The 72,089-nt window shown below is 37.5% G+C and overlaps 3 protein-coding genes and 1 long non-coding RNA gene across 6 annotated transcripts in view; all 4 read right to left on the minus strand.

Moving 5' to 3' along the window:
- Window positions 1-25,947: 25,947 nt before the first annotated feature.
- LOC117329036 lies at window positions 25,948-28,101 on the minus strand. Its single transcript, XR_004533093.1, has 3 exons — window positions 27,547-28,101; window positions 27,363-27,433; window positions 25,948-26,791 (listed from the first exon to the last, which is right to left on the minus strand). It is a non-coding gene; the product is annotated as an uncharacterized LOC117329036 (long non-coding RNA).
- Window positions 28,102-34,804: 6,703 nt separating this feature from the next.
- On the minus strand, window positions 34,805-50,680 carry LOC117329037. Of its 2 annotated transcripts, none has more exons than XM_033886723.1 (4): window positions 50,546-50,680; window positions 44,332-44,972; window positions 39,151-39,260; window positions 34,805-36,913 (listed from the first exon to the last, which is right to left on the minus strand). In XM_033886723.1, the coding sequence occupies exons 1-4, from the start codon at window positions 50,548-50,550 to the stop codon at window positions 36,788-36,790; spliced, it is 882 nt and encodes a 293-aa protein (XP_033742614.1). In that variant the 5' UTR covers window positions 50,551-50,680; the 3' UTR covers window positions 34,805-36,787. The 2 variants fall into 2 exon arrangements, with proteins under 2 accessions (XP_033742614.1, XP_033742615.1); XM_033886724.1 differs by lacking the exon at window positions 50,546-50,680 and adding an exon at window positions 50,266-50,471.
- A 3,292-nt stretch (window positions 50,681-53,972) lies between these two features.
- Window positions 53,973-70,707, minus strand: LOC117330051. The gene is made up of 9 exons (XM_033888271.1): window positions 70,564-70,707; window positions 68,240-68,375; window positions 67,775-67,936; window positions 66,872-66,985; window positions 65,326-65,528; window positions 64,810-64,972; window positions 62,508-62,621; window positions 57,402-57,523; window positions 53,973-57,027 (listed from the first exon to the last, which is right to left on the minus strand). The coding sequence occupies exons 1-9, from the start codon at window positions 70,705-70,707 to the stop codon at window positions 56,890-56,892; spliced, it is 1,296 nt and encodes a 431-aa protein (XP_033744162.1). The 3' UTR covers window positions 53,973-56,889.
- The window catches only part of LOC117329038 (glutenin, high molecular weight subunit DX5-like), a 5,573-nt gene continuing 4,181 nt past the window's right edge, over window positions 70,698-72,089 (minus strand). Inside the window, exons 2-3 of one of the 2 annotated variants that reach the window (XM_033886726.1) lie at window positions 71,093-72,089; window positions 70,698-70,743 (exon numbers count right to left, since the gene is read on the minus strand). The exon at window positions 71,093-72,089 is cut by the window's right edge and continues 816 nt beyond it. In XM_033886726.1, the coding sequence (XP_033742617.1) occupies window positions 71,281-71,841 (561 nt within the window). In that variant the 5' untranslated portion in view covers window positions 71,842-72,089 and the 3' untranslated portion in view covers window positions 70,698-70,743; window positions 71,093-71,280. Of the gene's footprint in view, window positions 70,744-70,983 lie in introns of those variants that run through there. The other variant, XM_033886725.1, reaches the window with a different exon arrangement.

The following is a 72,089-nucleotide window of genomic DNA, read 5'->3' on the forward strand; positions in this document are numbered from 1 at the left end:
TGTGTATGTGTTTATGATTTAATTTGCCAAATCACATTTTCTCATGAGAAATTGAGGATTTAATTCCTCCGAGACATTTGTGACTCCTAGTAACTGGGTCCAAAAATAGTTCTGCTCATATTAAAAAAAAACCTGCTCTACCAGTTCTCAAGAAAACATCATTACAGTGATATTTATGACATCAACACCCTTAGGTTTATCTTCCGAGGGAGCTCCGATTTTTGACCTGTTGCTCATGTTTGGAGAAAAGGCTACCAGTATGTTCCAATGGTATACCTTGGCCTGTTTTCAAGGTCACAGCTAGGGGCCAAATGTGCTAAATTATTGAACAACTTATGAAAAATTGAGGCAGGTTCAAATGAATGACCTTGACATACTTTTAAGGACAAAATGGTCCATTATACTAAAATATTTCAAAATGATTTAACCATGCAGGATTAAAATACCTGATATTGGGCCTGTAGCATACTGGGATGAATGATGGTGATTTACTTTCAAGGTCATTGGAGTGAACATATAAACAATTTCTTCTCTGAAACAAAGAGGCCTATACCTGATAGTTTTAATAGTATGCAATGATGAAGGGCTGCCTATATGTGCACTTTCAAAGTCACAGGGGTGAAAAGTGTTAAAATCTTTTAATCAACCTTTTCCTCAACAACCAAATTGTCTTGTGTCATGATAAGTAGCATCCTGGGATGAAAGGGTACCATGTTTGTTCAAATTAATGACCTTGACTTACATTCAAGGCCATGAGTCAAACATTTTAAAATCTTTAAATTACTTATTCTGATTAACAAAGAGGTCCAGAGACCTGACACAGGGCCTGTAGCATATGCTGGGATGTAGATCGAACTACCAAGTTTGTCAAATGAATGACCTTGACCTACATTCATGGCTACAGGGGTCAAACATGATATTTTAGATGACTTCCTCTTAATGAGCATGAGTCCCCACAACCTTAACTTTAGCTTCAAGTTCATAGGTGTCTATTGTTTTTTTTTTTCTGAATAATTAAGAGAGCTGGATTCACAGTATATGGGCAAACAGCATACGAGGATGAGCAGCAATAAACTTGTTGAAATAAATAAACTTGAAATAGACTTTTCTCATATTGAATGAAGAATTTATTCTGCTTAGCATCCATATGATGACATGAGTGATACAGGCCCATTGAGCCTCAGAATTCAATGAAACAACCTTAAGTAATTAAGTTGGCATGGCCTTTCTCAACAATCGGTGAACACTGCCCAGTAATGCAGGTGCAGCAGCATGATCTAACTGCAGGCTTGTACATACTTGGAATGACTCAGATAATCAGATCTGAACTGCATCCATTGGAACAGGCTGATCGATAACAGACGTGCAATTTTCAGTTTCTGTGTGCAAAGATCATTATCATACAATATCTGAAGACTTCATGCTTCCAGAAAGAGTTGGGTTAAGACTTTAACCGTGATTGGAATTGAATTCACTTCTGCGTCATTCATTACCGAGACGAGACTCGGTATTTATGACGGATTCTTTCGTGAATACTACTCATAGTTGAATAGCTGAGCAGAATTTGAGGTAAGTAATTTGTATGACGCTTTCTATCGTAGTCGTTCAGAGGGTAGGGGCAGTATAAACCTAAGGAAGCGAAACCTATCTGGGCCTGCTATTCTTCAAGGGGGGACACCAAAGAAGAAAAAATATGACTGTGCTTTTAGGAAAGAATGGAAATCAGAATTTTCATCAATTACCCCCAGCGATCACTGTAAAAGTGATGCATATTGCAAGCTCTGCAAATCTCATTTTGGGGTCAATTTTGGAAGGAGAAACGATGTCACAAAACATGCAAAATCTACGTTACATGTCAAGTTGTGTCGTGAAAAGTCTGAATCGTTGTGATTAGTGTCGTTTTTTCCAGGTCAGAAAACTCACTTGGAAATGAAACTTGCCAATGCAGAAGCCATGTTCTGCAATTTTCTGACTGAACATTATCATCATCATCATCATCAATAGTCGTCATCATCATCCTCCTCCTCATCATCATCATCACAATCATCATCATCATCATCATCATCATCATCATCATCATCACAATCAACATCATCAACATCATCATCATCATCATCATCATTAACATAGTCACAATCATCATCATCATCATCATCATCATCATCAACATCATCATCATCATCATCATCAACATCATCATTTATGTATCTACACAGGAGGGTATAAATGTTTATGTAGATGACAGCGTCACACAAACACACCCACACTCACACGCACTAACACACACAAAACACACACACAAAGGGGAGAGAGTTGTGCCATTTTAACTTTTTTATACAATAATAAAAACACAGGAAAATATATGGAGTTATTCAGTGTCATAAAGATTAATTGACTTAAGAAGGAGAATAATATTGGAATTAGCAAATAAATATGATAACATAAATGTTTCTATAACATTGTCAAGGATTGGGTGTAATATCTAATAGTTTATTCCATTTTTAGCTCACCTGGCCCGAAGGGCCGTTGAGCTTATGCCATGGTGCAGCGTCAGTCGTCCGGCGTCCGTCGTCCGTCAACTTTTTCTTTAAATTGCTACTAGTCCTAAAGTATTGAATGGATTTTCACAAAATTTGGTCAGGAACATCCTTGGGGGAAGGGGAACAGAGTTTGTATACATTTTTACTCTAAACCCCCAGGGGCCTGAGGGGCGGGGCCAAATAGGGGAAATAGGGTTACTCCTTTAAATCGCTACTAGTCATGAAGTTATGAATGAATTTGAACCAAATTTGGTCAGGAACATCCTTGGCAGAAGGGGAACAGAGTTTGTATAAATTTTTACTCTGAACCCCCAGGGACCTGAGGGGCGGGGCCAAATAGGGGAAATAGGGTTACTCTTTTAAATCGCTACTAGTCATACAGTTATGAATGAATTTGAACCAAATTTGGTCAGGAACATCCTTGGCAGAAGGGGAACAGAGTTTGTATAAATTTTTACTCTGAACCCCCAGGGACCTGAGGGGCGGGGCCAAATAGGGGAAATAGGGTTACTCCTTTAAATCGCTACTAGTCATAAAGTTATGAATGAATTTGAACCAAATTTGGTCAGTAACAACCTTGGCAGAAAGGGAACAGAGTTTGTATAAATTTTTACTCTGAACCCCCAGGGGCCTGAGGGGCGGGGCCAAATAGGGGAAATAGAGTTACTCTTTTAAATCGCTACTAGTCATGAAGTTATGAATGAATTTGAACCAAATTTGGTCAGGAACATCCTTGGCAGAAGGGGAACAGAGTTTGTATAAATTTTTACTCTGAACCCCCAGGGCCTGAGGGGCGGGGCCAAATAGGGGAAATAGGGTTACTCCTTTAAATCGCTACTTGTCATAAAGTTATGAATGAATTTGAACCAAATTTGGTCAGTAACATCCTTGGCAGAAGGGGAACAGAGTTTGTATAAATTTTTACTCTGAACCCCCAGGGGCCTGAGGGGTGGGGCCAAATAGGGGAAATAGAGTTACTCCTTTAAATCGCTACTAGTCATGAAGTTATGAATGAATTTGAACCAAATTTGGTCAGGAACATCCTTGGCAGAAGGGGAACAGAGTTTGTATAAATTTTTACTCTGAACCCCCAGGGGCCTGAGGGGCGGGGCCAAATAGGGGAAATAGAGTTACTCTTTTAAATCGCTACTAGTCATGAAGTTATGAATGAATTTGAACCAAATTTGGTCAGGAACATTCTTGGCAGAAGGTGAACAGAGTTTGTATAAATTTTTACTCTGAACCCCCAGGGGCCTGAGGGGCGGGAACCCCCAGGGGCGTGAGGGGCGGGGCCAAATAGGGGAAATAGGGTTACTCCTTTAAATCGCTACTAGTCATAAAGTTATGAATGAATTTGAACCAAATTTGGTCAGGAACATCCTTGGCAGAAGGGGAACAGAGTTTGCATAAATTTTTACTCTGAACCCCTAGGGACCTGAGGGGCGGGGCCAAATAGGGGAAATAGGGTTACTCCTTTAAATCGCTACTAGTCATAAAGTTATGAATGAATTTGAACCAAATTTGGTCAGGAACATCCTTGGTAGAAGGGGAACAGAGTTTGTATAAATTTTTACTCTTAACCCCTAGGGACCTGAGGGGCGGGGCCAAATAGGGAAATAGGGGTTTTTCCTTTAAATCGCTATTATTCATAAAGTTATTAATGGATTTGAACCAAATTTGGTCTGGAATATTCTTAGGGGAAGGGGGAAAGAGAGTTTATATAAATATTGACTCTGACCACCAAGGGGCCTGAAGGGAGGGGCCAAATAGGGGAAATAGAGATTTGAGTTTTAAATGGATTTGAACCCAATTTGGTCAGAAACATCCGTGGTGATGGGGGAACAGATTTTGCATAAATGGTTACTTTGACCCTCAATCCCATAACTATGTATAGTAACGCTGGGCATTAAGGGATAAACACAATTCTTATGTAAACATAGGCCAAAGGGTTTTCCCCACCCTAAGGGACTTAGTTTCTTTAAACACCATTATGTTGTAAAAAATAATCCATATGGTCTTTCAGAGAGTACATTTTTGTATAATGTATTAACAAATTGAACATGAACATTATTTTGACATTTGGTCAAATCCAACCAGGTGAGCGATACAGGCCCCATGGGCCTCTTGTTGTATATGTATTGACAAATTGAACGATACAGGCCCCATGGGCCTCTTGTTTCCAGTTGTCATTAAATTGTACTAGGTTTTCATTTCCTTTACTTGTGCATGCATATTTCTGAATTCTGTAGTTGTCTTTGATTATAGATTTTAGAACAGGTACTGATAGTGCTTGTTGTAAACATCTTGCTGAGTAAATATACTGTTTCATCAGAAGTAAAATAAAATTATCAGTTTTATAATATACATTTTTGTTGTTTCTCATACCAAAAATGAAAGTTTCTTTATTGAAAGTAAATGGTATAAATAAAGAATCTAACAAAAAATCAAACTCCTCAAAAAAAGTCTGTACTTCCTTACACTCCCATAATAAATGTACTATTGTTTCTGGTTCTGTTTTGCAAAAGAAACATTGTGGATGTTCAGATAATCCAATTTTGAATAAATATGAATTAGTAGTTAATATATGCTGGTTTATTCTATATTGAAGCCAGTGTAATTTTGAACTTTTAGTGACAATAAAAGGAGTCAGATAAATAATTTTCCAAGTTTGTTCATCAAATTGAAATATGTCATTCCACTTTCTTTTCCCAGTCGGAACACAGTTATTTAAAGAAAGTATATTATAGAAATCTTTTGAGCCTTTAGTATTTTTATAGAAAATTTCAAGGTTAGTGGGTATTATCCAGGGTGTTCAGTAGATTTTAGAGTAGCTGGCACAATAGAAATACAAGGTGGCACCATGTGTGCCAAAGGTATGAGAGGGGGCCATGGGGGGTCTCCCCCAGGAAAATTTTAAATCAAAGAGGCCAGATATGGGTTTTCCCACTATATAACAGTAGTTTTTGGAAATAATTTAGCAATAAAAAATGCACTTTTTACCTTTTTGCATGTACATTTTTTTATATATATATGTATTGTAAAACTTCTGAGTGTACCAACTGGTGTTTTTGTTTTATTTAGAAGTTTTTGTGAAGAATTAATGATATCTGTACAGTCATGTCATTTTTAATAGAAAGGTCACAGTTCCAAAACACGTAACTGAAACTGAACAACTTAAAAAACGCAAAATAAAGAAAAATGATATATAAAACACGAAATACATTATTAAAGGCTGTGATTTTACTTCTTTATTGTGTGCCTAATAATTTTAATTCATTACGCCGATTCTGTGTCAGTAAGTTACGTAGTGTCACCCAACTACATGTCAATCACGTCAGACGTTGGTAGGCCTAATCATCTCTCTTCAGAGGATCGCACTCCATATATATAGTTAATCATACGGTTATATTGTACCGTTGTGCGACGATGAACAGTTCAAATGCATCTAAATAACATACCCTTTTGTTTTTTCCTTGAAGAGACTTCAAAAAAGTCGTTTATTCGTTTCATGATGAACCGGAAGCATGTGCTTGTAACTCATGGTCAGTCAGACGTTTTTATCGCAGCGCGAAAAAAGCATCACACACAATACCTAGATTAACATTGATCGGTGTCGTGAAGAAGCATGTTGTTTTCTTCCGACGGTGTTTTGACAGCATGGACAAGTAAATGATGAGTAATCATTGAATATTATATAAATAAGGTTGTGTTTTATTTGTTTCCCGAACTCCCCAAAGTCAGAATACGTTTCACAACATTTTAATATGTAAGTAGACATCTGAAAGTAGCCGGCGCCGGGAGCAAAGTAGCCGGTGAAATGCGCCGGTCGCCGGCTTATTTTGAACACCGTGATTATCGGATAAGATAGGAGTTTGTTATCTGATTCCTTATTTGCAATGTAATTTTTCACAGAATTTATTATACCATGGAATATAAGAAAGTTGGTATTGATGTCATATTTTTCTTTAAATTCTTGAAATGTATAAAAAGTAAGGGGAACTGGAAATTTAATCAGGTCGTTAATTAAAATTGCGCCTTTACTGTACCAGTTCCTGTAAAATACCTTTTGTCTATTTACTTTTATATTATCATTAAACCAAATAGGAGTTTTCAGTATGGAAGTATTCTTACTAGTTAAAAGGTTTTCTTGATCTTTGAGATACCCCCAAGCTTTGAATACATCTTTCCAAAAACTATTTTTACATTTCCTTTCACATTCTTTTATGTATTCTGGACCACAGTTAGCCAAAAGTCCTGTATCAATGGTATTTCTTAGTAAACAGTGCCACTTGCTTGTTTTAGAGTACAACCTCCTGATCCAAGTTAATTTTAATCCCATAATAAAAGACTGTATATCTACCATTTTTAACCCGCCTTCGGCGTAGTTTTTTATAACCACCCCCCTTTTCACCTTGCATTGTCTACTTTGCTACTCCACAAAAAATTATAGAGTTCAGTATTTAATCTTCGGATAAATGATATGTCGGGATTGGGTAAAGCTATAAAAAGATATTAAAAGTGACTTAATTATATGTAATTTACCAAAAGGTGTAAGTTTTCTTCTGTTCCAGATGTTCAATAAAGCTTTCAGTTTCACTAACTTTTTGTCAAAATTCATTTTAACAACTCTGTGTAAATCTATACATGAAAATCAATACCTAATATTGTAAACTGTCTGCTTCCCCAATGTAAATTCCATTCAGGACAAAATTCCTCATCACTATATTTCTTATTACCGATCCAAATTACGTCAGTCTTACTTTTATTTATTTTCAATCCTGAAATATTTGCATATTTTTTTAACTCATAAAGTGTCTCTCTCAAAGAGTCTCTAGATCCATCAAGTATTACTGAAGTGTCGTCTGCGTATTGGGACAATAATATTGGAGTGTCATCTATATTAATTCCTTTTATATTTTCATTATTCCTGATTCTAATGGCAAGTATTTCGGCACACAAGATAAACAGGTATGCAGTGTTCATTTAAGGCCGCGCCATCACGCCATTGGCGCTATTTTTTATCACTAGGCCCATAAAATTATGTTTCACCGGGTCCTAGGGCGCAACAAAAAAAATGAACCATTCCTTAGCAATAGTAAAAAAATATCTGCCGTATAACGGATCTCCACCGTTGTTTTCTTGGTTTTCATGCCGAACGCGCCTCGAGTGATACAACGATGTATTTGATTGGTCGATAGAGACATGTAACCTAACGATGATTTTGATTGGTTCGGATCGTTTCAGAAGTAAACATAATAAAAATGACTTCGGAGAAAAAGAAAAACTCCGTTTGAGGGGTCCGCGAAAAGTAAAAAACGAACTGTATTACACTAGGCTCCTATTTTTTGGTGAGTCAATGGTCAATGGTCATATCTGCCCTGCAGGTAGGGCGTAAGAATTGTACCTGCTGCCCCCATTGCATGATCATAAGAGGCGACTAAACTTGGGATCTTATCTTTTCTCTTCTTTCTTAACAACTTTCTTTTTCGTAATGTCTCGCTTGACAATGCCTCATTTTTGGCCTTTAGTTGAGCGTTCGCCCCTGTGAGGTAGGCTTTGGGTTCTGTCCCCTGGCCGAGACATACCAGAGTCTTTAAAAATGGTAGTTGCTGCTCCTGCTTAGCGCTCAGCAAATTAGGAGTGGGACAACTGGTTCGCCCGTTGTCAGTATAATGTGACCGGGTGGGGTGTGCTGCTGGGTGTCTTCGGCAGTATGCTTCAGTGAGGTAGCACTCTAAATCGGCAAATGATCCGGCCTATCACAAGGAGACTTAACACAAACATACCGCAGCCTCCCAAAACACACATACGCACTCATCACACGCATACATTTCGCTCGCACGGGAGGCCGTCCTTAAATGACGGCTTAGATGTTAATAGGACGTTAAACAAAATAAACCAAACCAATGGTCATATAGTAACAATGACGGAACGATCAATGATTCCACAAAGCAATCGGGCGGTGCTTTAGCGAAAAATATGGATCAATCCGACATTGAAGTTACTGAACCTAAGCTGGTGGACTAAACGGAATTATCGACATCGGCCCGAATGTTTCAGACCAAATGGCTTTATCTTTTTGATAAGTTAATTGTTCCTGGATGATAAATTGACTGACATTGTGTGAATTTTGATGTGAATGTGAAGATTAAGAAAATATAAATTATACTAGTAATGCTAAATTACTTTTGCCTGACATTTGAATTTTTGAAGTGCATGTGAAGATTTAGAAGAAGAAAAACAAAACAATTTATAACAGTGGTCAGGATAATTATTTTCATGTTATTTTTACCTTGGCCCTACTTTTTTGGCCAATGACCCCAGTTTTTCAACCCAAGGGGGTCCAATGGCCCCCCTTTTCACAAATCTAAAATGAACACTGGGTATGGGGATATTGGGTCCCCTTGTCGACATCCACGCTTAATATTAAAAAATGGTGACAAATTCCCCCTCCTGATTAACTGACGAGTTTGAACCTTTTTGAAAAATATGTATCCATTTCCTGATGTCATTTCCAAAATTGAAAAATTTAAGAACTCTCTCAATAAAATTCCAACTAACAGTATCAAAAGCTTTTTCAAAATCAACAGTGAGTAGCATACCCGGAATATCATTTTCTTCTGCGTATTGCATAATGTCGTATATAATCCTAGTATTTTCCCCTATGTACCTCCCCGAGATAAAACCAGTCTGGTCAGAACTAATAAGTTTATTTAAAACAGCTTTTATTCTATTAGCAATAGCGCCTGAAGCAATTTTATAGATTGTATTCAGAAGTGAGATTGGTCTCCAATTTCTCAAATACTGTCTTGGCTTATCTCCCTTTGGTAAACATGTTATAATTCCCTGCTTTTGTGTTACTGATAAATTTTGATGAATAAATCCATACTGAATTGATCTTATAACAAAATGACCTAATTGTTTCCAAAAACATTTTAAAAATCCCACTGTAAACCCATCTGATCCTGGACTTTTATCATTTTTCATATTCTTTAGAGTGACAGAAGCTTCATTATAGGTAATATTGCCTTCCAAAAAGTTGGGATTCCCTAGCATTCAATTTTGGTATACTTTCATCATCAAGATACTCATTTAAATTAATAGTTTGTATATTATCATCTTCTGTATACAAGTTCTCATAAAATTGCTTTACTTCCTTTAAAATATCCCCCTGATTCCTAATTATTTCCCCATCTTCTCTTTCTATATGACTGGTATGATTTTTGAGATAAAATTCCTATTTTCAAGATTAAAAAAAATATTTTGATGCTTTCTCCCCTTCTTCAATCCATTTAACTTTAGATCTCAAAATACACCCTTTCAGCTTCTGTTTTCTCAGTGTTTCTAAATCTTTATGCAATGGTTCTAATTCTTCTAAATTAATGTCTTCATTCTCCTCTAATTTCTTAATCTTTCCCTGTAATTCCTTTTCTTGACTATTTTTTTGTTTCTTATATGAAGCATATGAAATGGTCTTCCCCCTAATTTCAAATAAAAGAGTTTCTAAAAAAAGTTGGTGGTTAATTGTAAATTGAACTTCTTCATTGGGGATATTATCTAAACTGTTCAGGTTATACACAGGTATAGCATACTGGATTTTGACATCTTTTATATAATTATTTATCGACTCAAGATAATCTAGGTCATGGAGTAAAGAGTTATTAAACTTCCATAGTCCTTTTCCTTTTTTGAATTCACAAAATTTAATAAAAATATTTGGAATGGAGTGGTCAGATCGATAGCCAGGATCAATGTTGGAATTATGTATACAAGATAAAAGATTCTCAGAAACTAAAATATAATCTATCCTAGCCTGTTTTAAAGGATTTGTTCTCCTCCATGTATATCTTCTACTGATTGGGTGCTGTTCCCTAAAGACTTCAATAAGGCCAAATTCTTCTATTATTTCAATAACTCTTTGTCTTGCCTTGGGATTATTGACTTGTTTATAGTTTTTGCAATCTAAATCAGGGTTCAAAACTAAATTAAAATCACCACATATAATAAAAGATTCATTATTCAAATCAGAGATAGTATCAATAACTCTATCATAAAAACTGGGTGTGTCAGAATTAGGTCCATATATATAGTAACCAGAGTGAGTTTCTTTTCGCCTAAAACAATATCTAATGCCAGCAAATTCCCATCTACACTTTTCTTCTCTTTTAAAACTTTCACTTCAAAATTATTATTTAATAAAATAGCTACTCCTCTTGAGTTAGAGTTAAATGAGCTAAAATAACAGCTGTACCGGGCCCATTCTGATCTAATGTTGTTTTCGATATCAGCAGTAAAGTGTGTATCCTGTATACAATAAATGTTATAATTCATGGATCTAAAATAAGCGAATACGTCCTTACGTTTATTCTTATCACCCAATCCTTGACAATAAGCAGTTAAAATCTTGACTCCTTCCATGTATATACATGGTTAATTATAATAAAACCTTCATATTTTTTTTCATGACACCGTTCACATGATGTAGTTGAAGTTTCTCGGCACAAAAAGAAAAAAACCGGGAACATTACGAACAAAAAGGAGAACAAAGTATTTAAAAATAAACCTTGTGTGGCCATTTAGTATTAAAGACCATTGTTCACCTACATACATACCACTAAAAGATCAAAGATTTTGTCTAAAAGTACGAACATGCCCTTCACAGGAAACTGGAAACCGGAAGTAGTATTCTAATTATACCGAAAGAACTATATACGGATAGATAATTCCGGAAAAACATCAGTACATTGCAAAGATATTATTACAATACAAACATTGCAATACTAAGAAAATTAAACAAAGTACATGCATACCTGGGTATGTTTTTATTTATTTATTTTTTCAAAATGAGAGAGAGGGTAAAGAAAAACCTAACCGAAATAATCAAATAAAAGCTTTGACTGACATAAAGTACTCGTACACCTGTATATATATACAATTTATATGCATACACATTATACATGCATATGTGGATTTATATATGCATTAAGTAAAGTAAGTAAGCATGTAGCAGTCAAGCGAAGGATTCAAGAAAATAATAAACTAAATCCAAATAATGTATTAAATTTGGATTAACAGGTGGTAAATATATCAGTCAGTTTTTTTAGGTCGCCTGAGACGAAGTCTCAAGTGACCTATTCTAATCGCCTTTTGTCCGTCTCCGTCGTCGTGCGTCGTGCGTCCGTAACTTTTTACATTTTCGACTTCTTCTCCAAAACCACTTAACAAAATTCAATGAAATTTGGCAGAAAGTTTCTATGGCTGAAGGTCAACCAAAATTGTGAATTATATGGTCCCCAACCCCCAGGGGCCTGAGGGGTGGGGCCAAAAAGGGTCAAATTGACTAAAATTTCAAAAATCTACTCTCAGATATGGTAGAATCAAATACTCTTCATAGATGGAAGGGTCTTAAGGTGCTTTACCAAAATTGTGAATTTCATGACCCTGGGGTCTCACGTTTGCCCCTGGGGAGGTGGTAAACTTTACTATAGTTTATATAGGGAAATCACATTTTTGACTATTATTTGTTGGATTTCTATTGGAATTCATTCTAACTTGGTTCAAATTATCAGCATGGGATGACAGTTTGATGGTATGTACATGTTGGCCCTAACTGACCCCCAGGGGCTGGTGGGCGGGGCCAAAAAGGGTCAAATTAACTTAAATTTCAAAAATCTTCTCTATATATATACTCTCAGATATGTTAGAATCAAATACTCTTCATAGATGGAAGGCTCTTCAGGTGCTTTACCAAAATTGTGAATTTCATGACCCTGGGGTCTCACGTTTGCCCCTGGGTAGGGGGTAAACTTTACTATAGTTTATATAGGGAAATCACATTTTTGCCAATTATTTGTTGGAATTGTATTGGAATTCATTCTAACTTGGTTCAAATTATCAGCATGGGATTACAGTTTGATGTTATGTACATATTGGCCCTGGTTGACCCCCAGGGGCTGGTGGGTGGGGCCAAAAAGGGTCAAATTGACTGAAATTTCAAAAATCTTCTTCTCTACTCTCAGATATGTTAGAATCAAATACTCTTCATAGATGGAAGGCTCTTTAGGTGCTTTACCAAAATTGTGAATTTCATGACCCTGGGGTCTCACGTTTGCCCCTGGGGAGGGGGTAAACTTTACTATAGTTTATATAGGGAAATCACATTTTTGACTATTATTTGTTGGATTTGTATTGGAATTCATTCTAACTTGGTTCAAATTATCAGCATGGGATTACAGTTTGATGTTATGTACATGTTGGCCCTGGTTGACCCCCAGGGGCTGGTGGGCGGGGTCAAAAAGGGTCAAATTGACTGAAATTTCAAAAATCTTCTTATCTACTATATGTTAGAATCAAATACTCTTCATAGACTGACCCCATTAGGACTGATGGGTGGGGCCAAAAAGGGTCAATTTAGTTGGCCGAAATATTTCGAATCTCAGGTGACCGTTAAGGCCCTTTCGGCCTCTTGTTTACTTAATTAATTGATTGATTCAATAATTGTTGAATTCAACAGAAAGAAATTAATTGATTGATTCAATAATTGTTGAATTCAACAGAAAGAAAATACTAAATTCTTACCTTTTCAACAGAATAATAAACATTCCAAAATCACACACAAAATCGACACACAACAAAAAATTACACAATTCTGTAACGCGAGTAAATATAAGTTCAACCGGATTTAACGGCAGACGGAACTGCCTAAATGTCCACTACCGGTTTGTATCTGTTCATTCACTCTTGGGACCAAAGTTCGCGTCATTCTGTAGGAAACTGACTGTAAGGGGTGTGTCCAGCGTTATTCTGCGTCTCTTGTCGTTCTGTAGGACAGCAAATAATTTCCCATCAATACTATAAGTACTTCTAACACAGTCTAAAGCGTACGCATCCTTCAGCTTCTTCTGGTTAATTCTTGTCAAATCCTCGAATATGGTATACTTAGTGTTCTTCAGCGTCCTTCTTTCCTTGATAACTTCATGTTTCTTTTGCCGACGAACAAACTTCACAATGGTGTTCCTAACTTTTCCCCGACTAAATCTGCCAAGTCTATGTGCGATGTCTATATCGTCCAACGACAAAGGAACTCTCAATTTATCGTTGACAAATTTCACCACTTTCCCACTCTCGAGATGACTCTTCCTCTGATGAATCCTCAAGACCAACAATTCTAACAGAGTTCTTTCTGCCGTGTTGTTCAAGGTCGTTGAATTTGGTCTGTGTTTCTCTCTGGATTTCATTTTGGTCGTCTACCTGCTGTTCCAGATTATGTACAGTTTGGCGTAATCTGTCGTTTTCGGATTCCAGATCGAATATCCTTCCTTCAAGTCTATCCACCAGGTCTTGATTCTCATGTCTGATGGTTTCTTTCAGACTTGCCATCTTCCTATCCATGTATCTCTCCATGTTTTCCATGGTAACAATAGACGAAAGTAGAGAGGATATTTCGTCTAGTCTCACTTCCATAGTCTTACTATCTGTCTTAGTACCAATGTCACTAATTTTGCCTTTCTTTCCCTTCTGAGCTGACCCAGACGTAGATACAGAAGATCTGGTTGACCGTTCACGTTCACGATCCATAGCACACGGGTACGGTATTCACACTATATATGTCTATATATATCCAAGTATTGTCCAGGTACACTGTATAAGGTATGTGTGAGGTGAACAATGGTCACTACGTATACGTGGTTAGTCCATTCTGTTGTGAAGTTTACATATCCAAAATCTCACAAAGTAGATAATTTTATGAAATATCACTTTCACAATCGGAAGATGGTTACTATGTGTCTACATCCTGCGAAAACTGGAGATGTATAAAGTTATATAAGGCATTAATTACAGCAAATTGTCGGAGCAGAAAAAAAACACACCTGGACAGATCCACGTGACCACGTGACCGACTGAACATAACTTACCGTTTGCTGTATCAGACCATTTTACTAAACTTTGTAAAAAAATGCTCCCAGATAGTGAAATTCTGAAAGAGCATTTAGCATGGTTAGAAAGATTCAGACAGACCAGCGGGGATCCCTTGATAACAATACTGTCTGTAACATCTTATCTTGCAAGATCAACCAGGACTCTGAATGCTGGGATTACAAGCCATCCGAGTTTGTCTTAAAAACTTCAAGGAAAGTAACTTGGGAGTATAACAAGAAACACCTGAGGACCATGCAGTAATTTCATTTACTATTCAGTAGATATTCACTAATCATTATAATTACTCAGCTCTGTTACATTTGCCCCCATGTAGGGACTCTGGAGTGAAACTCATCGCTGCTTGTGAAAACATCGCTGTTACCCCTGGAAAACTTGAAGACAAGTTCTTTCCTGGAGGAGGAGTATGCAACCATGGTAAATACTAGCTGCAATATACCGCTTGGCTAGAGAGATCTTCTCTTAAGCTCGAACAGTTTAGCATAAGACTAGTAATTTAAGCCAGAAGTCACCGGATTCGATCCCTGGCGGAGACAGTGATTTAAATTTAGTTAATCATGCCATCTGTTACATGTAAAACAATATTGAAAATATCAAAATATCCAAAGCTTATATATGTACAAGCTAAAACATGTAGAACAATAGATTAACTGTAAACCTGGTAATTTTCCCCCCAAGGTTACATTTAGCCCTTGAGCAACAAAAAACATAATCGCCCCGTTTTAAATTTGCCCCTAAAATAGTTTTCAAGAAATATCCTTTCTTGATTTTCAATTTTCAATACAGTGGCACTCTGAACACTCTAGAATTATCGAGTTCCCCATTTGACTTACCAGCGTGTGATGTGAAATGTAATCAGATGTGAAATAAAGATTGTTTACCTGTGCTCAGATTTCTTTTTAGTCCCTACTTATTCAAGTAGTATCAGGTATGCATGGGTGATTTTAAGCAAATACATGTACATTCAATTGTAGGTTCACCGCGCTGTGATTATAATGACTGACCTGAGTGTTGTACATGAATGGAAGCCACAATTAAGCGTACTCATAAAATTATGTAGTCTTTTCCATGGCAGGAATTTGATGCCACTCTGAATTTCATTTTTATCATGACCGACTACATAATTTTAAAAAAATGACTGAATATGTATCGGTTTTTCATTGAAAATGTTAAGCCTAGTACGTGATTTTTTAGTTGAAAAGTAAGAGGGTACATATGATAATAATGCCTGTGCTCCGACTGTACAATTGGCCCATGTACTATGGTTTATAAATCCTTCATTTCAGCTTGAAATTTTCGCCTTCATCTTAAAATCGCCCTATCTTCAAAGGGCAAAAATTAAACTGGGGCGAAAATTACCAGGTATACAGTAGTTCATCTCATGTGATAATTATGAACTTTAAATGAGGTAGAATAGGTACTATGTGAGCTCCATGGTTTAATTGATACAGCTGTTCATTAAAATGTATCAGGACATCAGAAATGTGTTCTTCAAAGTTTGAGCCGGAAAATTTGATTGAAATTTGGTTGCACTCTTGAGATACTCAAGAACAATATGTATTTATAGTGAAAAAAAAATTAAAAATAAATGTTCAATTGTAAACAAATTTTGGATAGATGTAGAAGTGTGATCACATTTTGTTCTTGTACAGCTGTATCGTTTACTGTATAGTGTAACCTATATATTTAGATAGATATATATGTTGTATTCTGTTGTTTCATCGAAGGAATTTTAAATGCATTGTACTTCAATAAAATATTTGTATTCACGTGATATCTAAGATAATAACATCAAGATCTTCTCAAGATTTAGATTTTGGTAGTCATTGGTCTAAATTAAAGAATCAGAGGTCAAAATTATTGCTTTGGAACATGAGTTATAACAATTTACCCCTTACCCATGTCAAAGTATTATCCGGATACTTTTATCAGGATGTGTCAAATATAGAAATGTACGACTACAAGAACAATAATTATTTAGATATTATATGCTATGAAACCATATTTTGAGTTAATATCAATCCTGTCAAGTTGATTTTGAGTTTGGTTTAAACGAGAGTTTTCAGAAAATCAAAACACCGAAATAAACAAAGAACTATTACTTTATAAAAGATGTAGGATATATTAGAAATACTACTCTGGAAAACACAAATACATGTACCATAATATTATATCAGAAATATGAAACATTGAGTCATTCATAGTTGGGAGAGAGTATAGACTTTTGAAAAGATTAAGATAGTCTTTTTAACAAAGGGTAAAAGACTCTTTAAAAAACTTGTCAATCAAAATAATCATACTTCATGTATTACTAAGGAAGGAGAGCTTTTATTGATAACAACTAATCCACTACATGACAGTGTAATTAGTTTTGAAGAGGATTGTCAAAATGTTTGTACAGATTATAGACAGACAATTCTTATAAAATAGTACAGGTATACACAGTCATATACACCATTTACAGGTGGGGACCATTGACAGCAGTCTAATAGGTAGTCGGGTCGGGTTGCTCATTTCCCCGGTAAGCTTGTCGTAAGCTTGTCGGAGTCACACACAACCCCAGATGTATTGGTCTGTTATTAGACTGTAATAAAAGCCAGTGCTATAATGTGTTTGTTTTGTACCATTGATCGTCTTCATTGAAAAAAAGACATTGGGAAAAAAAAACTTCTCTTTCATTTCTAAGATGTATATCTGAACTATAGTTTTTGAGGAAAATTATAACTGAAACATTTGCTCTTATTTATATCTTTGGCATTTTTCCACCCACTGGAATTATTATGATAATTGAAGTATTTAAATACAGTATATGCTGTATTATCATCAGACAGTGACAAATTGCTAGCGTTAATATCATCAACAATAAGTGGGGTACGTGTAAATTTACCTGTGTATACACATATAGCAGACACCTATTTGACCTAGTTAACAGATTAGTTCCTTTCTGAGAACTCCAGCTTAAGTCCCGCCCATTTTAACTGCTATTATGGTCTATTATTGCATGTCTTCTCCTGTTTTGCCTACAGATATATGGCTGGTAAAATGCAGGTAATAGATTTATATAGAATTGTAAGAAATGTATTGCTAAACTTCATAATATTGATTAAGAAATGGCTCATGTATGTGTTTATATTGAATGCATCCTCTTAGAGAAATATAAAGTTTGTTGCAAATTTGCTGCAAAGAATCAAAGTTTGTTTGTCAGAACTTGAATTGTCGTTAGATTGTTCACAGATAGTTGTAGCCATAGCTGCAAACAATTTAAGCCCACCATCACCAGATGATGGGCTACAGTTCAAATTGCCTGCATCTGTGGTCTCAGGGTTCATTGTTGGTCCGTCCGTCCTTCCTTCTGTCCTTCGATCTGCACATTATTTTGTTAGGGCTCGATCTAGGCCTATCTCCTTCACTTTTCAACACTGGCACTTAATTCATACTTTGGGCACGGGTTCACCTAAATGAGGCTGTGCGTCACATACCCAAAGTAAGTCACACTGACCTCCTTTATGACCTTTGATCTACATCAAAGAATAATAGAATCTTTCACCCCTTTTGGGATGAGATGAGGGGATCTCAACCCGATGGGGAAGGTTGTTAAATTCCCAACATGAGGCTTGTCGAGGGTTGAGATCCCCCTTTATCTCATCCCAAAAAGGGGTGAATGATTATTTTTTTCTTACCTAGTTTTCCGATCAAGTGTGAACCAAATACAAATGTATGTAAACAATAATACGTGGACGACGGATGACTGTTGTGATAAGGCGGCACAGATATCGATGCTTTACACCTTACGATGTTGATTTCATACAAAATATACATGCAGTTCTGATTAGCTTGTCAAAGAGAACACTCAACATTCAGTTAACTCTGATAATTAATACTTATTTTAATTTCTTTTGTAAATAATATTGATATTTAGCATTCAAACGTTCTGGTTCAGGTCATAGTGACGTCACCCTATCGAGAACAAGAGCACGCTCAAAGAGCATGTGTAGCTTGTTTTTATCCTAGAGTGAGATAAGAAAATCTCACCCTGGTAAAACTGTGGATATCCCTGTCAAAGGTGAGAGAACAATGTTGTCTTTGTTCTGATCTCCTACACTTCTTGACACTGGCTTACATACTTGGGACATGGGTTCACTTACATGAGGAATTAAGTGTATGGTGTACCAAAATTCGATCACTCTAATCCACATTATGACTTTTGATCTACATCAAAGACAGATTTAATTCAGAACTACTGCACACAAAAAAACAACCCTCTTTCCTCCATATATGTTTATAAGCTCGGACCAACTTGTGAGCCTAATATGCCATTACGTGGCCATCCATCAACAATTGACTTCTTCTTTCTAGCCACTGATCTGATTTGAACAAAATTTGACTGGTAGCATCATTATGGGGAGGGGGTAAAAATTGTACAAATGGTGGGACTGACCCCCCTGGGGGCTGAAGGCGGGCCCAAAAGGGGTTAATTTGGCTTAATTGATATAAACAACTTCTTCTGTGGAACTTAGCAATGGATATTGCTCATATTTGATTGGTAGCATTGTTTGGGGTATGGATTAAAAATTGTACAAATGATGGGGCTCCCCCTCGGGGATCAGAGGGTGACGCCAAAAGGGGTCAATTTGGCTAAGTTGATATTAACACCTTCTTCTCTGAGACTAAGAAATAGATATCGCTCATATTTGACTGGTAGCATCTTTATAGGGTAGGGATACAAAATTGTACAAATAGTGGGGCTGACCCCCTAGGGACTATTGAGCAATGTTTGACATTGATATTTCAGTGGTACCCCTGCGAGATGATATTCATGAGTTCATGAATGTTCATGAATCATTCATGAACTTTCAAGAATACTGTAAGTTTTTGATTCATGAAAAAATGTTCATGAATATTCATCAAATACCTCTCATGAACTCTTCATGAACTTTTATGAATAATTTTACAAATTCATTAAGATTCATGATAGTTCATCATATGTGATTATGAACTATTCATGAACTTTCATGCATAGATGATATTCATTAAAATTCATCAAAATGAATGAAATAGTAAGAACAGTTGATAATGAATTTTGAAGAACTTTAATGAATGAGAATATTATGTGATTATGAACTATTCATGAATTTTCATGCATTGATGATATTCATTAAAATTCATCAAAATGAATAAAATAGTAATGAATTTTGAAGAACTTTAATGAATGAGAATTTGACCTTAAAATTGAACATTTTCTTGAATAAAAAAATACCTTACATTTTAAAAATTCAACTCTGGAAATATGTCCACCTGTTTATAGGTAAGAATTAACTTAAAATCAATCACCATCCATGTGACCTAAATTTACATAGTGCACATAATATTCAAATAGCTTTGGCATTTCTTAAATTGCATTGCCCATTTAACTAAATTGTTCAAACACACATCATATGTGCAATGAGAATTAATGCAATAATGAAAATAAATCCCTCTTATCTGAAGAATATTAAAAGGATTTTCCATCCAAATGATTGTGTAAATATACTCATTTCAAGCAGTTATGAATTTTGAAACAAGTGATGGATCCATTTGAATGCAATTTTTAATGGAAGGACTACAAGGATATTGAACTAAGTTCATGAATAATTCATGAACTATTCATGAATGTTCATGAATTATTCATAATCGTTTTGCAGGGGTAACATCCCTAGGAGGCTGGGATTCAAATTTATACAAATATTGAGGCTGACCCCCTAGGGACTAAGCAATGTTTGACATTGATATTTCAGTGGTAACATCCCTAGGAGGCTGGGATTCAAATTTATACAATTAGTGGGGCAGACCCAATAGGCCCAGGGGTCTTTCCCCACCCCAAGGGACTGACAGTTTCTTTAAACACAATCAGGTTGAACTTTAATTGACTTCGTTTCTGGATTATATCTCCGCGGTAGATTTTTAGCTCACCTGGCCCTCGTCCGTCAACTTTTTCTTTAAATCGCTACTAGTCATAAAGTATTTAAATGTCTTCAAAAATTAAAAATAAAAAAAAAAAAAAAAAAAAAACAATTATATTCGTAAACCGTGCGATGTTTTAGTTAGATGAGGACGAATGTGTATATTTAATGCGTTATTAAAATGGCCTATTGTACATTAAAAAAAATAAAGTATTTAATGGATTTTCACCAAATTTGGTCAGGAACATCCTTGGGGGAAGGGGAACAGAGTTTGTATACAGTTTTACTCTGAACCCCCAGGGGCCTGAGGGGCGGGGCCAAATAGGGGAAATAGGGTTAATCCTTTAAATCGCTACTTGTCATAAAGTTATGAATGAATTTGAACCAAATTTGGTCAGGAACATCCTTGGCAGAAGGTGAACAGAGTTTGTATAAATTTTTACTCTGAACCCCCAGGGACCTGAGGGGCGGGGCCAAATAGGGGAAATAGGGTTACTCCTTTAAATCGCTACTAGTCATAAAGTTATGAATGAATTTGAACCAAATTTGGTCAGTAACATCCTTGGCAGAAAGGGAACAGAGTTTGTATAAATTTTTACTCTGAACCCCCAGGGGCCTGAGGGGCGGGGCCAAATAGGGGAAATAGGGTTACTCCTTTAAATCGCTACTAGTCATAAAGTTATGAATGAATTTGAACCAAATTTGGCCAGGAACATCCTTGGCAGAAGGGGAACAGAGTTTGTATAAATTTTTACTCTGAACCCCTAGGGACCTGAGGGGCGGGGCCAAATAGGGGAAATAGGGTTACTCCTTTAAATCGCTACTAGTCATGAAGTTATGAATGAATTTGAACCAAATTTGGTCAGTGACATCCTTGGCAGAAAGGGAACAGAGTTTGTATAAATTTTTACTCTGAACCCCCAGGGGCCTGAGGGGTGGGGCCAAATAGGGGAAATAGGGTTACTCCTTTAAATCGCTACTAGTCATAAAGTTATGAATGAATTTGAACCAAATTTGGTCAGTGACATCCTTGGCAGAAAGGGAACAGAGTTTGTATAAATTTTTACTCTGAACCCCTAGGGACCTGAGAGGCGGGGCCAAATAGGGGAAATAGGGTTACTCTTTAAATCGCTACTAGTCATAAAGTTATTAATGAATTTGAACCAAATTTGGTCAGGAACATTCTTGGCAGAAGGTGAACAGAGTTTGTATAAATTTTTACTCTGAACCCCAAGGGGCCTGAGGGGCGGGGCCAAATAGGGGAAATAGGGCTACTCCTTTAAATCGCTACTAGTCATAAAGTTATTAATGAATTTGAACCAAATTCGGTCAGTAACATCCTTGGCAGAAGGGGAACAGAGTTTGTATAAATTTTTACACTGAACCCCCAGGGGCCTGAGGGGCGGGGCCAAATAGGGGAAATAGGGTTACTCCTTTAAATCGCTACTAGTCATACAGTTATGAATGAATTTGAACCAAATTTGGTCAGGAACATCCTTGGCAGAAGGGGAACAGAGTTTGCATAAATTTTTCCTCTGAACCCCTAGGGACCTGAGGGGCGGGGCCAAATAGGGGAAATAGGGTTACTCCTTTAAATCGCTACTAGTCATAAAGTTATGAATGAATTTGAACCAAATTTGGTCAGGAACATCCTTGGTAGAAGGGGAACATAGTTTGTATAAATTTTTACTCTTAACCCCTAGGGACCTGAGGGGCGGGGCCAAATAGGGAAATAGGGGTTTATCCTTTAAATCGCTATTATTCATAAAGTTATTAATGGATTTGAACCAAATTTGGTCTGGAATATTCTTAGGGGAAGGGGGAAAGAGAGTTTATATAAATATTGACTCTGACCACCAAGGGGCCTGAAGGGAGGGGCCAAATAGGGGAAATAGAGATTTGAGTTTTAAATGGATTTGAACCCAATTTGGTCAGAAAAATCCGTGGTGATGGGGGAACAGATTTTGCATAAATGGTTACTGTGACCCTCAATCCCATAACTATGTATAGTAACGCTGGGCATTAAGGGATAAACACAATTCTTATGTAAACATAGGCCAAAGGGTTTTCCCCACCCTAAGGGACTTAGTTTCTTTAAACACCATTATGTTGTAAAAAATAATCCATATGGTCTTTCAGAGAGTACATTTTTGTATAATGTATTAACAAATTGAACATGAACATTATTTTGACATTTGGTCAAATCCAACCAGGTGAGCGATACAGGCCCCATGGGCCTCTTGTTTAGTTAAGAACAGTTCAAAAACAGTTCTTGATGTTCTTGAACTGTTCAAGAACTGTTCTTAAAATCAAGAACTTGGTTTCGCAGGGGTTGAGATCCCCACCCCATAATATATATAGCATTTCTAGACTTTAACAAATAAAGCTATTAACAAACGAAACATAATTATTTTGATGTTTGCAAGAGAGATAGGGTGGATACAGGGAGTGGTAGAATGGATACAAGAAATGGTATAATAAATACAGGCAGTGTTAGAGAAGATACATAAAGGGATAAATTAATTTAGTGGATGTAAGGAGAAATAGAGTTGATACAGGAAGTGATGGAGTGAGTAAAGCAGGGAGTGATAGAATAGGAAGTGATGTTATGGATACAGGATCAGGGAGGAATAGAGTTGATACATGAAATGATGTAGTGATACAGGAAGTGGTGAAGTGGATTTAGAGAGAGATAGAATGGTTATAGTGGATACAGGAAGTTATGGGAGAGAAAACAGGGAGTGATGGAACAGTAGTAATGAAATGGATACATGATGGAGAGATAGAGTGGATCCGCGATCGATACAGGAAGTGATGTGACAGAGATATGAAGAAATAGTGGATACATGAAGAGTCAGAGTGGATACAGGGCATGATATAGAGAGGATACAGTTAGTGATAGATTGGATCCCAAGAGAGACAGAACAGGACGTGATTGTAGTGGATACAGGGAGAGAAAAGGTGGATTACAGGCAGTATGTGATGTAGACAGGTACAGGGACGATACATGGAGTGATCAGAGCGGATATAAAGGCAGTGTTAGGGATGGATACAGACAGTGATTTAATATGGATACAAGCAATGTTAGAGTTGATACAGGAGTGGATTAATAGAATCTAACAATGGTCTGTTTCATGGACAGGGATATCTCAACTCGAGTGTAAGAGTTTGGCCAGGCAGCACAAGGCTTTCTGAGTGCTGGCCAGCCAAACTCTTACATGAGGGTCAGCCCAGAAAAAAATCACATACTTGCAAGCAATTGTAGGCTTTTATGAAAGTGTTTCATTGTGCCATCTGCAATGCTCCTTGGAATGTGCATCAAAATTCATTACATCATCATTTACGACTTGGTTACGTAAAATGATGACGTTACGTTAATGTGAACAGCGTCGATCATTTTGCGCGTGTCAGCTGTCTTTACCCCCCTGTGTAATATCGATTTATCTTTTACCTGGCAACTGTGAGATAACCCTGCGAAGTATGTAAGAAACAGGGATGTAGTGGATACATGGAGAGATAGAGTTGATACAGGGTGTGAAAGAGTAAATCAGGACTCTCTACTTTTAACAATATCCTAATTCATGTCATTTTTTTCCAGGTTTTCTGTATTCTTTGGGAATTAAATTGCAATGTGCAATTAGTGATTTGTTTTGGATTTTATATCATAACTTCAGGTATGTACAGTTTTAATCCTTGCATAATATCAGATGTTTTCATAAATTTATGCTTCAATATTTATATATTTTTATGTAATGTATACACACAAAAAAAAAGATATTTTCATATACATTGTACTCAAGGTATCCGATACAGAAAGGTCTTCCTCTAGGGCAGCTCATTATTGTATTTCTCTTCCCTTTTTTTAAGTACATTAATTTAATTGTACAGCATTTTTCTTTCACCTTCTTACATATATGATATACCCTAATTAAATATATGTTCAACATTTCAACCCCTTACAAATGCAAGATGTGTGAACCATAATGACAGGCACTGCATGGATACAGTTTTCACAGGTCTGTAATCAGTATTTGTACAGGCTATACCCATGAATATTAACTGACGTGGCATGTCGCAAGTAACGCTTTCATGAACTGAACCTTAATTTAATGCCAGTATGGACCTTGAGTATGCCATACCAACAGACATTATGTAAGTCTAACGCAGGTGAACAAGTCAATCAAACGAGTGGCTAACTAAACTGCAAGAGGAATAGAATGTGATACTGTATAATCTCAATATTTAGAACACTTTAAATCAGATTGCATGAATTTGGCACGGCATCTGTCACTACTACAAGAGGGACTTCAACATAAAAAACCTTACCTGGGGATATACTTTCCGCAGTGGCTAATCTTCCACAGGATGTAGACACCAGGGCTGATAACTCTAATAGCAATATATACAGCAAGCGTACATTCTGTATCACCTGGACGCTTTACTTGTACAAAGTGCCCCATATGTGATTCAAGCTTCTTTAGTTACTTAGACTGAGTAAAACAATCATGGGGGAAGTGGTCTAGATATAGAAATAAAATGTGACATATTTTTTATGCATATATAACATCATATTCCAGTGTATATAGTTGATCAAATTTAAGATACTTGTATTAGTACAAGTATTTCCAACCTACCTACCTACCCTATCATTTTTTGGCATGTTAGTGGAAGCACACCTATTTTTATTGGCCTTAGTAAAAAGTGAGACAAAAAAGAGGGGCAATTATATGGACACAAAAAATTGATGTACCTGATACTGTATATTAGGTGTGATAATGATATCGTAACTCCAGATAACAGATTGGAAGAATAGAAATGTGTGTGAAAGTAGGATATGAATATTTATTCTAATACTGCATGTCATCTTCAATCCCTTATGAATTTGCAGCATGATCACAGCATAGATGCAGTATGAATGCAGCATGGAATTGCAGCATGAATGAAGCATGGCTGCAGCATGGTGCCTAATTTATCTCACTATATATTCTTACTAGTTAAAGCATGATTGCAGCATGTTTCAATTATGCAAATTATGCTGGGATCATGCTGCATTTATGCTTTAAGGAAGCATGGACGCAGCATGATCCCAGCATGGTCTGTGAAGCATGATCCCAGCATGGTCTGCAGCATGATCCCAGCATGGCCTGCAGCATGATCCCAGCATGGTCTGCAGCATGATGCCAGCATGGTCTGCAGCATGATCCCAGCATGGTCTGCAGCATGATCCCAGCATGTTTCAATTATGCAAATTATGCTGGGATCATGCTTCAATCATGCTTCATGGCAGCATGGTTTACAAAATCAATGAAAATCATGCAATAAAAACTTGAAAAATACTTCTGTATTATAATTACATTTTATTTGGTAATTAACATGGTATAAAACTTTTCATACAGGCTGTTTTTTCTAGTTCAAACATTTAAAACTTATCAATGAAATGAGAATGTGACAAAACAAATTTTAATTCTAATTTACCCATGGTACTTATATTATTTTATTTGCCTCTTATATTCTTTTTCTCAAAACTTCCATCACATACACAACACAGCTATCTTTTTCTAGTACAATTTTCAAATACAACTAATATCAATTCATCCTAGCTAGAAGTGGTTTGTTTCAACAAAAATAGTCAACACGATATACAAGGTCAATGTCAGTACATACTACAGTATGTATTTATAATTCTGTTTTTTTTTCTAAAATAGTAGGAAAATAGTACAAAATAATATTTTCCAGCAGAGTTAAAGTAGGATATGTATATATTTTGTCACCGATGCACAAGATTGATTTCAGACAGTATACATAGTTTCCTCGAAGTAGTCCAGATGTACTGGAAACTGGAAACATGTGTGTCCGTGAACTTAAAATAAACAAAAACAAGCAACAGTCGAAGACTTCTTCTATCGAATTTAACATTATTTCTAATAAACTGTGAAAAGATTATCATAATTTTGGAATCAATTCTAAATACTGATTAAATGAAATGTTGATTGACAATTTGAACAATGGTGTTGTTTGATGTAGCACGTACTGTAGTGATATATCTCGGTCACTGTCCCCGGGGATTTCAATACAACCAAGCTTGAGACGACTATATTATAATTTTTGCTAGTACAACAAATAACTAACAAGGATTTTTAGATTATATACATGATTTTTTTTGTATATATATTAATGTTTACACTTTTATTATGAAAGGAAATGTTGTATACCTCGACAGATAACATATCTCGAATAATCTTAATTAATGTGAAACATAAACGTCTTAATTTCTCTTCATTCCTTTCTGCTTTGTGTTAAGTCAATGCCATCAATTTGAACCACAATGCATGCGGTGTCCCTCATTCCAGAATGTACTGCATGCAGACTCAGTCTCTGTTGGAAGAAAGAAAGAATTTTAGAATATTCTTTTATTTTAAAATTAGAATAATTGTCAAGTTTTTGAAGATAATGTATGTATTTAACTTATGTACTTTTCATGATCACTTTGCTATCATTTATATATTATGTTTGCTTTGGAAGCCTTTTTATCAAGAAAATTTAAGCCAGCCACACAAAGCTACAAAATAAAACTTGCCAGCTGGATGACTTAATTATTAATTAAATCAAGCTACTCCCGAATTCTCCATCAGTTCATATCAATGTGAAACTGCAATATACTATACATAAAACAATGTTACTTACTTATAATTCATCTTAATTCACCTATTTCATTTAATCGTTTCAATTTGATGCAATAATCTGCAAACATCGATCCTCAAAAGAATGTGGAGGTAAAGATCTATCCCGAAAGCTTTCATTATCCAAAACACAAATTTTCCTCACCATTGTTTGTGAATACGTATGTACGTCATAATCATAGCAAGGGTTGTGTGAGTGGGGAAAAAATGCAATTTAAGTCGGGCCGAAGATCGTTAATAATAAATAAATAAAATTGAAAACTTACGATTGTAACACATGGATCGGTACTGCGTTTCCTTCAGCCGTGTAATCTGTGATAAATTAATCATCAAAACCCTGAAAAATAAATAATAAGGTATTATTGATATGAACAGATCTATATCAAATTCATCGTCGTATAATGTGAAACGATGTCAGAACATGAAGAAGATTATATAATTAAAACTTACCCTGTCTCGTAACGATGTTTGTCGGTAAAAATATGCATCGGTCGTCAAAAACAACGAGAAAGCTGATATTCTTTCGTCGGTAACTTGAAGTAAGTCGATCTTCTTCAGTAAGACGGGAAACAAACTTCGTTTTTAGGCTATCGTCGTGTTTGTTTATACTTTTCTTCTTGAAATAAACATCCGGTGAATTCAAACATGGCTATCAGACTTCCCGCTAAACTCGTGTGTGTTGCATCATGGGATAAATATTTTACTGCCAGAGATTAACACGATTCATTTTTACTTGTGCGTGTTTTTTATTCTAAATCATAAACTTCTATTGTGTCATACTTTTAAGATAAATATTACAGTATTTAATAATAATCTACTTGCATCGTGCACATTTAGATCGCACGAGCTCGAGGAGCACTCTCGTCACATCTCGGGAGCAAGGTAAACAAACGAGGTCATAGGTGAACCGAACGATAAACATGTAATCTGACCAGAGGTTTTGGCCTCGTCTGTCATACGCCTATTGTTTAATATGGATGTATTTTCAGACGAGGAACCGACCAATTCACGTTTTCTTTTAATGTTCACGATTTCAAATAATTCAGATTAAAGTACGGGAATATCGTCTGTTGTTAGTAAACTCATGTCGAGGTCGAGATCATCACAGCGCTTAGCTTCAATGTACGTTTTACAAGGAAGCGTCCGAGTGACAACATAAGTTCGACACATGTTTATTGGAGTTTATAGCGATGAATGTTGTGTCAAACACGACGTGATTTCGTATGCTATTATCAGATGTAATCTTAACACCGCATATATCCAGAAAGTATGCGATACAGAGACAAAGAGCAGGTGATTTTAATCTTATTTGATTGAATTAAAAGCGATATTCCAAGCACATGTGTAACTGTTGGTAGAGTGACCCCGATTTTGTTTTGGCGAACATGTTATATTTTACATGTATGGCTACCTGGTAGTAAGCTGGTGCATGGTAAATGGCAACGTCTTGGTTTATGTCAGTGTTTGGATAAAGTGGCTGATTCTATCTCCGATAAAAAGTGTATAATCGAAGCAAAAGTCATTATACTGGTTCTTCAAAAAAACGATCTAAACTCTGAAAATTTGAATGAAATTTTTATAGGGATGAGTTTTAAGTCGTCACACGAATGTACTAACTTGCAACATTCATCAATGTTTAAGTCAATTCCTTCTGAGATAGAACTACAAATGAAAGCTGACAAAATATCACATTTAAAAGCTGTGAACCGTTATGCTAACAAAGAACATACTTATAAACGAAATACTTAATTAAAATAATTGTTATTGAATTTTAAATAAATATGTGTGGTACTGATCAAGCATAAAAAGGAAATTCTGCAACACAAACATGTTTTTAAAAATTATTTTGTTATCACCATTGATACCTGGAAATTTTCTATATTTTATTTAAAATTAAAAAAAAGATACTAAAATATCTAATACCAACTTTTGATAATTTTCTGTATCTTATTTATTAATAATTGTTTAGGTTAATCTTGGTACCTGGGAAATTTGGTCCTAGATTTTGGATCCTCGCTTGGACCTACATTTCACCCACAGAAATTTTGTGATGTCCGAACAAAGGAATGCCCTTTTAAGCTAATACAGAATGGCCAAGCATATACACATTTCAACTTAAATAATTCATGTTAATACATGAAAGAATGGTGCAGTTCATTAAATTAACTAACTTAATACAGCATAATTGCAGCATGGTACAGTTTGTATCTAAAATGGCTAAGTTAATACAGCATGGTTGCAGCATGGTACAGATCCTATCTAAAATGCCAAAGTTATTGCAGCATGGTTGCAGCATGATGCATTTCATATGATAAATTTACTAAGTCCACACAGCATGATTGCAGCATGATATAATTCGATATCCAAACTGGCAAAGTTATTGCAGCATGGTTGCAGCATGGTACATACCATGTCTAAAATGACAAAGTTATTGCAGCATGGTTGCAGCATGATATGATTTGATATCCAAACTGGCAAAGTTATTGCAGCATGGTTGCAGCATGATACAGTGCATATGATAAATTAACTAAGTCGACAAAGCATGATTGCAGCATGATAGAGATCAGATATTCAATTACCTCAATTTTTAAAGCATGGTTGCAGTACATGCTGTACAGAAGCATGGTACCATGCTGCTATGCAGCATATGCTGCAATCATGCTGTGAAACTAGCAGCATGATGCCAGCATAAAAGCAGCATGATTGCAGCATATGCTGCATTGCAGTCCATGCTGCAAATTGATAAGGGATGCTAGCTGCTATCTAAGTTATCTCAATTTTCCTATAATGCCTGTGTCCACCAGTCTGATTTTTTACATTGGACTAGACCTTCATCAGCTGTTTGACATGATTGTGAGGGCGGTGCATAGATTACAGGATACATACACTTCACAAGTCTTTACAGTAATCACTTGTCCAGTAGATCAAAAACAATTGGATCACATTTTATTTGGAGTGTTGCCAATAATTTTATTCCTGTTGATAACTCAAGTTCATCTGATAATTCAGGCCAGAAAAGTCATCAAATTTGTTAAGTAAAGAAAGAGTTATCAGTGTACACATAGCATTTAACTAGCTCAACTAGTACGAAGGAAAAGGTGAAGTTTTTAGTTCACCGGGTCCAAGAAAAGATGAGCTTATATGCCATTGGGGTGTTGTCTATTAGCCATCACTCAATCTGTCTGACCTTTGTCAACTTTTCCTTTAAATCATTACCGGTGATAAGGGACTGAATGATTTTTATCAAATAAAACAATATTTGCTTCAAATCGCTACTAGTCAAAAAAGTTCTTATTGGATTTTCACCAAATTTGGCAAGAAACATCCTTGGCAGAAGGGGAACAGATTTTGCATAAATGGTGACTCTGACCCCCAAGGGGCCAAAGGGGCGGGGCCCAATAGGGGAAATAGAGGTAATTCTTTTAAATCGCTACTAGTCATAAAGTTATGAATGGATTTGAACCCAATTTGGTCAGAAACATCCTTGAGTGAAGGAGAACAGATTTTGCATAAATGGTGACTCTGACCCCGAGGGGCCAAAGGTGCGGGGCCCAGTAGGGGAAATAGAGGTAATTCATTTGAATCGCTACCAGTCATAAAGTTATGAATGGAATTGCACCCAATTTAGTCAGAAACATTCTTGGGGGAAGGGGAACAGATTTTGCATAAATGGTGACTCTGACCCTAAAGGGGCCAAAGGGGCGGGGCCCAATAGAGGAAATAGAGGTTACTCCTTTAAATCGCTACTTGTCATAAAGTTATGAATGGATTTGAACCCAATTTGGTCAGAAAAATCCTTGAGGGAAGGGGAACAGATTTTGCATAAATGGTGGCTCTTACCCTGGAGGGGCCAAAGGGGCGGGGCCCAATAGGGGAAATAGAGGTAATTCCTTTAAATCGCTACTAGTCATAAAGTTATGAATGAATTTGAACCCAATTTGGTCAAAAACATCCTTGTGGGAAGGGGAACAGATTTTGCATAAATGGTGACTCGGACTCCAAAGGGGCTGAAGGGGTGGGGCCCAATAGGGGAAATGGGGGTTATTCCTTTAAATCGCTACTGGTCATCAAGTTATGAATGGATTTGAACACAATTTGGTCAGAAACATCCTTGAGGGAAGGGGAACAGATTTGCATAAATGGTGGCTCTGACCCCAAAGGGGCCGAAGGGGTGGGGCCCAATAGGGGAAATAGAGGTAATTCCTTTAAATCGCTACTGGTCATAAAGTTATGAATGGATTTGAACCCAATTTGGTCAGAAACATCCTTGAGAGAAGGAGAACAGATTTTGCATAAATGGTGACTCTGACCCCCGAGGGGCCAAAAGGGCAGAGCCCAGTAAGGGAAATAGAGGTAATTCCTTTGAATCGCTACTAGTCATAAAGTAATCAATGGATTTGAACCCAATTTGGTCAGAAACATCCTTGAGGGAAGGGGAACAGATTTTGCATAAATGGTGGCTCTGACCCCAGAGGGGCCAAAGGGGCGGGGCCCAATAGGGGAAATAGAGGTTATTCCTTTAACTCGCTACTGGTCATAAAGTTATGAATGGATTTGAACCCAATTTGATCAGAAACATCCTTGAGGGAAGGGAAACAGATTTTGCATAAATGGTGGCTCTGACCCCAATGGGGCCAAAGGGGTGGGGCCCAATAGGGGAAATAGAGGTAATTCCTTTAAATCGCTACTTCATAAACTAAAAGTTAGGAATGGATTTGAACCCAATTTGGTCAGAAACATCCTTGAGGGAAGGAGAACAGATTTTGCATAAATGGTGACTCTGACCCCGAGGGGCCAAAGGTGCGGGGCCCAGTAGGGGAAATAGAGGTAATTCATTTGAATCACTACTAGTCATAAAGTTATCAATGGATTTGAACCCAGTTTGGTCAGAAACATCATTGAGGGAAGGGGAACAGATTTTGCATAAATGGTGACTCTGACCCCGAGGGGCCAAAGGGGCGGGGCCCAATAGAGGAAATAGAGGTAATTCCTTTAAATCGCTACTAGTCATAGAGTTATAAATGGATTTGAACCCAATTTGGTCAGAAACATCCTTGGGGGAAGGGGAACAGATTTTGCATAAATGGTGACTCGGACTCCAAATGGGCCAAAGGGGTGGGGCCCAATAGGGGAAATAGAGGTTATTCCTTTAACTCGCTACTGGTCATAAAGTTATGAATGGATTTGAATCCAATTTGGTCAGAAACATCCTTGAGGGAAGGGGAACAGATTTTGCATAAATGGTGGCTCTGACCCCAATGGGGCCAAAGGGGTGGGGGCCAATAGGGGAAATAGAGGTAATTCCTTTAAATCGCTACTTCATAAACTAAAAGTTATGAATGGATTTGAACCCAATTTGGTCAGAAACATCCTTGGGGGAAGGAGAACAGATTTTGCATAAATGGTGACTCTGACCCCGAGGGGCCAAAGGTGTGGGGCCCAGTAGGGGAAATAGAGGTAATTCATTTGAATCGCTACTAGTCATAAAGTTATCAATGGATTTGAACCCAGTTTGGTCAGAAACATCATTGAGGGAAGGGGAACAGATTTTGCATAAATGGTGACTCTGACCCCTGAGGGGCCAAAGGGGCGGGGCCCAATAGAGGAAATAGAGGTACTTCATTTAAATCGCTACTAGTCATAAAGTTATGAATGGATTTGAACCCAATTTGGTCAGAAACATCCTTGGGGGAAGGCGAACAGATTTTGCATAAATGGTGACTCTGACCCCAAGGGGCCAAAGGGGTGGGGCCCAATAGGGGAAATAGAGGTAATTCCTTTAAATCGCTACTAGTCATAGAGTTATGAATGGATTTGAACCCAATTTGGTCAGAAACATCCTTGAGGGAGGGGGAACAGATTTTGCATAAATGGTGGCTCTGACCCCAAAGGGGCCAAAGGGGCGGGGCCCAATATGGGAAATAGAGGTAATTCCTTTAAATCGCTACTTGTCATAAAGTTATGAATGGATTTGAACCCAATTTGGTCAGAAACATCCTTGGGGGAAGGAGAACAGATTTTGCATAAATGGTGACTCTGACCCCCAAGGGGTGGGGCCCAATAGGGGAAATATAGGTAATTCTTTTAAATCGCTACTAGTCATAAAGTCATCAATGGATTTGAACCTAATTTGGTCAGAAACATCCTTGAGGGAAGGGGAACAGATTTTGCATAAATGGTGACTCTGACCCCCGAGGGGCCAAAGGGGCGGGCCCAATAGGGGAAATAGAGGTAATTCCTTTAAATCGCTACTAGTCAAAGTTATGAATGCATGTTCTAAAAACAATTCTTGAGGTCTTTCAGACCTTAGAGAGTCTGGACTTCATTAATCTTTAAAGCAGTTCGGATTTCCACACTATAACCATATATAGCATTGTTAGAGATTTACAAATAAAACAAATTGAATATGAACATTATTTTAACATTTGGTCTAATCCAACCAGGTGAGTGATACAGGCCCCATGGGCCTCTTGTTTGAAAAATGGTTTTTCGAAAAAAACAAATGTGGGATGCACAACTACATGTTATACTGATCATGTATACCAAGTTTCGTTAAGATCGGAGTAGTACTTTAGAAGGAGTTGTCCGGACAACTGTTGCGTGACAGACAGACAGACAGACGGACGGATGGACGGACAGACGGACGGACGGACGGAGGGTAAAGTCCCCCCGTTTTTCAAACGGCAGGGGACTAATAAAAGGCACCTCTAAGAAAGGGAAACAAATTTTGCACAAATGGTGCTTTTAACTCCCAAGTGAGTCGGGGGCTATGCAGAGGGATGGGGCCAATAATGGAAATAGATGTAAGTCTTTATTAGATAACTGCTTATCATGAATGAGTAAATGGATTTTGACCAAATTTGATTAAAAGCATCCATAGGAAAAGAGGAACAAATTTGTACATAAATGGTGCCTATGACTGAATTTTTTGCACAAATGGTCAGGTTATCTCCCTTGCAGCAGGAGGAATTGGGTCCATTAGGGAAAATAAAGGTCTTTAATTGCTATTTGTCTTGAAAAACAAAATGAATTTGACCAAATTTGCTCTGAAATATATCCTTTGGGAAAACCTTACCATTCTGTCTAAGCGAGACAGACAAGTCATACAATTTGTGATTCCTGTCATGATAAACTTACCATGCAACTATAAAATCTTTTGATTTGCTGCTCTGTCATCAATTTCAACCAATCTTCAAATTAGTTTGTGACAGTTTTTAGACAAAGTCTCCGTTGACCAGTATTGCAGTTGCCTGTTGTATGTTGTTGTGTGTCATCCATCCTAAACCATTTTAATTTTGACTAATCTTATTAACCATAAATTAAGCGCAGGAGGGTCATTAAATACTGGGCCAATATAGCATGCTCAGATGGAGGCTACCAGATTTGTTCAAATGAATGACCTTGGCTATTTTTAAGGTCACAGTTGTCAAATTTGTTCAAATTTTAAAGCAGATTCTTCTCAATAACCAAAAGGTTGAGGGCCATCTGATATTGGGCCGGAATCTATTTTCTTCGTCACTGGGTAGGATATATGTCAAAGATCTGAATTTACATATCAGAACTCGGGATACCAATGAGGCCCATGGACCTTTTGTTAATGCCAAACTCTTTAAAAGTGTAGAAGACCTTAGATTTCCACCATGGTTTAAGTTTTGTAGAATTACCTGTATTTTTATCATTCGAACAAAAACAAGACATATAAAACATATACATGCAATGTCTGAATTTTATTATGAATAAGTTTCAAATTCTAAGCTTACAGGTACACTAAGCTTACTTGTAAAGGTTTTGAAGACTTGATAATACATCCTGAAATGTTGCATTTGAATTTAACATTCTTATCATTAGTTGCAGAGATTATTCCTAACCTTGAAAAAGCTAATTCTTCACAACTTTAATTGACAAGGTTGACAGGAATATCTGCAGAGTTTAAATACAATGAATTTCAAAATTGTATTTGCTACCAGTAGTGCAGATTATTTAGACAGTTTATTGTTAATTATAATGATCTTACATGATCATTAGCTGTCTAAGCAGACCTCAACCAGCTTGAGCTGGTAGGGAGACACTTGTGCAGGTATTAAGTCTTTAAAAGATGAATTCAATTGGAGGAAATATCCAAGTCCCTAGTGCTTTTGTGTATCATCAAAGTATTATAAGTTCATTAGAAATGGTTTCAGTGACTTTTCTATTTAGACCTTTCTGTATCATTATTTAATGTAACACAAATGCAATAATGTGAGGGCTTCTTGATATGTTGTGAGCCTCATATTGAAGGATTTTAACTTTTCCGGACATTTCGCATTACTTTCCAACATAATACCCTTCAGTATCTATATACTTTTGCCAGCTGTCTTAAAGGGCATCATTGCCACTTTTATAGAACTCCTTTTCCTGGCTGTTCAGAAAGTCATCCACTGCAAGTATGACGTCATCATCGGACTGAAAGTATAGGTGCCTAAAATAGCTGTTTTCCAGTTTTGGAAATAGATGAAAGTCTGATGGAACAAGATCTGCAGGTGAATAAGGTGGATGCTCAATCAATTTAAAGCCACAGTTGTGAATGGCAGCGATGGCAAATTACAGACTTGTGAACAGGAGCATTGTCCTGATTGAATAACACACCTTTAGTGAGCTTTCCGCAGCACTTTAGTTTAACATTTTCCCGTAACTGCCCCAGAAGTGAAGCATTGTATGTGCAATTGATTTTTTGTCCATTTTGGAGATAATCTACCAGCAAGTACCCTCTGCATCTCAGAAAACCAAGGCAATATAACCTTCCCAGCTGATGGAACAGTCTTTGCCTTCTTTTGCGGGGAGAACAAGCTAGGGTTCTTCCATTGTTTCTATTGTTATTTGGCCTCTGGGGTAAAATGATTGACCCAATGTTGCATCTATAGTGACAAATCTCTGAAGAAAGTTGGCAGGATCTTCCTCAAATATGTTAAGATAGCAAGCGATAATTTGCGCCTGGTGTGCTTCTGATCAACTGTCAGAAGTCTTGGTACCCATCGGTCCAAAAGCTTTATCATTTCAAGATCCTCAGTCAGCTTGGAATGTATTCTTTCCTGTGAAATGCCAACTCTACTGGCTATATATCTTTCTGTGACTCGTCTGTCAGTCATAATAACATCATGAACTTTGACCATTTCTAGGGTTACAACAATAACGGGCCTTCCAGGACAAGGGTCATCCTCAAGGCTCTGTCGGCCACTCGTAAATTCTGGCACCCATCTTTTCACTGTAGCATATGAAGAGCCACCTTTCCCTAGTGCTACCATATCATTATGGATATCCTTATAGATGTTAAACCCTGTTAATGCAAATATAAATGGATCACTACTCTTTCATTGATTTTGTCAATTTTGCAAAAGTCGATTGTCTTGTGTACTTTAAAGTGCTACCTCGTCAATATAAACTAACCAATTGAGACCAGTCCTTGGGTACACAGCTCTATAAATAGTCAGAGAATATTAGGACTTAAAAAGAACATTGTTGAGTGCATCCTTCATCACGAGACTTACAGCATATCAATTATCCCTCGTAACTTATTTAGATTCCATCAGTTATCAAAGACTGATTTGAAGTTATAATTTATCAATATACATTTTTTACAGAATTCTGTAATCATTGAATACACTTGCAGCCTTACTGATCCATCAGTAGATGATCTATATGACTGTAGTTCACATCAAATGGTGATGATGTCAATATTATGGTGACGACCTCCATAAAACATGAAGACACATCTTCTTGTCTCCATGTCACACAAGTAGAAGCCTTTAAATTTTGGAGAAGTCTCCTTCAGCGAATTTACCTGTAAAAAAAAGTTGAAACACTTAATAAATCTTCTTTAAGAATAATTAAGAATATTTGGGAAGGCTTTTTAAATGCATTCACTTAGTTTTTGACGGATTTTCTTGAAACTTTATACAAAGTTGAAGGATGGCATGAAGTTGTGTCTCCAGTAACGGCTTCTTCTGAAAAAACAACTTTTACAGAGTTGTGCCCCTTTACATATAATAATGTATGTGAAAAAATGGTTACTGGCTTGTCTGGCTATGCATTTGCTTTGTTTTCAATAGATTTTACTAAAATTTGGTATGTAGTTAGAGGACCCTATGAGGCTTAGCTCTATGCAAATATTTTGCTGAATTACCAGTTCTAATAGAGTTATGCCCCCTTTTCTTTAAAAACAAGCAAAATATTGTTCGGCTATGCATTCACTTAGTTTTTGATGGATTTTCTTGAAACTTTTTAGAGTTGAAGGATGGCATGAAGTTGTGTCTCCAGTAACAGCTTCTTCTGAAAAAACCCTTTTTACAGAGTTATGCCCCTTTATATACAGTGTTTTTGTTCCCATTATTTTTCAGCCTCCCGTGGCTTTTGAGTTGGGAAAATTCATCGACATTTTGAAAAATTTGGGAAAATACACATTGTAAGTTGTTTAAATCATCTTGTGCCCATAATATACCGTATGGTGAGATATGACTTGTTGCTATTAAAGTTCTGAATTCATTGTTTTAATCCTTTAAAAAAATCAACAAGTTCCTCTTAATCAGTCAACGAAAGCTCCTTGTTCAGGTGGCAAATCCCGGTAAGAATGAGTATGCATACCCTGCATGCACTGCACTCTGTCAGGGTACAAGAAATACCCCATACTCAGTCTACAGCCGATAACGTAGCAAGCCCTGCACAGAGCTGTTGTATGTACCCATATATATCAAGATATGATTTGGAAAATTACTATCAGTATCCGAATTAATGTATCACTAATTCTAACAAGACCTTCATGTTCATTTGTGTAGTATTTGGTTTTACAATGTCTGCATCATTTGAGCGCTTGAAATCAATGACATCTATTACAAAGCGTTTTAATGATCAAGATCTAAAACAACAAAGATCGCACGCCTCTAGGCCTATACGTGATGATATTACATGTTTGAAAGTGATGACGTTCATATTAGTTAGGTTCGGAAAATACTTTATGGCTTCGGAAATCACGATGTTATCATTTACAAAATTTCAGAATGGGTAAAAGAAACATTCAAATTTTTTTCCCCAGCTTTAATAATTGGGAAACTTCATTGAAATTTTGGGAAAATACAGCATTTTTGGCCTAGGGGAAACAGCCGATATTCGGGGGTAAAATAGGCCAAACAAAAACACTGATGTAAAAAATGGTTACTAGCTTGTCCGGCTATGCATTTGCTTTGTTTTCAATGATTTTGCTAAAATTTGGTATATAGTTAGAAGACCCACCCTATGAGGCTGTGCTCTATGCAAAGATTTTGCCGAATTACCAGTTCTAATAGAGTTATGCACCTTTGTCTGTCTATGCATACACTTAGTTTTGGATAGATTTTCTTGAAACTTTATACGGAGTTGAAGGACCACATGGAATTTTGCCGCCAGGAACAGCTTTTTCCTATAAAACTCAGAGTTATGACCCTTTATGTAAGAAATGGTTACAAGTTTGTCCCGCTATGGATTTACTTTGTTTTCAATGGATTTTCTTGAAACTTTTTACACAGTTGATGGACTGCATGCACTTGTGCCTCCAGTAAATGCTTTTTACGAAAAAAAGCTTTTTACATAGTTATGCCCCTTTATTTGAAAAATGGTTTTAATTTTGTCCAGTTATGCATTTCCTCAGTTTTCACAAAATTGGTGTATAGTTAAAAGACCATATGGTGTTGTGATTTTCCCCAAGAATTCCTTTTAAACAAATTATGCCACTTTCAACAAGAAAAATTGGTGAGTTTCATCCGACTGAGCAAATGTTCAGCTATGCGATCTGGCTATGCGAATGTCGAGCAATTTTCAGTGAATCATTTGTCGTGACTTTTTGGAATGGCTGCCAGCTGAGTAATTACTGGATACAATATCAAACAAAATTGAAGACAATGTAAGTGATTATGCCATAATTATGAGGCAGCTTCACAAAGTATCCAAACCAATCATGGAAAAGCGGGGGGTATACTTGTCACCCCCTCGGTGACAGCTCTAGTTAATGTATTACATATAGGTAAACCAAACCAATATATAACTTACATAGTTTTGCATTTCTCTGATCTTCACTAAGTTACTGCATCGTACATAAGGCTCCTTTGACTTCAGAGTCATAATTTTCCTGTGGCGGTACCAGACTGTGATCGAAATATCTGTAATTTTATACAAATCATAATGATTATATGACATAAATATCTGACATTTTAGTCATACCTTAAGCTTATTTTGAAGATTGAGTTGGGGCAAGCTGAAGTCAGAGTGTGACCATTAATTTTCACAGTCCCTGATTCTTAAATTTTCATGCCATTAATTACTGTATTAACTTCATCACTTAGTAAATACCACACATATTATTATCTTAGATATTCAAACCTCATTCAATGCCAAGGTCAAATATCCATTGAATTATTAGCTCATCTCCCTAGAAAGTCATGAAGATATGCTAAAATCTTTAAATGTCTTCTCAAGAACCAAGAGCTCCAGATACATCATGTTGGGCTGATTGTTACACTCTTGTGAAGGGCTATCAAGTTCGTTAATATGAATGAGCTAAGGTTACATTCATCAAGGTCACAGGGGTCAAATATACTATACTTCACTTGAAGAGTAAGTAGTGCCTACATTTAATTGGAATAACATGCAAAATTTGAAATGTATACAATCTTGTCAACTAGAATTATTATAGCTGTAATCACAGTCTATATTTTGTAATTATTTACAAACGTTTCATATATAAGCATACTTTCTACAGAATTAATTTGAGAAAATTTCAAAATTGGTAAATTATTTTTTAGCATGTCAAACATGTCCAATGCACAATTTCCCCTTGTTTAAAGTTTCAAAGTGAATAACTCTAATGATATCAACTTGGCGCACACTTTAGGATAGTCATTTCAGATTTTGATTGAGTGCCAGACAAGGCTGTCCTTTCTTACTATACTTAAATGTTTTGAGTTAGTTATATATTTCTGATACTTATGTGATAAATGGAAAAAGACATAATGATAATCAGGCATTTATTAGTTTTATAATAATGGTAACTTTATTGTCTATACATGTACATATGTTTATGAACACCATCTCAACATAAAGTAGTCCTTGAGATGATAGATTATTTGTGAGCTACTACTACTGCATATAACTAAAAATCATATATCAGTGAATATGCAGTTAAAACAATATATCGGTATAAAAAAAAGAAAAAGAAATCAATGATAATCAGACATTAATGATTATGGGAAATTATGCATTGTACATATTTGACATGCTTTCCTCAAATTGATTCTGTAAAAGTATAGATTAAAGACTGTGATTACTACTACAGTGCATTCCACTTAATCGGGTAACGCTTAATCGGGTATTTCGTTTAATTGGGTAAAATTTCAAAAACCAAAACCATTTTCTCTTAAATCATGTTAAAAAAATTCGTTTAATTGGGTTGGAAAAGTCGTATTTTTCGGTTATTCGAATAAACAATCGGGTAAAAAAAAAATAGAAATGCTCCGATTTTCATGAAAGTCATCGCGTATTTCTTTAAGTTTTAGACATTCATCAACAAAAAAGGTTCCTTTGATAGTTATGATGTCAAAAACCGGTATAATATTACCTTAATCGTTAATGTTGTGTCGTTTTTATTTACTGTTACGTTCGTTGTTCTTCGTGGTTTTCTATCTTGCAATCATATCAACATTACGACTACAATCGATAACATGGCCACCTCCGGAAAACGCAAACGCAACGACCTGACCCTTGCTGACAAGTATGAAGTTGTTAAACTTCTTGACCAGAAGCTCTCCCAGGCTGCCATCGCTAAGAAGTTAGACTGCTCGCAGTCCCAAGTATCCCGCATATCCCTGAAGAGAGAAGACATTAGGACACAGTTTGAAGCCAACTCCAACCCACACCGCAAACGACAGAGAACTGGCAAAGATTCTGATGTTGAGACGGCCCTATCGACTTGGTTCACCGATGCCAGGGCAAGAGACATTCCCATCACCGGACCCATACTGGAGGGGAAAGCGAAAGATCTCGCATCCCATATGAAGAAAGAAGATTTCACGCCAACTTCTGGATGGCTGAGCCGCTGGAAGCAGAGAAACGGCATCACCTACAAAAGAATCTGTGGAGAGAAGAGAGACGCCGACATTACAGCAGCTGATAACTGGATGGCGACCGTATTACCCGAGCTACTCTCTAAGTACGAGCCGAGAGATATCTACAACGCCGACGAGACGGGGATTTACTACCGGGCATTACCAGACGGGACACTGGCTTCAAAAGCGGAGACTGTGAGCGGCAGCAAGAAGGCTAAAGATAGGATTACTGCGATGATATGCTGCAATATGGACGGCACCGACAAACGGCCACTACTAGTACTGGGTAAAAGCAAAAATCCAAGATGTTTCCGTGGCCAGTCCAGCCTACCAGTTATCTACGACGCCAACCAAAATGCCTGGATGACAGCAGTCATATTCACTGACTGGCTGAAAAAGTTCGACAGAGAGATGAGACTAAAGAAAAGAAATATTCTTTTACTAGTCGACAACTGCGCCGCCCACCCACAGACCGCCACCACTGCCGTAAAGAATATCAGTCTAGTTTTCCTCCCACCCAACACCACTTCAGTGATCCAGCCATGCGACCAGGGAATCATCAAAAACCTGAAAACTCACTACAGGCGACACATCATCAACAACATCATCACACAGATTGATAATGACGCAACCCTGATGGCCAATGCCCTGGCAAAGAAGCTGACATTATTAACAGCCGTCCACCTTCTGAACCGATCCTGGAGAGATGTGACAGCCACCACCATCATCAACTGCTACCGGAAGGCGGGATTCGAGTACCAGAGAGAGGATACGCCCACTGATGACACACCCACAACCGACCCCACTGAGTCCACCACACCCGATGCTGACTTCGAGGAGTACGTCAACATTGATGCAGACTTGGAGTGCCACGGAACACTTTCCGATGAAAGCATCTGCGCCAGCATACTTAAAGAAGAAACCGAGGAACCAGAGGAGCCAGACAACAGCGACGACGAAGAAATCATCGTTCCAACACCAGCTAGCGAGATACGGGATTTCCTTCGCACCAAAGTTCAGAAGTTTTTGGGAGAGAAGGGATGCAAAGACTTCGAACCGTTCTACGCATTCCAGCGATTCATTGATGCGCATTCCACCAGAGAACAAACCAAGATCACAGAGTTTATTGATGTGAAATGGTAGACTGAGTTGTGAAAAAGACTATGGTAGTGCTGAAGAAAAAGACTCTGATTTATCAAGTGACTTAACTGTGTTAGATAACAAGACTGTGATGTTATAATGATAAATAATTATTGTGGAAACAACTTGATTATGTTAACTTGTGAAAAAATGACTTTTAACGTGTTTACGATGTTTTATTAAGTGACCTTGTGAGTTAAATAGCGTTCTGTATTTATTTTTTTTAATTCGTAAAAATGCAGAAAATAAATGCAACGTTTGTAAAATTTTGATACAAGATATAGCTTTAATTATGTACTAGATATATAGTGCTTTACTGTATGTGCTTTTATCTTAATTTGTTGTACCTGAATAAATTATTTGCATTGTAAATTCCATTATGTGTTTGTTACTTTCTTTCAATTACCCCATGGAAGGCCCCACACAAGGAATCGGATCAATAGAAATCACGTGACGCAGTGACTTTCCAGTGTCAAGGTCATATCTATACCAGGAAATGACCCAAATAAACTCGGCTTCTCTGTGCTTCGGCAAATTGATATGAAATAATATCTGAAGATCTTGTTAAAAACTTCATAGCGAACAAATGAATGCCTCTATGATCAGCATCAGAGAAATGAGCTGTCGGCAAGTCTTTAGATCGTATGTCAAACATGTGGATGAAATATGGATGCTCCGATGCCCCGATTTGAGGTACCACGATTGTACACAAATAACAACAATACGTCAGGTTTTATTATTATTTTAATACACGTATTTTAATGCAATAATATGGACTAGTAATTGGACCATTCGACATTGGTAAGACCACAAACAAAAACACCCATTAATAACAATAATAAACATCAATATTTTCATCCAAACTCGATCCAACTCATTAAGACAACATTACGGACCGAATCTAAGATGGCGACATGCATTTTCGGCTAATCGCATAAGCCGGTTAATCGGGTAAAAAGGCCCCGCAAATAGGCTACCCAATTAAGCGGAATGCACTGTATACTGATTCAAGTTGACAATGTTGGATACATTTTAAATTTTGTGAAAATTTTGTATGTTTTTTCTAATTGAATTTGTCACTATGCTTACATCATGTATGTCAATATGACAAATTTGGTATCAAAATAACAGTAAATTTATACTTTGGTTTGTTTGGTTTGTTTTGTTTAACATCCTATTAACAGCCAGGGTCATTTAAGGACGTGCCAGGATTTGGAGGTGGAGGAAAGCCAGAGTACCTGGAGAAAAACCACCGGCCTGCAGTCAGTACCTGGCAACTGCCCCACGTAGGTTTCGAACTCGCAACCAAGAGGTGGAGGGCTAGTGATAAAGTGTCGGGACACCTTAACAACTCGGCCACTGCGGCCCCGTAAATTTATACACCATAAAGTGTCATAATTGATTTTCTAATTTATATAAGCCTGTTAAAATTATTTACCATTTTGTCAACTTAGTCATAGTGGACTTCCTTGCATAACACTAAGTTGACAAAATGGTAAATAATTTTAACAGGCTTATATAAATTAGAAAATCAATTATGACACTTTATGGTGTATAAATTTACGGGGCCGCAGTGGCCGAGTGGTTAAGGTGTCCCGACACTTTATCACTAGCCCTCCACTTCTGGGTTGCGAGTTCGAAACCTACGTGGGGCAGTTGCCAGGTAGTCACCGTAGGTCGGTGGTTTTCTCTGCGTACTCCGGCTTTCCTCCACCTCCAAAACCGGGCACGTCCTTAAATGACCCTGGCTGTTAATAGGATGTTAAACAAAACAAACCAAAGGTTGCGATTCATTTTCATACCTCTGCAAACTGTGAAAAAAAAAAAAAATTTGACCAGGGGCCCAAATGTTGACCCCACCTTTTGTTTGAAATGAATAAACCTAGCCTATACTATTGACCATAGATAAACTTCAGAGTTGCATGAGACGTAGGTCAGATGCAGGTCCATTCTAACTCTTTGTAATAGATTAATCTTTGTGATTTAATACCTCTTTTTGGTGATTTCCATTGATGTTTGCCACTGACGGTGACAGACTCAGTTGGATGGGAAGTTGTGCATTGTACCCCATGTTTGTGGTCTATGTGCAGTCCCATCTCCTCAGGTCCACTGTCTAATGGCAGCATGTCCTCTGACCTGTTCTGGTGAATGTACCAGTAATCAGCTTGCGCCACATCCTCATTAGTGGTGACAAATTTGAAAAATTTATCCCTCTGAGAAGGAGCATCTTTGTTCTCCCTTGGTCGTTTCCCTTTGGATATGCTTGGGAAACTTCCTTTGGCTTGTGCAGTACTTTCTTCACACTTTTTATGTGTGGGGTGGTTTGTATCTTGTCTCTGTTGTTGACCTCCATATAAGTTCTGTTCAGGTCTCCTTACTGCCTCTTGCTGTTTGATTTGTGATGGATTTGACAATCCCTTTGAGTGTAACAAAGGATCTGTACTGTTGGTGTCGCCACTGGTCTCTACTCCACTCAATTCTGGGTTCTTCTCCTGGAGGGAAGTAGGGAGGGAAGTAGGGGTCAAGCCATTCTGACTGACCGGAGGTGAGGAGTTGACTGCCTGGTCTTTAGCAGTTGATCCTATTGGGAGGTGATTCATGATCAGTGTCCTAGTGCTGTCAGTTGTAAGCCTGCAAGACAAAAAAACTTATTCAGTTCATGTATTAAATGATAGATAATGACTGGTGAAAATAATGAAAGATTTGACATGGGTGTTTGTTATGTTAAATATGGTCTCTTGACATCCAGCTGACAGAGTATGCTTTTGCGCTCAGGAGGTAGAGCATTTTAAGTGCACAACAGAGACTTAGGTTGCTTCCTGTCTCGGAACAGTTGGCACGAATGTGTTTTTCCCTGTTCTTTCACACAATCAATAAGCGGCTCTTCTAGTCTGAGTGTCTATCATCCTGTGTTCCTTGTCCGTCAATTTTGCATTAAAAGTCATGAACTAATAAGCAGATTTCAAATAGATTTGGTGTAGAGCGTTCTTGGGTGAAGATGAACCTAGCTCAGGGGGCCTGAGGTGTGAGTCCAATAGGAAAATCACAAATCTATAAACTCCTAATCTTCTGTAAGAATGAAAGGATTTGATCCATATTTGGTCTGAAGCAATTCCATGGGCGAAGGAAAACCAATGGTGGGTCTGACCCACTTAAGGGGTCTCAAGGCAGGGCCCAATCTATAGAGCAAGTATGCAACAAATCGCTGTTAAAATCCTTCCTCTTCTGTAGGACTGATTTTGTCCATATTTGGTCTGCACTAGCTATAGCATCCCGGGGTGAAAGGAACCAAATTAACCTGTATCCCCAGAAAAGACTGGTACAGAAAAAACATTATGTAATGTTAACCCTTTGCCACATGCAGGTTATAACACTTCAGCACTCTGTGCCAATAGTGCAAAGATACATTGTTGCAATGCAACATTATTGCGCTGACTGAAATATACATACACCATCTCAATGGCAGTTTTTGAGAAATTAAGCTTTGTTTTGATTAATTTTTCTAAACCTAATTTTGAAAGTGAAATAGTTGTTTTAGACATTTTTAGTAAGTTACAATTATGTTCAGAATTTCTTAAATTTTAATTCTGTGCTATTTTCTTTATAAAACCAACAACACATAACCATGAAATCAGCTGTATACAAACAGAACAGAAAAATTTCAAAATATTTTGACAATGCAATTTATAATTCATTGAATTCCTGTACATGAAATGATTCATCATTAACTCCCAAATGAAACAAACTGAATTTTCAAAGTTTTCACAAGAATATTTCAACAGTTCAGGCTTAAGCCTAGAATATTTTATATCCGATGTCGCGACGAAGGAATGTGTATCCGACCATTTCGGGTCAAATCTACCTTCGTTTTTCAAATGCCAGCGAGCGTAGTTATTAATGTGTCAAGCTATGGTGGAAAACTGATTCTCATTGAAGAAAAGGTAGAAATAATCAATGGGACTTGCAGTATCAAAATCAAAAGTTTCTGGAAGTACTGGCCCCGTTTCCCTAACAAAATCATTTACTGTGATCGGCGAAAAATCTCGGTCAACATTACCTAATGGCGGCGGTACAACTAGTCGCCGTTCGTCCTCATTTTTGGACTCGTTATCTGTTGACAGTTCATTTAGAACATCGTTAAGATCAATATCTGACTCGATGTATTCAGGTCCAAAGCCATCGAACTCTAAATTATCATCATCGTCGTCAAAAACGTCGCGCAAAATCGTAGCCACGGCCGCCATCACGCCTCGTTGTTGTCACACTTTTCTACACTCATGACTCACACTTTCTAGGTTAATTTATTCAAAAACTTTCGTATGAATGACGTGTACAAATCTGATTGGTCGATGCATTGATATCTTCTTAAAATAGTATCAGGGATTTCCTGATAGGTGTCGCTCTCAATCACGGGATTTTCCATGTCTAAGTTTACCGAACCGGCATGGCGTCGAGAGGCGCTTACATTGAGATAACGTAGAGGCGTCGAGAAGCGCTTACATGGAGATAATGCAGAGGCGTCGAGAAGCGCTTACATGTGGCAAGGGGTAAAGGCGTCCAGAGGCGCTTACATGTGGCAAAGGGTTAAATCAATAAATCTGAATAAAAATATTTTTATCAGGTGAACCAGGAATTATTGCTGTATGTGATAATGTTTCAGTTATTGTCTTAACCATGATCAGTGTCCATAAAACTACTGTTTATAATAACAAGGAAGCTAGCTTCTATGGGATTTTTATTACATGGTATGTATTTATCCCTTTAAACAGGAGTATTTAGATAGCCTAGGGGTCGACATTAACGCTTGTCCGATTGTCCGGTACCAGACGAAATTGATGTCGGACAAGTGAAATCATTAAAGTACTTGTCCAACGGGACAAGTAACAAATCTGTCTTTGTGTTTTATTTATGTTATATTCTGAAGTCAAAACTGATTCAATACTCACTGTAAAATGAGTAAAAAATCCTTTAAATTGTGTTAACCATCGAACGGAAGTGAGTTGATCATGCTAAATTAAAGTTTCATTCGGAACTACATAGAAATGATGGTCGACTTCCAAGGGCTCTCGAAAACATGTAATCGGTATCGTTAGTATGTTTGAAACGCATGCGAATGCTGTACATGTGAGAGCATTGATACTACGACAGATACCGTCTGCTGGAATCGTAATAAAAATGAATCAGTTTTGATATAATTAAGGAGGCTACAGATGAAGCAGACTGCTGTGCCCTAGAAAACGGTGAAGTGTTTTAATGTTTTCACAGTAGTAAGTTTGTTTATAGTTAAGTCGAACAGTTCTTCATGAAAGTTAATTATTAGGTCACCTGAGACAAAGTCTCAAGTGACCTATTCTAATCCCCTTTTGTCCGGCGTCGTCCGTCGTGTGTCCGTAAACAATTTGCCTTTTCGACTTCTTCTCCAAAACCCCTAAACCAAATTCCATGAAATTTGGCAGGAAGCTTCTATGGCTAAAGGTCAACCAAAATTGTAAATTATATGGTCCCCACCCCCCAGGGGCCTGAGGGGTGGGGCTAAAAAGGGTCAAATTGACTAAGACTTCAAAAATCTTCTTCTCTACTCTCAGATATGGTGGAATCAAACACTCTTCATAGATGGAAGGGTCTTAAGGTGCTTTACATCACGTTTGCCCCTGGAGAGGGGGTAAACTTTACTATAGTTTATGTAGGGAAATCACATTTTTGACTTTTATTTGTTTTATTTCTTTTGGAATTCATTCTAATTTGGTAAATATTGTCAGCATGGGATGACAGTTTGATGGCATGCACATGTTGGCCCTGACTGACCCCCAGGGGCTGATGGGTGAGGGTAAAAAGGGTCAGATTGACTGAAATTTAAAAAATCTTCTTCTCAAGACCAAAATAAGGTGAAATCAAATACTCTTTATAGTTGGAAGGGCCTTAAGGCGCTTTACTAAAATTGTGAATTTCATGACCCTGGGGTCTCAAGTTTGCCCCTGGGGAGGGGGTAAACTTTACTATAGTTTATATAGGGAAATAACATCTATTATTATAATTTGTTTGAATTCTATTAGAATTCATTCTAACTTGGTTAACATTATCACCTTGTGAAGGCAGTTTGATGGTATACACATGTTGACCCTGACTGACCCCCAGGAGCTAATGGGCAGGGCTAAAAAGGGTCAAATTGACTGAAGTTTAAAAAATCTTCTTCTCAAGACGGAAATAAGGTGGAATCAAATACTCTTTATAGAAGTGCTTTACTAAAATTTTGAATTTCATGGCCCTGGGGTCTCAAGTTTGCCCCTGGGGAGGGGGTAAACTTTACTGTAGTTTATATAGGGAAATCACATTTTTGACTATAATATGTTTGATTTCTATTGGAATTCATTCTAATTTGGTTAACATTATCAGCTTGGGATGGCAGTTCGAGGGTATGCACATGTTGGCCCTGACTGACTCCTAGGGGCTGATGGGCGGGGCTAAAAAGGGTCAAATTGACTGAAATTTCAAAAATCTTCTTTTCAGACTGAAATAAGATAGAATCAAATACTGTTTATAGATGAAAGGGTCTTGAGGTGCTTTACTAAAATTGTGAATTTCATGACCCTGGGGTCACACATTTACCCCCGGGGGAGGGGGTAAATTTTACTATATTTTACATTTTTGACTGATTTCTGTTTGGTGTCTATTGGAATTCATTCTAACTTGGTTAACATTTTCAGCATGTGATGAAAGTTTGATAATATGCACATGTTGGCCCTGACTGACCCCTAGGGGCTTATGGGCGGGGCCAAAATGGTCAATTAAATTAACTGAATTATTTCAAATCTCAGGTGACCATTAAGGCCCATGGGCCTCTAGTTTTAAAGTACTTCATTCATCTGCTTTTAGGTAAAAAAAGGATGGTTTAGTAAAACTTAAATAACTTGTAATAATACTTTCTTGCTGTTTTATTGTTGTTAGTAATTATTATGAGTCGAAATTATGGCTTGCAGTGCTTACCTCTACTTTATAATAAATCATCTCGCTGTTTACACATAACAGATGGAAAGTAGAAACATGTAGGACAAGTGATTATGTCATTCGGACAAGTGAATTTATCTTATCACTTGTCCGAAGGGACAAGTGCAGAAAAAAGTTAATGTCGACCCCTGCCATTACAGTGTAGTGCTATACAGACAAGGTGTATTTAATGCCCTATGAAATTGCCACGAAGAAAGCATAAGATTACAGAAGCTGTGTGAACAAGCAGACTATACACTTTTTTAAGGCTCCTGCCACAAAGTGGTTAGAGTGCAAATTACATAATCATGATTTGATGTTAATCCATTTATCTATATCTGAAGTACATGTATCTCCATAAATATGTATTTTATTAAGATATTAAGTGTTACCCACTTTCAATGTTGTGATTATGTGATGTTTTATTCAAATTGCTCTTCATCTTTTGTCAATATATTATATAGAGGATATTGAATGTTTTCCCATTTAATATAACATATACCAGTATTTCACGAGTATGACAGAATATTGATATTTTTGGTGATCTTAAACTTGAAATCCTCTATATATTTCACTGGCAAAATGCAAAAAAAAAACATTTCTTAATGAATCACCTCATGCTCCATCAGTGGGTATTAGATTGAAGAAAAAAATAATTTTCCTCACCATTCACCTCATGCTTGATCAATTAGTGGGTATAACATATATTATTGGAAGGAAAAACAATTTTCCTACTGAATCGCCTCAAGCTCCATCAGTGCATTGGTATTAGCTAAGAAAGAAAAGGAATATTCCTTAACATTCACCTCAAACTTGATCAATTAGTGGGTATATATTTAACATATGAAGGGAAACAAATTTTCCTGAAGAATCAAGGCAAGCTCTATGTGGGGGTATCATAATTTATATAGGAATGGAAAAAAAATTTCCTAATATTTACCTTAATTAATCTCCATTAGGTGGATAAACAAAGGTGTCTGCATCTGTAGTAAAGCTGCACGAACCATTAATCCAGGTTTTCAGCTGATACTGTATGTAATTATTTAGTTTGTTTCATTCTGCATTTTAAGTTGTTTAAACACTAAAGTTGGAAAGATTTTAAGTTACTGCGTAGATGAACACCAGCCGGTACTTGTGTAATCTTTTATGCCTTGCTTTTGTCCATTTAATATGGCGTGATGGAGATAATTTAGCTACTTAAATGGAATTTACAATCCTACCTCATAATTCATCATACATGCACATGATGTTGCTTAAGCTTCAATCCCATAGGTAATCCAGACAATTTCGCAGACCGGAAGTCATGACTTGTTCGATATATGGTATACATATGCATGTACTGCCTGTGATGGTCTGATGGGTGACAAAGCCCCTGTGAAAATGATAAAAATCAACACTCTGTGAACATAGAGTGTCAATTGCATTCTACCTATGAAAGATGCATCGGGCTGTACATATGTATGCATGGTTATAAAAGTAATCAATAAATTCAATGGCCATAGAAATATGACTAACCTGATTTACCTGTATCATGCACTCGCCGGTGTAATCGTAAGTAATGTGACCTGTAATTTTGGTATCTAAAGGTACAATATAATGTAACCATACCGTACACTTCAAAAGAATATTATCAATAAACATGCATAAGTACCCAAAGATTTTGGTGCTATCATGAAATTGAATGTTTATTGCATATGTCTCGAAAGAGGGATTACAAATGGAGGAATAACATATGGGACATAGGTGTCGTGTATAAAATGCACCTCAGGGACTTCCTTAATACTCCGATACTTTTTAAATCTATAAATGAAAAGTTTTCTCCACCTCCCCAAAAATGGGGGTCACCCAAGGCAAAATTTTAGGTGTATGAATGTTTGGGAGGTGGAGGTTTTATTCAGACACAACAAAGGTTTCTGAATGTTATTTAGGGAGAGGGGGTTGTTCATTCAGACAACACATAGGTGCATGAATTTTCTTTTTCTTCGTTTTTGGAGAGAGGGGGTTGTTCATTCAGACAAAACAAAGTTGCATGATGGTTTTTTTTGCTCACCTGGACCGCTTATATCATATGGCACGGCGTCTGTCATCCGTCCGTCCATTGTCCATCAACAGTTGCTTTAACTTGTTACTAGCTAAAAAGTTCTTATTGGATTTTGACCAAATTTGGTCAGAAACATCTTTGGCGGAGTGGGAATAGATTTTGCATAAACGGTGAGGCTGTCAAATAGGGAAATATAGGTAATTTCTTTAAATTGCTACTAGTTGTAAAGTTTTTATTGGATTTTGACCAAATTTAGTTAGAAAGATCCTTGTCAGAAGGGGATACGATTTATATGAATGGTGACTCTTGACCCCAAAGGGGCCAGAGGGGTGGGGCCCCAATAGTGGAAATTGAGGCAATTCCTTTAAATTGCTAGTAGTCATCAAGTTATGAATACATTTTAACCAAATGTGGTCAGAAACATCCTTGGGGGAAGGGGAACAGGTTTTGCATTAACAGTGACGCTAGCCCCTCAGGGGCCAGCGGGCGGGGCCCAATAGGGGAAATAGAGGTAATGCCTTTAAATCACTATTTATCATAAAGTTATGGATGGTTTTGAACCTAATTTAGTCTTTAAGATTCTTAGGGGTGAGGGAACAGATTTTACATTCATGACGATTCTGACTCCCGAGGGGCCTTGGACAGGGACAGGGTCAGATAGAGGAAGTAGAGGTATTTTCTTTAAATCCCTACTTGTCATCAAGGTATTGATGGATTTGAACCCAATTCGGTCAGACAGATCCTTGAGAGAAAGGGATCAGATGTTGCATAAACAGTGACTCTGACCCCCAAGGGGCCAGAGGGGTGGGGCCAATTAGGGAAAATAGAGGTACTGCCTTTAAATCGCTCTGAGTCATCAAGTTAATGCATGGATTTGAACCTAATCTGGTCAGAAACACTTTTTATGTGATTTTGCATAAATGTCACAAGTCTGACCCCCTGGGATGAGAGAGGTGGGGCCCAATAGGGGAAATTGTGGTAAATTCTTACTAGTCCTAAATGACTAAATAAATTTTGATGAAGATGATTAGTCTGAAGTATTATTGGACTTAGGAGATATAGAATTGTATGAATGAAGAGTATGGGTCCCTTGGGGTGGAGAGAGGGGGCCTAATAGGGGAAATATTGCAAAATTAAAAAAAAACAAGCAAACGTTTTGATGTTTTGATAACTTGTGGAATCCTTTATGTGGGCAACACAGAACCACACCAAACTTTTGACATGGACGTTGGATCTCTCACCTCTCGTAATTCTAATTTTGAAAGAGTTAAATTGACCCAAATATTTAAGACACCTTTTCGTTTAACTGCGACTCTTATATACTCTGATATCTTATATCTTGTTTTTGATACACTTGTTCTTAATTATATTTGATACACTTGTTCTTAATTATATTTATGTATAAAAAGGATCACAGGATAGCAGGTGAGTGATTCGGGCCCATTGGACCCCTTGTTGATGTGCAAATGCCAAATGTCAACCTCAGAGAGATATGGGATTCTTGATGATTATAGGGGATATATTGCCACTCTATTGAGTCAGCTTTCTGACAAGTCAGTGTTCTAGTTAATTTTGATAAAGAAAATCCAATTAGTATTTTAACAGTTGGTGTATGCATAGCCTGAGGGAGGCAGGGTCAAATCGGGGAAATTGTAGCTCACCACTAGTCTGTCAACTTTTCCTTTAAATCGCTGCTTGTCATGATCGAAGGACTGAATAGATTTGGACCAAGTTTTATAAAAAAAAACATCCTTGGGGAAAATATAACTAGTTTGTATTTCTTTTAATCTTTTTCTTCAGTATAAAGGGTACAAAATAGGTCTGGAGCATCCTGAATTGGTGAAGGGGCACCAAATTATGTGGTTCTAAACTCTCCTTGAGCCCATATAGGGTTACAGGCCCATTAGGCGCAATTTAGCTAATCTAGACCCCTTCTTCTGTTGTAGGTATCACATGATATTGTCTCAGTTTTGTTTAAATCATCCTTTGGTGAAGGAGAACTAATTTTGTATCAGCAGATGATCTGGCTAACTACAGATTGGAGTAGCATGGCTTAAAAAGGATATTAGAGGTATGTATTCTGAAAAGCTTCATGGAATTGGATAATTTTGTGTGGAGGATTATTTTGTGAAGAGAGATCCAGCCTACCGTAATGTAGAAGGAGGGACCTGCTGCCAAGGAGTTGGAGGGGTGGGGCCCCATGCAGGTAAAGCCAAGAGGGACCTGCTCCCGAAGAGTTACAATGCATACGGGTAACGAAGAATTTTTGAGATATTTCTTCTGTATGGATACAGGGATTTTGATCAAATTTATATAGTCTTATGAATAATCCTAACTTGGGCATCATGAAATGAAAGTCAATTCCCCAAGGGACAGAGGGGTGATTGATGCTCAGTAAAGGAAGTCAGAATTTGTATTTGTTGTTGAGTGTATCAACTTGATTTGCTTTTAATCTTCTTTAGAACCAGAAAGCTATATACAAGATTAAAGAAATGTACTGACTGCAATGCATTGTGCTGAGTGACAGATCTGAGGTATCTAGGAAACATATGTATATCATGCAGCCACTCTGGGCCTCTTGTATTAATGTAACAAGTGCGTTATAGTATCATACAAGTTTTATTACTTTTTGTCGTCAACACTATAAACATTTGAAACACAACCTTTAGTTCAACCTACATGGTTTAAATATGTATTTACACATTAATTTTACCAATATCAATTTACACATATACAGTCCATCCCACTTAATACAAGCTCTGATAATACAAAAGCTCACTTAATACAAACTCTGATAATACAAAAACTCACTTAATACAAATGAAAATTAAATCCCCTGCAAATTGCGTTCATTATTCTTATATTGTTTATCCACTTAATATGAATCGGTTATGACAAAAACCTGGGTATTGAGTACACTAACGTACCACAGTTGCTTGAACACTTTGTACTGATATAAACCCACATATTTCATAACCTTTGTCATGTACCAAAGGAACAAAGATTTCAGTGCCAATGTACACGATGCAATTGACTGTCATGTGAAAGCATGTCATATTGTGTCGGCACATTCTATCAACAAGTGCATTGGGAAGGCGGGTTATGTCTTCTCTTCACAATAAAAACAAGGCTGAGCAATATCTTGATAATGACAGCAGTAATGTCACATCAGAAGAGATTACTGAGGCCAACATTATCAATTTCTATGAAAGGAGCAGAGCTCCTCAACTATGTGAGTGATGATGATGATGATGATGATGATGATGATGATTTGAAAACTGTGTATGCGTAGTGTACAAGTGTTGTGCATGCATGCGACCCATATAGGACGAAAGCATTTAAGTGGTCCCTAGAAATTTGTCATAACCGGTTGGACGACTGTATCAACTAAGTTTAAATATGTATTTACACATCAATTTACCAATATCAATTTACACAGTTTCAATATGTACAAGGGCTGATTAATAAGTTATGAGCCTCATATTGAAGGATTTGAACTTTGCCGGACATATTGTATTATTTTTTTAACATAAACCCCTTCAGTGTCGATATACACTTTTGCCAGTAGTGTTTATGGGCCTCAATGCCACTGTTCTGAAAGTCATCCACTGCATGTCAGGGTAAGTGTGTCTGAAATTGAAGCTGTATTCAGTTTCGGAAATAGATGAAAGTCTGATGGAGTGAGATCAGGTGAATAAGGTGGATGCTCAATCATTTTAAAGCCACAATCATGAATGGCAGCTATGGCAATGACAGACTCTTTCACCCTAACCCTTACCAATTTTGTCCATTTTGCAAAAGCTGCAGCCGCTTGTCTTGTTTACTTTAAAGTGCTACCTCAGTCTTATATAGTCGGAGAATAGTAGGACTTAAAAAAAGTATCCTTAAGTACCTCCTTTAATATGATGTTCACATCAATCAACCCTTGTATCTACACATCAGTTTACCAATATCAATTTACACTTATCAACTTACTTATTATACACATCAGTTTACCAATATCAATTTACACTTATCAACTTAATTATTATACACATCAGTTTATCAATATTAATTTAATAGACATATCAATGTACAATTCAGATATACATTTATTACCTCTTAATTTATCACCTCCAATAAATTTCAATATATATATATAGTTTAATCTTAAATAAAATTGACTGTTTGAAAATGTACAACACTCAAAACACAATATAGGTATGTTACTATCCCATCTCCTCAGGTACCAGCAATGGAAGGGAGGTAATCAGACTCCAAACACAATATAGGTATGTTACTATCCCATCTCCTCAGGTACCAGCAATGGAAGGGAGGTAATCAGACTCCAAACACAACAATTTCAAAAAAACCACTTACTGTATCATTTGATCTCAAACATGACATAATTTTTCTGTAATAATTATTGTGACAAAAATAATTCTGATAATGAAATACCACATGTTTTTTAGATAAATACAAATTCATCAAAATTAAGTCAATTTTGTCAGTGTCATATATATACAGTGTAAGGTGAATATGAAACTCCTCATGAATTGTCCTTTTTAACTCAGATTAAAATCAATTTATTAAAAAAAATGATAATGATAATCATAAATTCACATTTAACATCTGTATGCCAGGAACACTTCAATCATCATTTGGAACAGGTCTATACTGTTCTTCTAAACTAACATGTCAAGAAGAAAAGTTCCATTTATACATGTCATACAGTGTATAAGGAATCTACTGCTTTTTTGCAGCTAGTGGCACACACTTGTTGATGTTCACCTATAATAGGCCTTTAGGGTTTAATCTAGACTGGCCCCCTGTCTCTAGAATATTAAAATTATAAATTAAATTGAGCTTTATGATTTTGGTCTCTTGGATATGTCTGATTCTAAGTTCCAACTAGGGGCAGATAATCTAGTATTAAAATTTAGCTTGGAAATTCTGAACAAAACAACTTAGGGTGTTGGTAGCCAGTCTAGGTTTAATCCACAGAGGGTCACTGGTGGCCAGTCTAGGTTTAATCCACAGAGGGTCACTTGCCCAACCATAATGGTGACCTCCTCTTTTTTTTAAGCACAGCGATGTGGCGCAGCGGTATAAGCTGTCAGTATTTCTGGCTAGGTGCTTGGGTGCTGTACTTCGTGAGTTCGAGGCCCAGTTAGGACACAAGTCGTTAACTGGTTTTCCTTCGTCAATTGTGTTACTGTGCTATATATCCAATAATTAGCAAAATATATGCACTATGTGTTGGTGAGCCGAAGATAAAGATTTGAATTTCCTGCCGTAGTTGTACTGTGTTGAATATATAAAGGGTTATTTAAGAATTAAACTGTCTTTTTTTTGGTGTCTATATGCCAGTGCAGTTAAGATATTTTGCATGTAATTTTCAACTGCATGCCTCAATATTTTTTTAGCCATGCATATGCCAGTGGATTTTTGCAAAAGAATGGCTTTGAACTGTCTGGTTATGATCATGCTGGTGGTTTTCAATAGATTGGTCATGGTGTCTCTTCCATGTTGCTGTGGTCTTGGTTAGGTTGTTGTAAGGTACACATAGGTATCCTGGTGAATGTTTCCAACATTCATTAAAACAAACAGCCTTTTAATTGTATCCCATGTATGACACACAAGGCTATATCCATTCTCAAAATTTGGAACATGTAACTCCAACTGAAAAATTCAAATGAAAGAAATTTGAAATAATGAAATACTATAGCTTCTAATAGGACCATACCCCTATACCCTTACATTATACTTGCCCAAACATGTACAGTAACTTCATCTCGCACTCAAAACATAATCAGCCCTTGTTGTCTACAAAGAATTTATTTTTTAAAAAGTGGGTCTCAAAAAAGACTGATCCCCCAAATTTGATATTTAACTTGGAATTATCATCCTAAACCATAATTAAGCCTTGCCTTTGGAAAAATCATCAGTCAATGACTTAAAAGCATTGTTTCAGCAATACTTAAAATAGATATTTTAAACTTAACAGATGGACAATTTCATGACTCAAGATTTCAAAGAGCCGCCATGTTTCATACCTGTTTCTGGAATTCAGAATTGGTGGCAAGGTGATGTAAATGGAATCCCTCAATCGTTTTGAAATACTTGATGTAGATGGGAGTATGTCCAAACATCACAACAAGTTTTGAATATGGATTCTCTGTAATTGAAGGAAAAAACATACTGCATTTAGTACTTGTATCTAATTAAGTAAAAGTTGAATGGTAATGTTACATCTGATACAGACATCTACGATAATAGTGATAATCACTTTATGTCGCTGCGACAAATTAAAAGGTGTTGCAGGCATAAAGTAGAATTAAAGGACACTGATGTATTTTGCAGTTTATATCTATATGCAGCGCAGTCAAATTAGCATTTTTTGTCTCAGGAATTTGATATACTTTAGCCTAATTATTAGTTTAGCTCTCTCCATTTCCACCACCAAAGTGGGACTAACAGAATAGATATTTTTGTTTAAAAAGCATATTTCCTGTTTGGGTTACAGAGTTTTATAACACCTGAAACATTAGGACGATATCCTTTTAAACTTGACCATTATTAGCTCACCTGGTCCGAAGGACGTCAGTGACGTCCGTCGTCCGTCGTCTGTCATCCGTCCGTCATCCGTCCGTCCGTCCGTCCGTCAACAATTGACTTCTTCTTCATAACCACTGATCAGAATTTGACCAAATTTGGTCAGAAGCATCCCTATGGATAGGGGACTCAAAATTGTACAAATGATGGGGCTGACCCCCCAGGGGCCTGAAGGGCGGAGCCAAAAGGGGTCAATTTGGCTATATTGATATAAACAATTTCTTCCCTGAAACCGAGCAAAGGATATTGCTCCTATTTGCCCGGAAGCATCACTATGAGGTGGGGATTCAAAATTGTACAAATGGTGGTGTTGACCCCCTAGGGGCCTGAGGGGCAGGGCATAAATGGGTCAATATAGCTATATTGATATTAACGACTTCTTCTCTGGAACCGAGCAATGGATATCACTCATATTTGCCTGGCAGCATCACTTTGGGGTGGGGATTCAAAATTGTACAAATGATGGGACTGACCACCTAGGGGCCTGAGGGGCGGGGCCAAAATGGGTCAATATAGCTATATTGATAATACCGACTTCTTCTCTGAATATCACTCATATTTGCCTGGTAGCATTACTTTGGGGTTGGGATTCAAAATTGTACAAATGATGGGGCTGACCCCCAGGGGCCTGAAGGGCGGGGCCAAAAGGGGTCAATTGTGCTATATTGATATAAACAACTTCTTCTCTGAAACCGAGCAAAGGATATTGCTCCTATTTGACTGGAAGCATCACTATGAGGTGGGGATTCAAAATTGTAAAAATGGTGGTGCTGACCCCCTAGGGGCCTGAGGGGCGGGGCATAAATGGGTCAATATAGCTATATTGATATTAATTACTTCTTCTCTGGAACCGAGCAATGGATATCACTCATATTTGCCTGGTAGCATCACTTTGGGGTGGGGATTCAAAATTGTACAAATGATGGGACTGACCACCTAGGGGCCTGAGGGGCGGGGCCAAAATGGGTCAATATAGCTATATTGATAATACCGACTTCTTCTCTGAAACTGAGCAATGGATATCGCTCATATTTGCCTGGTAGCATTACTTTAGGGTTGGGATTCAAAATTGTACAAATGGTGGTGTTGACCCCCTAGGGGCCTGAGGGGCGGGACCAAAATGGGTCAATATAGCTATATTAATATTAACAACTTCTTCTCTGGAACCGAGCAATGGATATCACTCAAATTTTCCTGGTAGCATCACTTTGGGCTGGGGATTCAAAATTGTACAAATGGTGTGGCTGACCCATGGGGGGCCTGAGGGGCGGGGCCAAGAGGGGTCAATTTGGCTAAATTGATATGAACAACTTCTCCTTTGAAACTAAGCAATATATATTGCTCAATTTTGACTGTGAGAATCGCTTTGGGGTAGGGATTCAAAATTGTACAAATGGTGGGTCTACCTCCCTGGGGGCCGAGGGGTGGGACCAAAAGGGGTCAATTTGGCTAAATTGATATAAACAACTTCTTCTCTGAAACTAAGCAAAAGATATCACTCATATTTGTCTGGTAGCAACCCCCTAGGGTAGGGATTCAAAATTGTACAAATGACAGGGCTGACCCCAGGGGACCTAAGAGGTGGGGCCAAAAGGGGTTATTTTGGCAGAATTGATATCAACAACTTTTTCTCTGAAACTAAGCAATGGATATCTTTAATATGTGACTGGTAGCATACACTTGGGTTGAGGATTAAAAATTGTACAAATGATGGGGCCGACCCTTGGAGGCTGAGGGGCTGGGCCAAAAGGGGTCAATTTGGCTAAAATGATATGAACAACTTCTCTGAAACAGCTCATATTTGACTATTAGCATCCTATTGGGGTAGGGATTCAAAATTGTATAAAGGAAGGAGCTGACCCCCCAGGGGGCAGAGGGCAGGGTCAAAAGGGGTCAATTGGTCTAAACAAGATCTTCTCTGAAACTAAGTAATGGATATCACTCACATTGGTGTGGTAGCATCCCTATGGGGTCGCGCCAAAAGTCAATTTCATTTCATGGATTAATGCACCTTTTGGCATTTTTAGTATTAAAATAAAACCAATGTACATGTACCCATATAAAATGCCTAATATATATATTGACATAGCAATACCAGCGACAAATATACTTAAGCATCATTCTTGTTTCATATCTCATGAAACCAGTTGAGCGATACAGGCCCGCTGGGCCTCTTGTTTCAGTCATACCTGGGAAACATCTGCCCTTCCCGGCGGCCTCCCTGGTGTACTGTGGTATTGAGGTCTACCCTTCTCTGGTGTACTGTGGTATTGAGGTCTACCCTTCCCTGGTGTACTGTGGTATTGAGGTCTACCCCTCCCTGGTGTACTATGGTATTGAGGTCTACCCTTCCCTGGTGTACTGTGGTATTGAGGTTTATCCTTCCCTAGTGTACTGTGGTATTGTATTCTACCCTTCCCTTCCCTGGTGTACTGTGGTATTGAGGTTTACCCTTCCCTAGTGTACTGTGGTATGGAGGTCTACCCTTCTCTAGTGTACTGTGGTATGGAGGTCTACCCTTCCCTGGTGTACTGTGGTATTGAGGTCTACCCCTCCCTGGTGTACTGTGGTATTGAGGTCTACCCTTCCCTGGTGTACTGTGGTATGGAGGTCTACCCTTCCCTGGTGTACTGTGGTATGGAGGTCTACCCTTCCCTGGTGTACTGTGGTATTGAGGTCTACCCTTCCCTGGTGTACTGTGGTATGGAGGTCTACTCTTCCCAGGTGTACTGTGGTATGGAGGTTTACCCTTCTCTGGTGTACTGTGGTATGGAGGTCTATCCCTCCCTGGTGTACTGTGGTATTGAGGTCTACCCTTCTCTGGTGTACTGTGGTATTGAGGTCTACCCCTCCCTGGTGTACTGTGGTATTGAGGTCTACCCCTCCCTGGTGTACTGTGGTATTGAGGTCTACCCCTCCCTAGTGTACTGTGGTATGGAGGTCTACCCTTCTCTGGTGTACTGTGGTATTGAGGTCTACCCTTCCCAGTGTACTGTGGTATTGAGGTCTACCCTTCCCTAGTGTACTGTGGTATTGAGGTCTACCCTTCTCTGGTGTACTTTGGTATTGAGGTCTACCCTTCCCTGGTGTACTGTGGTATGGAGGTCTACTCTTCCCAGTTGTACTGTGGTATGGAGGTTTACCCTTCTCTGGTGTACTGTGGTATTGAGGTCTACCCCTCCCTGGTGTACTGTGGTATTGAGGTCTACCCTTCTCTGGTGTACTGTGGTATTGAGGTCTACCCCTCCCTGGTGTACTGTGGTATTGAGGTCTACCCCTCCCTGGTGTACTGTGGTATTGAGGTCTACCCCTCCCTAGTGTACTGTGGTATTGAGGTCTACCCCTCCCTGGTGTACTGTGGTATGGAGGTCTACCCTTCTCTGGTATACTGTGGTATTGAGGTCTACCCTTCCCTAGTGTACTGTGGTATTGAGGTCTACCCTTCCCTAGTGTACTGTGGTATTGAGGTCTACCCTTCTCTGGTGTACTGTGGTATTGGGGTCTACCCCTCCCTGGTGTACTGTGGTATTCAGGTCTACCCTTCTCTGGTGTACTGTGGTATTGAGGTCTACCCTTCCCTAGTGTACTGTGGTATTGAGGTCTACCCTTCCCTAGTGTACTGTGGTATTGAGGTCTACCCTTCCCTGGTGTACTGTGGTATTGAGGTCTTCCCTTCCCCGACCTGGTGTACTGTGGTATTGAGGTCTACCCTTCCCCGACCTGGTGTACTGTGGTATTGAGGTCTACCCTGCCCTGGTGTACTGTGGTATTGAGGTCTACCCCTCCCTGGTGTACTGTGGTATTGAGGTCTACCCTTCTCTGGTGTACTTTGGTATTGAGGTCTACCCTTCCCTGGTGTACTGTGGTATGGAGGTCTACTCTTCCCAGGTGTACTGTGGTATAGAGGTTTACCCTTCTCTGGTGTACTGTGGTATTGAGGTCTACCCCTCCCTGGTGTACTGTGGTATTGAGGTCTACCCTTCTCTGGTGTACTGTGGTATTGAGGTCTACCCCTCCCTGGTGTACTGTGGTATGGAGGTCTACCCTTCTCTGGTATACTGTGGTATTGAGGTCTACCCTTCCCTAGTGTACTGTGGTATTGAGGTCTACCCTTCCCTAGTGTACTGTGGTATTGAGGTCTACCCTTCTCTGGTGTACTGTGGTATTGGGGTCTACCCCTCCCTGGTGTACTGTGGTATTCAGGTCTACCCTTCTCTGGTGTACTGTGGTATTGAGGTCTACCCTTCCCTAGTGTACTGTGGTATTGAGGTCTACCCTTCCCAAGTGTACTGTGGTATTGAGGTCTACCCTTCCCTGGTGTACTGTGGTATTGAGGTCTTCCCTTCCCCGACCTGGTGTACTGTGGTATTGAGGTCTACCCTTCCCCGACCTGGTGTACTGTGGTATTGAGGTCTACCCTGCCCTGGTGTACTGTGGTATTGAGGTCTACCCCTCCCTGGTGTACTGTGGTATTGAGGTCTACCCTTCCCAGGTGTACTGTGGTATTGAGGTCTACCCTTCCCCGCCCTGGTACTGTATAGTCATACCTGGGAAACGTCTACCCTTCCCTGGCCTGGTGTACTGTGGTATTGAGAAAATCACTTCATCGCATGGGTCCTCTAGCTCTGTTGCAGTACTCGGAATTTGGTTTTGTCTAGTTCCTGAATTAAAAAAAAAAAGATGATATTATGAACTTATAATTATTTATAGCAGGAGGATTGCCTCTTGTAAAGTAAACTTTCTTGTGATTCTTTTTATGTTACATGCAGTACTTGTTTTAATGATTTTCATATCATATATTAAGTTTGAGATTTTGTTTTTTTCCTGTGATAAGGTCAGGAGACCAGCATATAAGATTTGGAATTAATTATTTGGCTAGGAGAGAACTGATTGGAATGTTAGCATTCATTAACATTTTATTGAACTATAATGTAGACAGTGTATTAAAATTAGTATTTCTTATTTTGAGGTCATGGTAATAATCCATTTACCTTGATGTTTACTAACAGTCAAAAAATCAATCTTCTATGACTTCAGATTATGATAAGGCCTAAACACCTTAAACATACTTGGGTTTTGAGTAATGTAATCTGGTATATGTACACAAATGCATGCACTAACTTATAAATTATATAAAATAGTATAATAATTTACAAGAAACACTTTCACTAACACTATAACATATGTTGTCAACAGTGTATTAGCACTAATACATGTATCTACAACAGTTATATATAATTACACTAAAGTCACCATTTGTCCATCGGATTTGTTTTCCCTTATACAGTGGAACCTCTATAAACCGAACATGCATGGGACATGACTATTTGTTCGGTTTACAGAGGGATCGGTTTGGAGAAGTTGATCGAAAAATAACTGGTCGAATTCCGGATATAATTGGTCGGATGATGTTTTATTAGAATGTACCCGATTACAAACCGGCACGTACGTACGTAGACAATTTCGTTTGTCTGAATAATATGCTTATTATGAAAGTTAATCAATGTATATATTGCAGAATATATAAGAAAGGCAAATGACTATAACTATAGTTTTAAACAGTATTTTTACAAGTACAACTGCACTTTGCGATCAACCTACATTTTGTTACATCCGGTCAGAGACTTGTATATCAGGTATATACGTCTCTGATCTGGTTAAGCTTCATCATGAGGATGGGTGGGGCAGATAGCCTGATACGAAATATTTTATTAAAGGGTGTGAAGATGTTTTGTTTCAATATCAATTACAATTGGTCGTATTTTCGACATTGCTGTTGTCTAAAAAAACATCACGGGCTTCATTTCCGAAAACAACCCCTTTTGTGCCTCATATAAATTAGATGCGAAACTCAGGCTTCTAGCTCTACTTGCATTGAGTGATAAACGAACCGACGTGCTTCAATGAAGTGTGGCATTGTTTCATAATTGTCATTATTATACACTAGGCCTTCCGTCATAATGCCCCCATATTGGATACCTGTACAAATCACCTACATGTATACGTAGGTCCAGGGACAATTAGGCTTCTTACAATACCCGTCACAGATGTACAATACCCATCACAGGTGTTGTTTCACGGTTGACTGGCCTGACCTCGTGTCATAATCGCTCCGGTAAGGCCGGTTTTCAGAAGTAATTTTTGGTATATTTTAACAGGAACCGGACAAAAAATCGGTCCGGTGTTCGGAATTCAGAGGGATCGGTATTTAGAAGTTTTTTTAATACTATAATAAAGAAGGACCAATTCGGTACAATGACAATTCGTTCGGTATTCAGAGATGTTTGGTTTTTAGAAGGTTCGGTTTTCGGAAGTTGCACTGTATAATCCTTGTTATCACACTTTCTGGAGGAGTACTAATAGGTTATAAACTTTGATTTCTAGTTGGGCATTTTTATGCAGTTTTGAGACCAAATTAAGAAAGGGAAATGGCAAAAAAGTTGCCATCTTGAATTTTTTATTTTCTTGAGAATGCAAAATGCAAAAATTTTGCTAATTCCACTCCCTACATCATTTACATATCTCCTTGTCATGACTTAATTCAGAACTCATTGTTATAAGCATTTGATTGGTTTCATGTCAAACATACCAAGCTCAGGCCACAATCAGTAAAGGAAGACATCTTTGATGTTTAATTAACATGAATAAATCCACCTTTTTCAAATAGATCACTGGTATATTCCTGTTTTCAGCTGCCAATATGTATACAATACTGGTCAACTAAATGAACACCCCTAGTGTCACATATACTAGAACATTAGGCCTTTGATGTGATCACAACATGCATAATTTCTATTCTAAGGATGGTTTGTAAAGTTGATCAGAAAATTATCTCAAACTCACACCTACCCGAAAACAAAGGTAATTCCAGCACTTCAGATGCTGTTTTCCTCAGAGAAGCATCATACTCCAGCAGGCAAGATAGCACCATCACTAGTGGGGAGATGAGGCGGTGCTGAGATTGATCAATATCATTAATTCGCTCGCAGACCCTCCAACCCTCGGACATAATCTGGGGTATTAATTAAAATAACATGTGCATGCAATCAGTTTAGATAGCAGTTTAATATATTGATAAAGAAAATTATTGCTGCTGTTGTGAGGAAAAAATAATGTTGGTATTAAAATAAATAGTGAATTACAAAAACAAATCTTTTAAAAAATATTTTTCCCGTGTCTATAGATGTATTTCTTTCATTATTTTGGAAAATCATCCACTATATATCACCGATGTAATGTCAATGCTTAATTTAGGCAAAACATTGGCTATTTCAGTATTTAAAGAACAAATTTCACCACTGTAGATTAAAAATTTTGAAAAATAAATTGATTTACAAAATATGATTACTCTGTACAAATACATACATAGTTTCTCATAGGTTTGTGCCAGTTTTCTGCATATATCCTTCTAAACCTGTGTTTTTCCTCTACCCACAGGTACTGCCTAGTCAGGATGTGGTATATGATGGCTCCTACTTCCCAAGCGTCGCACAACTCAAGGTCCAGAAAATCCTCTGGGCATGCATACACCTCCTCGCACTCCGGTGAACAGAAGATCACGGTTCCATCTTTAAAACAACGCACATGTCCTGTGATAATTGTTCTTTGTGAAAAGGGACTTCAGGAAGATATTCATAGAGATGTTGTCATAGAAATTTTGAGTATTACTCTATGGTCATCCACCAGCTTTTATTAAGTTTTGGTCAGTAAAATATTAGCAAGATCTGCAGATAGCCTGTATCTCTCACTTATCTTTCGTACATTTCTACAGAAATAGCAGGTCACTCTTACCTACAATGTGATCTTTGACCTTCAACAAAAAAACATTTTTCAGACTCCATCTTTTACACTTTTTAACACTGACACTACATATATATACTTTGGGCATGGGTTCACCTAAATGAGGCAGTGTTTCACCTGCCAAAATTCAGTCACCTACATCATCAAAAAAGTTTGTCAGGGCTCGATCCATCTCCTACACTTCTGAACACTGGCTCTACATACCCACGTACTTGGATTCACCTAAATTGGGTAATGTGTCACATACCAAAAATTGGTTCCTGTTCAGTAAATGGCTTTTCTTACAAAAAGCGATACTTTTAATTGTTATTTGCTCTAACAGTATAAACCAAACTTTTGTTTCTTGTATTGAATTATTGAGCCAAATTGTTAATTAATGGAATCATTGAATCAAAGATAGCAATCTCATCAGCTAATCATCAAGGCAGAAGAATTCCTGAGATTTGGAGACAATGGGAAATTATTCTTGGATTATGAATCACAATGAACAAAATATAGGCGCCATATGATTTCAAAACAGGATGTGTTATGCCATATTAATGGAAAGATTATTCTTTGAAGGATAAAATCTATTCATATTTGGATCAAAATGAGCCAAAAAGTAATTTTAAACCGGATGTGTCATGCCTGAAGTAGATGGAAAATTGTTATTGAAAGATCAAATTGATTTTGCTGGAAGGTCCACATTTAGTAAAAAGCAAAATGATTCAAATAAAGATGGATTGGATGTGCTATGCCAAATTGCAAGTTGAAATGATCTCTACGAAGGATATCGCACAATAACAACTAAGGCAAAGTACAATGTAACTCCAAATGATATAAGTGGAAAATAATTCCTGAAAGATCTGACAGTGTGGTAACTCAAAAGTACATGTAGGAACGATGTGCAAGCTGCATTTTGTATGCCACATCACCTCTGGAGGTATGTATAAAATGTAATTATAAATTCTCACATCTTGGATTTAAAAATTGTAAGGCAATTTTGCATGCTCACACTTTAATTGTATATATATGTATTCTTGCCAACTGTTTGAAATTTTCATGAGGGAGAATGTGTGTATCGTAATTTTCAATTATTCCAAGCCAAAGAAAATTAATCTACAGACCTCACCTAGTTTATGTATACCATAGTGCTGTACGTCCTGCCAAACCTTGGTTGTTCCTGTATCTGCCAGGACCACAGAGCTTCCTTTGCAATCTTTAGTTGTAAACAGGACGTTCCAAGCTTTTAACACAAACACATTGATACTGAGGCAAATAATGGTGGGCGGAGTTTGTGGCTGCAAAAACATATGTAACTCATAAAATTAGACCCAGGAATTGGGGTACTTTTTCATATGCATTATAATGTAATTATAGAAATGGAGATATCTAAACGGTCTACATATGCTCTTTAATCATCCTCAGGATGAGATTTGTTTTTCAGATTCTGATTCCTGGCAATTTCTGTTTTATCTATTGTAAACTGGAGGAAGGAGTTAAATCAAGTTATATAATTAACTTGGTGCATGAATTCTCATAAATGAAACTTTTTTTAAAAATATTGTAGAAGGTACAAATTTGTGTTTATTTAATATACGTACTATGTGTCCATATGTTGATGCTTGTAATTGCAGGTGTGAAGTTAACGTTGTGATTAGCAATTGTAATGAATTTGTTCAGATGTAATTCACCTTTGAAATATTTGTACTCCATGTTTGTGTTATACTTGTATTAAGTAGCTATATATAGGCCATACCAATTAACTGATCAAATTTCATATACACCCATGCACCCACCTCTGGTTCCACAGACATAGATAATAATAAATGGCATGTATATGATAAAAAATTTAAGCCTACTCAATCACGTTTGTTCAAGTGAAATAAAATCTGCTACAGGTAATTTCATATTTCTACTATACACCCACCCTCTTCCTTATCTCTGTGTTATGTACATGTTGGGCCTAAATTGGCGTATAGCTAACCTAAATTTAATGTTTCCATAAGCCAGCTAGCACATAGATTAAGCTCACCTTTGATGTCACAGTGTGCAAGTTTCAGCTTGTTGAAGTCTGAAGTGCAACACAGTAGATGGTATATGATACTAATCATCTGGTTATAGATAATGTCTCGGCCAACACTGTCTACTGTCTCTAGAATGGGACATCTCTGTATCCACTGAGCTAGGGATCCTCCTACAGGCAGAAACATTAATTAGTCAAACTTCAGCATGCCAGAAAGATTTCATTTAACTTTTGGTGCATTATAACAGATCTAGACATAACATACATATACCTGTTCATTTAATCATCTCATTGTTTTAGAAAAGAAATTGATACATCTTTAAATAAGAATTTCCGTATATTCTCTTTCATCATTTCTACCAGAGAAATAGAAATATACGTAGTTAATATTCAATGGGGTTCCATGCCAAACCTCTCAATGGGCATGCGTGTATACATAAAAGAATGCATAATGAAAGAAAGTAGTACTTTTACCTGCTGCATACTGTAGAAACATGTCAACATGGTTCATATTTCTAACTATCCCCAGGAATTCAAGAGTCCGGGGAAGTTGTGCCCCATAGTCAATGTACACCCTAGCTTCCTGCTCATGGAATGTACTGATTGGCATCTGAAAGTAAAAAATATAAACATAGGTTTAATATTCCAGCCATTGTTGATCCCTGACATCATAATGGCATCATCACTGAACATGTTTTAATGTACAGGTGAGCATGATGGTGAATATGTCATAATAAAACATCATGAACATGTTTATACAGAAGGATCTTGTAAAGTCATTTCAGACTTTTCAGAATGGCATTTCAAAACCATTTTTGTTGGACAGGAATTATTATTATTGGGAAAAACACAAAAAGTGTAAGACTGTTGCATGAGGTGGCTTTCAAACCAAGAGTCACTGTAAGATAGTCGCCTGAGATGGCTTTCAAATCAAAAGTATTAGACTGTTACCTGGGGATGGCTTTGAAACCAATTTAGATATAAAAATTACGTTTAATTAACTTGCCTGCATTTGATAGTAAATGCTTAATAAACATAAGAAAATGTTAAAACTTAATAAATTTGTGCTTGGAATATATTACACTAGAGCACACTGGGGTATTATCGGCCATTTAAGGGTAAATTCACTGCATCCGAGAGTTGCACTGTCACATACTGCTCAAACATCGATGATCCGATAGCCTCATTGACGAGCCATATTAATTGACCAACTGGATGCACAGACGTGTTATGACCTTGAGATAACCTTCAGTGTTATTCAACAATATATGCTGGGTATTATCGACCACTTCCGGGTATTATCGACCGTAAGAAAACTTATTAAAGAATTGATAGTATAATTTTTTTTTATTATCGACAATATTTTCATCCAAACTAGCTCTAACACACTCCTTGTTCATATACAAATCTTCTTTTAAAATCATAATTGTAACTACATAAATGTATAGGTGGTATAGGGTGCCGAAAACAAACTATGGAAACAAAATACAAAATGTAAGTTGTTTCAAGCTATATATGGGCCTTACAAACAGAAGTCGCACCGGAACCTGTATGCCTGAATAGCTGTATCCCGATTCAGGTTTATGAGAGTTGCATGGTTGCTGCATGGAATCTACTACCATAAACTACAGAACTGATATTTATCATCAATCTGATACGTAACCAGTTGCTAATTATTTTCAATTGTTTTGTTGTTATGCTAATTATGTTAAAGTGGGATTAAAGCTTGTATCTGATTCATTAAGGACTGTTCTGGTAAATTATAAACACAAGTGTATCTAAAAAAGATATAATCTAATAAATAAATCCTTTTATTGTAAGCTTAAATCCATCAAATTATCAATTTGATTTTGAATATACGGGTTATTTTGGTTATATTCCAAGGCATATTTTAATTCTGATTGATCAATTACAACAGAGAAAATGAAATACGTGCCGGTGAGTGTATTCGAACACGTATTAAATTGCAAAACAAATTCGCGGAACTATCACTTTATTTTCTCTTTTTTTAACCATTATACTACCGTACAGATAGTTTACTAATGAGTCAATAATATATATATAACCTTTATAATGTCAAATCATACAAGCGGAACTCCCCTTTATTTTTCGATTTAGTCAGCGGTCGATAATACCTTGCGATTATTTTTTCGTCAGGGTATTATCGACCATCCCATTTTTCTTGTAGCTGACATGACTATCCCATTTTTCATAAAAACCTTCAAAATAATCATTCATATACAGTTCATACAATAAAAACTGTCAGACTATCTGCTTGTGAATAGTAAAAAAAACACTTTCATTTTCCCTTTCCAGTTAAATTATCCCGTAACGTTACGTTGTTTTGAAAGACCCGCGCTAGCCAGTTTCAACAATGTCATCCATTAGGAGTTTAAAGGCTCAGAAATCTAACGAAAAACCTCTAGTTATTCCGAAGGGAGTATTCTGAGTGATAGAAGCGATTGAATGACAAGACAATCTTCTTACGACTTTTATCAAGCTTTAATAAGACAAATGGTCGATAATACCCAGTGGTCGATAATACCCCAGTGTGCTCTATGTCCAATTTGCAATGTTCAAACTGCACGAAAATGATATGCAGTCCAAATAATGATGTATCGAAATATTATTGCAAAATATAGTGCTCAACTTCCACTCCAGGTATTGAATAAAACAAAAATCATACATGATATTACTATAGACAAAAGAGTAAAAATCAGCTTTATCAATATTTTACAATTCTTAGTCTACCGTCTTAATGAAGCTGCACTGAAACTCCTCATATTCTTGTATCTTACCCTTTTCCTCACAAATTCCCGTGTCTCTAGGTGGTCTCCATTTACTATAACTGTCTGACACTTGTGAACAATGCCGTTACCTCCACTCCCTTCCTCAGACAACACAATATACTGGCCTCTGCAACCAGATCTAGATGTAAACATACCCCCTGGTCCTCGATCAACCACTGTCTGTAGTTCCTGAAACACAAACAGCCTTCATTATCGTTATTGAGAAATCATTATTAGTGTCCAAAAAGAATGCCGTAGCTGTTTACAAGTGTAAACATCAAAATGAAGTGCTGTAAACCATGAAGATTAAAACGTCATGATCAGATCTTGTGGAATTTATCAAAAATAGATATTAAATGTAGATCATAAGATTTGGTTTTTAAAGAGAGAAAAAAATTTCATTACATAAAACAACAGTTATTGTTCAGACATTTTATGATTGATTATAATTACTGAGTCGAGTTCAGTAGCTAGTCCAGTTATAATTTTCCAGTATTCATAATAAGTAATGTCCCACATCCATGATAAGGACACCTACCCTGCGCACTATAACACCACAGTGTGATGAAAGTAATTTAGTGTTGTTCTTGAGACGGGTTAGGAACTGTCTGGCTAGATCTTTATCCCCTCCTTTAACCTCATGTGAACACTGCTGCAACAGTTGTTCTTGATGCCCTGCCTCTAACACATTTGTTAAATCTTTTTGTGGAGGCCATGCTTGATCAGCTACTTGCGGAGATCCTGATTGTTTTCCTTGTGTTGGTGAGTTTGCTTTAGCTCCTTGTGGAGGCCATAGTTGAAATTCTTCTGGTGCTCTTGGTTGCTCTCCTTGTGTAGATAGCCTTGGTTGTCCTTGTGTAGATAGCCTTGGTTGCTCTCCTTGTGTAGATAGCCTTGGTTGCTCTCCTTGTGTAGATAGCCTTGGTTGCTCTCCTTGTGTAGATAGCCTTGGTTGTCCTTGTGTAGATAGCCATGATTTCTCTCCTTGTGTAGATAGCCTTGGTTGCTGTCCTTGTGTAGATAGCCTTGGTTGTCCTTGTGTAGATAGCCTTGTTTGCTCTCCTTGTGTAGATAGCCTTGGTTGTCCTTGTGTAGATAGCCTTGGTTGCTCTCCTTGTGTAGATAGCCTTGGTTGCTCTCCTTGTGTAGATAGCCTCGGTTGTTCATTCTCATGAGAAGAATTATCCTCATCGTGTTGACTACCAGAACCATCATTATAACTATCTCCGTCAGTGTAGAGGTCTGTGAGAGAGTTGATGTCAACAGGATAATGTGAGCATTTCTCATTTGTAGCTGTTAAATACAACATGTCCTCTGGTTGACAGTGTTCGAGAGCTTGAGCACCTTCCACAGATTCATATTGGGTTGAGAGAGCATTTCCTCCAACAGTCTCCTCAATTTGCTCCTCAAGTGGATCATCTCTCTCCACAGTTTGCTCCTCTACCTCCACATTTTGTCTGTCTTCGATATGCCGGACTTCTTCCTCCTCCCTATTCTGTTCACCTGTTGGAGAATGTATTTTTCCATCTGACACA

The sequence above is a fragment of the Pecten maximus genome, chromosome 6 (assembly GCF_902652985.1).
Source record: "Pecten maximus chromosome 6, xPecMax1.1, whole genome shotgun sequence".
NCBI lineage: Eukaryota > Metazoa > Mollusca > Bivalvia > Pectinida > Pectinidae > Pecten > Pecten maximus.

What these genes read in the sequence shown, in the direction of transcription:
- LOC117329037 (XM_033886723.1), bottom strand. An exon ending in ATGGAAATCACCAAAAAGAG is followed by an intron (nt 39,261 to 44,331) that starts GTATTAAATCAC and finishes ATAAAATTACAG; the next exon opens with ATATTTCGATCACAGTCTGG. An exon ending in TCAGAGAAATGCAAAACTAT is followed by an intron (nt 36,914 to 39,150) that starts GTAAGTTATATA and finishes TTTTTTTTACAG; the next exon opens with GTAAATTCGCTGAAGGAGAC.
- LOC117330051 (XM_033888271.1), bottom strand. Translation starts at nt 70,707, where the DNA reads ATGTTTACATCTAGATCTGGTTGCAGAGGCCAGTATATTGTGTTGTCT. An exon ending in GTTTCTACAGTATGCAGCAG is followed by an intron (nt 67,937 to 68,239) that starts GTAAAAGTACTA and finishes TTCTGCCTGTAG; the next exon opens with GAGGATCCCTAGCTCAGTGG. An exon ending in GAAGGGTAGACGTTTCCCAG is followed by an intron (nt 57,524 to 62,507) that starts GTATGACTATAC and finishes CTTCAATTACAG; the next exon opens with AGAATCCATATTCAAAACTT.